The sequence below is a fragment of the Falco rusticolus genome, chromosome 11 (assembly GCF_015220075.1).
Source record: "Falco rusticolus isolate bFalRus1 chromosome 11, bFalRus1.pri, whole genome shotgun sequence".
Taxonomy (NCBI): domain Eukaryota; kingdom Metazoa; phylum Chordata; class Aves; order Falconiformes; family Falconidae; genus Falco; species Falco rusticolus.
This window is the reverse complement of record NC_051197.1, coordinates 25,498,838-25,559,785: the sequence shown is the minus strand read 5'-3', so window position 1 is coordinate 25,559,785 and position 60,948 is coordinate 25,498,838. Positions and strand designations below refer to the sequence as shown.

At 39.1% G+C, this 60,948-nt stretch overlaps 2 protein-coding genes across 3 annotated transcripts; both read left to right on the top strand.

The window, feature by feature from the left end:
* The first annotated feature begins 3,811 nt into the window (after positions 1-3,811).
* On the top strand, positions 3,812-13,588 carry RGS18 (regulator of G protein signaling 18). Of its 2 annotated transcripts, none has more exons than XM_037404354.1 (5): positions 3,812-4,152; positions 4,808-4,909; positions 8,419-8,480; positions 9,347-9,513; positions 11,974-13,588. In XM_037404354.1, exons 1-5 carry the CDS (start codon positions 4,034-4,036, stop codon positions 12,226-12,228), a joined length of 705 nt encoding a protein of 234 aa, XP_037260251.1. In that variant the 5' UTR covers positions 3,812-4,033; the 3' UTR covers positions 12,229-13,588. The 2 variants fall into 2 exon arrangements, with proteins under 2 accessions (XP_037260251.1, XP_037260250.1); XM_037404353.1 differs by having other exon boundaries at positions 8,416-8,480.
* A 10,981-nt stretch (positions 13,589-24,569) lies between these two features.
* Positions 24,570-27,745, top strand: RGS21 (regulator of G protein signaling 21). Its single transcript, XM_037404326.1, has 3 exons — positions 24,570-25,022; positions 26,201-26,367; positions 27,337-27,745. Exons 1-3 carry the CDS (start codon positions 24,857-24,859, stop codon positions 27,538-27,540), a joined length of 537 nt encoding a protein of 178 aa, XP_037260223.1. The 5' UTR covers positions 24,570-24,856; the 3' UTR covers positions 27,541-27,745.
* The last annotated feature ends 33,203 nt before the right edge of the window (positions 27,746-60,948 follow it).

Genomic DNA, 60,948 nt, shown 5'->3' with positions numbered 1-60,948 from the left:
GCACAGATGTAAACATTTTTCCACATTTTCAGCAGAAGTTCTGCTGAAACTATGAAGATTCCCAAGCCTGCAGCAAGCTTGAGTTTTCATCATGGATGCCTTAGAAAATTCTTTTGAGATCCCTGGCTGACAGGATGTACAGACTCCGAATGCAAAGCATTACGTTCCTGTTGTCAGCGATCCATGTCTGAAGCAATGTAATTTTGCCTCCTTCCTTTTAAACAGCAGCAACAAAAGAGGGTTTTATAATGTGAATTATGTGTAGGTGTTATAATGCTTCTCCTCCACTAACTCTGAGGTATCCCACATGACAAATTCCTCCACCAGGATGAACCGTTTGAGTCCTCCACTGAAGAAATCTACTGAATTAGCAGACTGCAAGCTCCTTTACTTGAGATTTATAACAGAACTATTTTCTGTTTTGTAGTGCTTCATGAAGCAAAAATGGTTTTTTATCTGAAAATGAACAAAACAACCATATGTTGGATCATGTAAGTGTTAAATTGTAGGTCCAATTACGGTTTCCAATAAGGAATAAACAATGTAAATACTGAGGAATGATAAATTGCTACTGAAGAGCAGAATTATTTATTAAAGCCAAATTAATTCAAAACATGTAATTTTGATTTTCAGCTCTTCAAATCCCTTTACAGGAAAAAGGAAGAGAAATATGGACATATATCTCTTCAGCCCATGCACTTCCGTGAAATTTCTTTCTACGCTTATTCTCCACAGGACAGTAAAGAGACTGTGTTGCTTTTTCTTCCCACAAAGATGAATATTGCTTCCCTTCAGCAGAAGCTAAAACATACATAACCCCACAAAAGTCATACCGATAAAAAAAGATTTGAATAAGAACAATGGTGGAGCTCAGTTGTGGAGGAGCCCAGGCAGTGCTGGAACATGACCATGGACACGAAGGAGGTGAAATTTACACTTACCTGGCAAATAACAAAGCCAGTCTGAAGAGCAATGTGGCAGGATTACCAACAGAGGAGAATTTCTCATTGTACTCCAGTTCTTTGAGCTGAGCTGAACCATTCAGTCAGGGCTCCATTTCTATTCAGCTGAATTGAAAGTCTGAATCTTTCAGCATTTCCCTTTAAGAAAGAAATATGACATATTCAGTGTATGATGCAATGTCCTTATAGCTAATGGTATTGGTCAATATTTCTTGCACAGAGGGCAGCTATTGGGTCTACACAAGTCAAGCATCATCAGCTGTCACAGGACCTTATCAAACATTGACAGAAGCCTGTGCAGATATGTTTCGACCAAAGAGATCAGGACATCACCTCAAGCAACTTCCCCCACTTTATGATCTATTAAATTTTGCTTTTTTGTCACATAAAATTGTTTTGAAAATACATTTTCTATTCATCAAACAATGAAAAATGTATTTATTCTTTTCTACAAGTAATAAATCATTAAGTCAATATTGCTCTCACTTTGCAGAGATGACCTTGATTTGAGGGCTTAAGAATCAGTAGCCTCCTTCCTAAAAGACTTGTGAATACATTTCATTGGTTAGAGAAGTGGTGAGGAATCAGGACATTTAGTTCTCATCCCAAATTTCTTCGGAGCTTTCTAGGTCTCTAGTCGTGTAATCAGCATAATATTCTGGGTCTGCTTTTTCTGGCTTAAAATAACTTACTCATTTTTCTACATCGTCATCTTGCAGTATACAAAACAGCCCAGGAGCATTTACAGGGTCATTAATACTGTTGCTATAACTACTGTAGCCTGCAGTGAAAAACAGAAATACCTATTAGCACCAGCACCATCGCTGACAAAACACAGACTGACTTTGATGCAATTTGGCTACTTCAGGGCCTGGATTTAATATTAGCTTTCCATTAATGGAAAAAAAAAAAAGGTGGGTGGGGTGGGGGAGAGATACTGTTTGTAATTACCCCTTTCCTCCCTGTCGTGTCTGCCTCCCCCCAGTTTCCAAATGAATTCTCAGCACATTGCTGCATTCAGGACTGATGCTATTGTCACAGTTTAGTAGTTATACTTGAAGTATCTAAGACATAACGCCTGTTGCTTTAGAGTCATTGAAGAGTGGATTGGACAAGCCACTCAGATGTACACTGGGGAGAGTCCATCGCTGGTGGCTGCTGAAAGAGATGACCTAACGGGTCATTTCCATCTATAAGTTACATGGTATAGTGTCAAGACCACCAAAATTCACTTCTGAGTAATGTTTCATGCTACAAATCTTTCTTAAATCATCTTGTATCAACTATTGAGGCTACAATTAACAACATATTTCAGGAACAGAAATCACCTGGTAATAAAATAATGGCAGAGGAACACAGACAGTATTATATACACATAAAAGGTGGGGGGGAAGAGACTCACGTGACTACCACTGTTGCCATAAAACTGAAATGAAATAATGCATTCTATATTTATTTACTTACTGGCAAAAGTCAGAATATGTTATTAAAGATAGCTGTGGTTAAAGCCAGTTTACAATAAGCAGGATGTGATATATAAGCCCACTCTGAAACTGAAAATGCAGTTTAGAAATCCTGCTTCTTACAAGTCCTTGGGTTACAAAAAGCAGATTTGCACTGGATATTTCCCATTCAGTCTAATTTTTAAATTTGTAACACACATGTGATACATGTGAGTTTTCTTTCTTCTTTTTCTTTTTAAAAATAGTAATCACAATAAATAACATCTTTTTTTTGTCATGTTTCAGGAATTTGGAGCCCCAGCAGAGTTATTTTTTTCAGTTCTTTTGAATATTGGTACCTCCTGTCCTCCTTAGCTCCACAAGCCGCAAGGAAAAGGCTGTGGTGGGACTCTCACCAGAACTTACCCAAGTTGTGGTGATTGTGCAGAACTGGACACAATGGAGGGAAGGTGATGAGGCCATGTTCTCTCCCCAGGGGTCAGTGTCTGATCTGAATGATCAAAACAAGGGATTGGTGTTAACAAAAGGAGGACTGTTTAATTCTTAATCATCTGAGTGCCACATAATTTTAATCTTTTCCAGCACCTCATTCACCAAACACTGAAATGGTTTCTTTGATAGACGTATTGTTCTTATGATATCTTCAACACAAATTGTACTTAAGAACAAGAAACTTAATTGACATCAAGCGTGTATGTGAGGAGGTAATTTGTGCTGATCAGCCTAAAAAATTAATGTATTTTTATTTATGCAAGCTGAAATGAGAGATTTGGGTTATTTACTGTCAAAATTTAAAAACCAAACAGTTCACAAATTTCTGTGCTAAACTAACGACTTTTTCTCTTGGCTGGGAGACTGTAAATGAAAATAAAGCCACAGATCTAAAAGATAAAGAAGGAGTTTTAAGTGGATGAACTTGAAATTAGAAGTAGGTGCTCATCATTTCTGAAAAATGGTGCAAAAATTAAAACCTCCACTTACAAAACATCTGATCAATCACAGCTTCATCTGGCTCTTGCAGGAGCCTCAGAATCTCTGAGTTTCAAGTTAGCATGCTATAGATAGAACTGGTTTTGTGTCCAGCATATAGCACCTGAGGCTGGAGGGAGCTGTTTGAGGTCAGTTAGAAATTCTAAGAGGTGAAGATAATGTTGCATGTTATTTTATGCAAAATTATTCTCATTAAAGTTCATTTTAGAGAAGCTATGTACACTTCTCACAGGTGTTTTGGGGAAAAGAATGGCTTCATCCTAAGTCTAGTGAAATACCAAGTTCCACAAGCAGGAGCTGCTGTCTGCAGATAGCTGTGTTTGTCTGGATGAGCAACAGCCATTTTGCAAAACTGCAATCTCACTTCCCTAAGTGACGACTGTAAAACCAGAACTCTACTTAAAAGTCCCGTGTATGTGTAGCTGCAGGGGCAGTGAAGGTGGAGAGCCTCCTTCTTCCCACTACCAGCTCTGGCAACAGCTCAACAGCCAACTGGGGGCAACCCAGCCTGACACAGCATGTGAGAGCCCTCCTGAGCACGTCAGTGACACCAGCTGCAACTGCTGTAAGGAAGTAAAAGAAACATTTTCTGAAACTGGGAAGATTCTTTAGAGGAAGATGGAGAACCCACTTCTTTTATTCCCCCAGCTAAACATCTCTGCTTCAAAGGATAAATCATATTACAAAGTCATGAAACCAACAATTAAAGAAGAGCCACATAAAGCAAGCAAGTCTGGGTAAGTTTTAAGGTCATGCTCATGCTCTGAGTGTCCTGTTTATTTAGAGGATTCTTCAAACATAGCTTGTGGGTATGAATTTAGGGCACAGAGTGTTTTATTTTTGACTTTATGTATATGAAAATTCATGAACCGCAATCCTAGGAATTGTATACATAAAATATTAATTCATGGTGGAAATATTTTTTAAGAACAAGAAATGAATCAATTAATAAATTAAGAAAACAAGAAAGGAAGGTTTCAAGAAGTTCTGAGAAAAGCCTCAATACGATCTGGGAGAGTTTCTTCTTGAAAATTTCAAATGACAGGAAGCAATACTTCCTTTTTCTTTGCGAAACATTACATGTAGAAGATGCTGAGCCAAGTGTTGATGTTCTCTACAGATTTCACCCCCTCATCTTTAAAATAAATGAAAAAGATACTGAAAATGAAAAGGCTTCCGTTTCACCTTATGAGCGCTTCATATGTAAATATGTGCTAAGCGATAGAGAAAAAAAATCATTGATGCGAATAATATATGTAGAAGCAACATCAACATTACTGTAAGTGAACATTCTTCATGATGAAGAAGGGATATTAGTGAAAGGAAATGTTTGAGGGAATAAAACCAACTTTCAGCAACGTTGCCTGAAAAGCTACCCTAATTCTGTTGTAGAGCTAAGCAGAAAAGAAATAGGCTGAGCCTTCTCCTGCAGAAATCTGAATTCCATGAAGGTGATCATCTTGGTAAACCTGGAAATTTGACAAAAGCAGCAAGGTAAGCACTGTAAAAGACTGAGTCGATGGGGATTCCTCTCAGGAAGTGCTTGTGTGACTCAGAATGTTTCCTCCATTTGTGTGTGTGTGCATTTAGACCTGGCAGAGAATAACGCTTTCAAGGTCTCTTTAAGTTAAAAGTTAGCAATCTAACCCAAGCATACAAACACTATAGAATTATTTGGTACACATCAAGGTAACTGACCATTAGTGTTTTCACACCACTAAGTAAAAGTGTAGACTGGTCCCCATACACTTGCAGATACATTTAAGCCTTTACTCATGCCAACAGCGTTTTTACTAGCCCACTGACTATAGTGAGCAAGTATCAACTCAGAAATGTAGCTGACAAATTACTGCTTACAGGGAAATCACAGCTCCTTGGAAAGCAGGTTTTTCAGAGTTCTGTGATGCAGAAATGCCAGATGCATGTCAAATACTGAACGCATAGTTCCTCAATAATTGCAGTAATTGTTTGAACACGCTTGTCTCCAAAATTCAGATGCTGATGATTAAACGCTGTTGTTATGTTGTCCCTGTTACAATATTTCTCATAAAGATGCCAGGTTAAATCTTGGTTTTGTTAACTTCAATAAGCGTTTAGTTCCTGACTTCAATGGAGTACCAAGATCTCAACTGATAGATTAAGAATTGCATTTGTAGATCTTGACTGAAAAGAAGGAATGTGTAAAGTACTCCATGGCCTAAAATAATTGCCACCTCTTCCTTTCCATCACAAATCACTTCAGAACGCTTCAGTACTTCCCGTGCTCTTTTGTCTTGTTAAGCCTGATGAACCTTGTTTAAGCAGTTACTGTCTTTGGGACAAAGATGCGTGCTTTGACCAGAACTGCTTCTACAAGCCCTTACTAATTGTGAACATGTGGTAGAAATTGTATAAAGGCCCAAACTCTGTTTCTAGAACCCATGAAAAAGTGGCTGAGAAATGGGTGTCTAAATGCTTGCACCTATGCATCTGAATAATTAGGCAATGTTTGTTGCTCCCATGTCCAAATATCATGCCCATCCAAATGATGGGGTGGGCTTATTAGCTGGAATACTTTCCAGTCCTTGCTCCGAGGGCAGCAGTAGGAGTGGTGTCATTACTTTCTTTTATTTGCTCTTTGTTTTGCTGCTGGCGGAAGCCTTAACTCAATGGTTTTACAGTGCAGTCAGAAACACAAGACGTTGTGATGACGAGCAAAGGTAAAAGAGTGCTGAGAACAGCCTTTTTCCATTTCTTGGTTGTAAATGCAGGCAGTATTGGGTGGCTGCTTACCCCCAGGTATTTCATATAAAGTACACAGCCATCAATGCATTCTTATAATCTGTGTAAAGGCACTTTCAGACACAGATACAGTAGCAACAAATAATTCTCTGAAGAACTTGCCCCTTTTAAAGGACTATCACTTCCTCACTCAGCCGCCTTTTACCGTGTTACTCCCAGCCAGGTGCCTGACTAACAGTTCTTGTATGGAAGAGAAACTGGTAGATTTTTGCTGATCTTTCTCTAGATATAGATTAGAGAGAGAGATGTAGATAATTTTTAGCAAAAATGAAAAAAAATTACTCTTTTTCAAATAATAAAGTGAGATAATACTTTGAGATTTGTTAAGTGGTTTACTTAATTTTTATGATTGCCGTTCTTCACGCAGAGACACTAACTAAGCAGAAAGAGAATTTAATGAAACACTGCAGATGGACATTGTGGTGATAGTGGAAATGCCTGGGACCTGTTAATGAGCTGCTTCTCATCTTTAGAAAGTGACAAAGCTGAAGAAATCTTGGTTTCTGTCTATTATTGCAGCAACTCATTGCTGCACCCGGATGTTGGGGATCTGTGAGGCTAATGGGTTGATGCAGTTTTTGAAGGAAAACCAGAAATTCACAGCAAGAGCTTCCAAACCCAGCAAAGAACCTCTCCAGCGTTCTCTTTGGTTGTGGACCATGTGTGTTGTCTAAAGTCATCAGGGTTTATCTTTCACTATGACCAAACTAATTTCTGTAGCCACAGGAACCCACTGTTCCCAGACTTACAAGTCCACACGCCTCAGAGAACTGTACTTTTTGTACTTCTTATAATTTAAAATCCCTGTAAGGGAGTGAGGTCTCATTTTCCCTGACTCCAGAATCATCCTTCTTTACTGACATATGCTTATTTCTTGAATTTCAGTTCTCCAGTATTTGTACCTCTCAAGAACTGTTTGTCTCTCCCTGGTGAGAGATTTCATTCCTATAAGCAATTACATCAGCTAGGAAACATGTGACACCTATAAAAAAAAATTTTAAATCCTCCTTATAGTTTTGTGCAAAACCAAGATCATTACTGGCTTAAATTCATTCCCAAAGTCATTTGAATTTCCTTTCATCTAAACTTCATATGACTACAGAATTTGCAAAGGGAACTCAGACGACAGGAATCAGGCAACAGAACAGCAAGCCTCCACAAGGGAGGGGGAGTCAAACTCAAGAAGTATTCAGTCCAGAAGAAGTTGTTCTAACCAACTAACCCTGGACAAGTTGCTGATTGATATTTTCAGTGTACTGTGCTTTGCCCTCGAACGAAAATGGTTCTAAATATTAATATTCATAAAGCACCTGATAAAAATTGACTTCCCCCTGATAAAAATTGACTTCCCCTTCAGGCTTGAAATTTAATTCCTAGTCCTAGCATGCTGGAGTCCATGTCTGGACTTACTCCAGTTCTGGTCTACTGAAAATCAAAGTGCTGGCCAGGTGTGCATTCAGGGTTAATCTGTACAAAACCAAAAAAAAAAAAAAAAAAAAGTTTCTCCAAAATTGTATTTGTATGAATGAAGTAGGGTGTTCTTTTTTTGTTTTCTGCACTGTTCACCAGGGCAGAATATTTGAAATCAAAGTAAAATATGTGCAAGTTGACATACTTGATGAAGAACACAAGGAGTTTTATAAGTAGATCACTGTGTCTCAGAATAATATGACATTTGAAATATGTTTGTGGTAAACTAAGCACAGGCTACATATGCTATTACCCTTTAAGACTTATCACCTAAAGTATATTGTTAGAACTTTGTCTTCAGGCTATAGAATTTCCCGTATTTCATTAAAAATAGATTGTGGTAACACAGCCTCAGACCAAGTGTGTTTAAAACCACATCTCTGCAAGAGTATTTTTTAAGTTTAAATAGGTGACTGACCTGGTTCCCCTATGAGTTTTAGCATCCTGAATGATGTCAATTAACTTAATAGTAGTACAACACAAACATAGAAGAGAAAAATCTCTATTCTGATGTTTGTTTTTTTTCTTTAAATAGGGGAAAAAAGTGCAGCTCTGCAGGAAAAATGTCACAAAAAACCAAACCAAATGTTTCTAAGGTCTATAAGAGAATGAGCTGCTTTAGTAATGTGATCTAATCAAAGGCTTTGTGAACCAGTCCTGAGCAATAACGGTAACAGATAATGTATGTTACAACAGCCTCATAAATACACAATATGCACAATTCTTCAAAACCACTTTGTTTTCTTAAGCAGTGTGTCTCCTGAAGAAGCAGTGAAATGGGGAGAGTCTTTTGACAAACTGCTTTCTGAGAAAGGTTAGTCGATTTTTCCTCTCTGTGCAGACTGTTAGGATGGAAAATTGATGGAAAATGATGGAAAACTATAAAATCCAGTTGTGCACTTCAATAGAGTTGGCACTTACCTAAACTAGGTATGATGGGTGATTTATAGCCGCATGTGTTTCTCATGTCCTCATGTGCTTAGGCTGTAGCATACTGTCAACTACTGAAAATAATTGAAAATAACTTTCAAGTTTCATATTTTATTGAACAAAGTAATATAACAGACAGTAAAGAATTCCTTCAATAAACAGTAGAATTCGATGTGAATATTGCTCAAATAGTTCTGACTGCAAGACCAAAACTGAAAAATGAAAACATGTTCTATGCATTTAAAAAAGGCTTCGGCACTTCTGATACAGTTTGTTTCTAAAACAGGGGTAGCATCAAAGCCAGCCATCATTTGAAAGGGCCTGTTGCTCACATAATTATCGAATGCACATATGTCCTTCCTTCCATTTTGGAGGGACACGTGATGATCCAGCTGCAGTGCCGGACACTATGTGCTTTACAAGTGTTCCTTGGACAGCTGACATCAATACGATTACATTACTTCCACAGATAAGCGTACTTGGGAAAGAAAATATCTTCAGCATAATAACAATGGATAGTGGATTTTTACAGAGGCTGAGAATTCTGTAATGGGAGTTACAGCACTCGGGATCATGATGAAAGACCTGGAGTTATTTGAAAACATTTATGTATTTTAAAATAATTATCTACAATGCGATGTAATTCAAAGGGAGGACAACCTATTTTATTACCTTGCACAGACTGTGTGAAAAGAGTAACTGCCTGAGAAGGATATATTTTTTTAATGCAATTCAACATTCCTTCTGTAGCTGGATTGGATGCCTTTACGAAGTTTCTGAAAACTGAGTTCAGTGAGGAGAACATCGAGTTCTGGATAGCTTGCGAGGATTACAAGAAAAGCAAAACTGCACATGAACTTTTGCCAAAAGCTAAGACCATTTATGAAACGTTCATACAGAAAGATGCTCCAAAAGAGGTACAGTAAAAACGTTCTTCATCGTGCACAGTATTTGACCCAGCTACAGCTGATGAAATCTGCTTTTAGGAAGTGCATGCCCAGAACAACAGGGGCAACAGTTAATCGTGTAGTCACTGATGTAAGAAGGCTATATCTTAAATGTCAGATGTCTGGAAGGAAATCTGGAAGCAACCGCACAGATTATTCTCACTGTCCTCCACACTCCTTTCAGTACCCCTTCCATGTTACTCTTCCAAGTGTAGAGCATGAGTTTAAATATTTTGTCATGGGAACCAGAGCTCCCTAGTGGTCTGTAAAGCCGGGATAGACATGTACAGGCTATATTTAAGAAAAAATAGTGATGTTAAATGTTAAAGCTGAAATGAGACATGGCAGGTAGCACAATCATAAGCAGAAAAAGTATTTTCTGTTTTTATTTTAAGTTCCCTCCAGAGCATGATTTAATCTCCCTTTCTTTTAAGTCAGTATTTTTCTATTAAATTATTACATAACTGAGATTCGGAAGCTTTTTTTTTTTTTTTAATTAACCAAAAGACTAAAAGAGACTAGAAGAAACTATTAAATTAAACATATCCTTTAAAATAATAATTATGTTTTAAGCATGGGTTTTCTTCATTGACCCCTTTCCCCTTCTGCTCCCCAGCTTCAATTGCATATTCTTGGTGTGTTACTGCCATCATATACACAAAAAACATGTTGACAGGTCAATTCTCATGAGCACCAAGGCCTTTTTATATAATAGTGCAAAAAATTTTCTTATTTACAGTTTCTTCCTGTTACTGAAGCATCTTATAAGGGATCCATGAACAAGCAAAAGGAGTATTTTTTGCCTGCTTTAGGCAGGACATGAACAGGTTGGGAGATGATGAACTCTCACTGAAATCACAATCAGCTTTTTCAATAGTTCTTTTGAACTTGCAATTTCCTCTAATTCTATCAAGTTTGAGCAATCAAAAATGTCACTTGCCAATGCTTCTTTTCCCCTGTGTCCTTTATTTTTAAAAAAATATTTTTCAGAATAGCAAAAGTTAAACACTAACTGCTGCTTCCCTGTAACAAGCATGAAAGAGGCGTCATTCTCCCTGTAAGAGCTGCCAAATGGTGCAATTTCCACCTGTAATTCCCACAGGTTATATTTAAGATTCAGATCTGCTTTTCCTAGGAAATGTCCACTTCCAAAGACTTACGTTCCTTTTTATTTCTTCCCCTGCTGCGTGTCTTTGGGGCGGACCTTACATAAAAAGAACCCCTGAGCTGTTTGAGGTGGAGACTGTCGTCAGTTGACCAGTCTGTCGGCAGTTATGGTAGGGCATCAAGCACCGATACTGTCAGTGCTTATGAGACTGATGTAAGCAAAAAGACGAGCAGGAGGAAAGCCAGGGAGGGGACTGCATGTGGAAGTGGTACATTGGCTAACGGTAATGTAACGATTTCTTTATCTGTCATACTTGTGACTGGTGCACATAGTGTGGGTGCTGTTGCTCACCTTACGCAGCTGGCTTTGCTGAGGTTTCCTCCCTTGGCTTTGGCTGAGCAGCTAAGACCAGCCAACAGCATCTCATTTCAGACCACACAGCTCCGGAACTTCCATCTTCTGACTAACTTCTCATCCAGAAGAGCTCTTTTACACACAAATTTCTGGGTGTAAAATTGTAAAATATTAGGTTGGATAAGTGGACCATTTTATCATATTGCTAATTGCCTTTTAGTTCTTAGATCTAAACTATTTATTTTATGGAACCGTTTTAAGCTTTTTGGAAAGCTTTAAACTTTATGGAAATGACAGGTGTATCTTGGTGAGGAAAAAAAAAATGTATTACAGAAGTCACTTCCTGACTGGTTCAACAATTTTTTTAATTATTCTATCTTATTTTTCAAAATAGCATGCTTCAATCAGTGCCTGATACCTCAATAAAATTCTCATACTAATTAAACCTTCCAAGGATGAATGCAATGGCACAAATTATCATTTTGATGTGCTTTTCCCATCCAAATCATCTTTATATTTTTAATAATTAGTTTTCTCACCTTCCTACTACCAAAACTCTACACAGGAACCAGAAATTTTAAATATTCACTAGCGCAGTCTAACGAAACAAAGTTCTACATGAATCCTAAATGAGAACGGAGGGAGTTCTATATCAGTCTGCAAAGTCTGACAGCTGCAACTGTACGAGGATCATAATTACAAAATTACTTTTAGCCAAACATCGAACTGTATCTTCTATGTTACCAGTTGTCCATTGCACCAATGACACAGCTGTGAAGCCTTTCTGACAGCCGTTACTGAACATGACCATACTAACTAATCCCATGGTATCGATATCCCATTGTGTCAGGGATTCAAGGTCCTCTTAGCAGACAAGACTCTCACCAAAGTAGAGTCGTTGCTACAGACAATAACACAGGCAATGCATCAATGTGTGTTAAAGAAATACACTTTTCCTCATTCTCCAGGTGAATCTGGACTTTCAAACCAAAGAAGTCACGAGTCAGAATATTGAACAGCCCATCATCACCACCTTCGATGCAGCACAAAACACAGTCTACAGGCTGATGGAGCAAGACAGCTACCCACGCTTCCTGAGATCTGATCCTTACTTAAATTTGGTTAAGGGGAGAAATCCCAGTCGTCCTACCCTTAGGAGACGATCACGGTCTTTTACTGTTCATGATTTCCAGGGTGTACGACCAGACTTTACTATTTGGTAACAGGGAAACTTAACCCTCATAAATTCTAGCTACTGCAGCAACTTGTATGTTGTTTAAAATCCAAATCCTTAGCAAGTGTAAGTCAGTGGAAAACAAAGTTACATGCACTTACACCAGGTCAGAGTTCTGTAGCTGGTGATTAATCTCATTTATTATAGAGAAGCAGGCAACATGTTTGCAAGACTGATTATGTAAATTTTTCATACAGTAATATATTTTTGAACTCGAGCAAGAGCTGTGATCATATTTGGAGAGAAAAATTTGAGTTTCCTGTGTAAAAATGTTGTATAAAATGTCATTTGATTATATCCACCATGTATCCTGGGTCTGTATTATTTAGGACAGAGTTTCATCACTGTCAGAACCTATATACCCAGCCTTTGCACATATTTATATTTCTGCAATATTTCTTACACTAAGCACAGAGTATCTGTGGCATTTTCTCTTACTGCAAAACACGTAGGAACGTTATAAGTATAGTGTAAAGTTACATGGATTTTAACTACAGCCACTGCATAATTAAAATTTATCTGTCACATATATTAAGAGGAACATTAGAATATCTATTTAATTTTTGGGGGTACATTTTGTACTGTTTTTTTTTATTACATGTGTCTGTTCTCTGTATTTAAGTTATGCTATACAGATTAGCTTTGCCATCAAATATTTGTATTCTAAATTTTTGCAACCAAATGAGCAGCACCAAAGGGCCAAGAATGCTATTTTAACACAATGTCTGTCATTAAATATAAGGTCATGTGTATGTGTATATATACATATAAACCAAATATTTCTACTTTTATTTGTAAATATTCATGGTATACCAACTTTGTTACTAAACTTTGTTCTAATTTTTTTCCTGCCTTTTATTTTGAAAAAGGATCTGAAAATTAACAGCTCTTGGACTCAGTTAGAATAACCTTTGGTCTCCAGTCATTGATACGCTCTCTGTGGTTATAGAGGAGGAAGGAGACATCTCCCCTTTAATTTCTTTGCTATGAAGTCACGCATAGCCTTTTCATAGTCAGTGTATGCAGTTATCCTGTCGTCTTCTTTCAGAATTGATGCAGACGTACCTTGAAGCATGGGGCAATGAGCATCTTAAACATTGGTTCAGTTTAGCAAGTGGCTGCAAGATTTAGTTGTAACTATGACTTGTATATCCAGTCACTTTGCATTTAATTTAAGCTTTCACCTTTTTCTTCCCCTTTCTGTAAACCAGTCAAAGTGAAGAGGTACAGCTCCTGAGGACAGGACTTTATGTACATTACTGATACAGGGTATATATGAACTGCTTGATCTGAGGGTTGCCATGTCTGCTTTACTGATTTTCAATAAATCTGAAGTGATCTACTTAAAATGTTGTCAGGATTTGGTTTATGGCTAGTACATTGATGAGTAAACCACGATGACTTCGCTTATAATTCAATACTAGCTGTAATCCATGCAATTTCAATCAAAAGTGTCACTGTGCAGAGAGATCCAAACTCAGCAGGAGATGCTGCTGAGCCGCAGTGACGTGGGAACCACCTCCAGACTCTCTGCTTCACCTGGGGAACAGGCAGGCAACGCATTCATAACAATGAAGATTATGATCCTTGCTGCTTTATTCTGTTCGCCTTCCCTGATCCCCAGACTCCAGGCACATGTTATTTCTAACTGTGCAAGCAGTCAGAACCGGGTCACGGCGATTTGGGAATACATCAAAAGCTTTCAGTAGTGCTGCTCCCGTATTTCAGTCTCTTTATCAATATCAAATGCAGCTGTAGAGCTTGTCAGCCTCTGTTTTTTACAAGTTGACTACACTCCTGTTGTCCTTGTCACAGGTGTCACACAAATGGGTAAATGTAGTGAAAGGCAACTTTCTAACAGAATTTCCTTGCTGAAGTCAGTATATTTTTCTGCATAGATTATTTACCCTTGCTCTTTGAATGACTGTCTCTTAAACAGGAATCAATTCTGCCAAAAGCGATCCTGTTTCTGATTAGGGAATCTCTAATATCACCAACAATGTCTGGATGCCAGAGTTCTCAGGTATTTAACATATGCCTGTTTCTATGTTTTGTGTTACTTTGTTAGAGAAAGAGAACAGGTAACAGCAGGTCTGTTGCAACAGAGGTGTAAGACCTACACGCCTGCACCTCGATTCTCCCCTGGTGTGATTATGTTCCTTTCATACTGGCTGAGAATCTGCGCCTTTACTCTTGCCATGGATGAAATACATGAAAAAAAATATGTATATTTAACACTGTTCCAAAATCCAAACAAATGACAAATATAGTACCTTGAGTAAGACTTTTTCTTCCTAGCAAAAAAACAGCTGTTAGTCAAACGGCTCTGTAATGATAAGTGTAAGTCAGCGGGCGCCTTGTGTTTCTTTTCAGACACATGGAAAATTTTGCTTATCTCCATGGAGGCCTTCCTCAAAACCATCAGTCTGTGGTACTGACAGTGCTAGTCCCTCTTATGAGTTTTGTAATGAAAACAAACAAACCAGATATTCCTGGTAGCTCTTTATGCTTGTATGTTTTTCAAAGATAATTATGAACCGTAGCTGAATTTACAGCAGACTAATGCGATGGGAACTACTGTAGAAAGAAAGTCAAGATAAATTCAGAGAAAGGAAGGCAAAGGGCACAAAGATAAACTAAAATGACATAATTATCTGCCAAAGGCTTTTTTTTTTTTTTTTTTTCTGGAAAAGGCTCCTTCTAGTGACAGAAAATGAGGGCTCTGGTATTTAGTGCTCTACTGTAATTCTGGAAGTGGAACTAAGCATAGATTTAGTACAAGTCTGTGATGCTGTTCCAGGATTGTGTTAGACAGGACTGATCAGATGTAGTGCCAGACAACATATTCAGGCTTCTCCAGTTTTGGTAAAATCAATGTCATGGTTATATAAATCCTCTTTTTTAGCTGAGCCAGTGCAAATAATAAATATACAAAGCCTATGAGACAAGTATTTTTTATTGGAGATTATTTTATGTAGCACCTTTTTAGATTTGTATATGCCATTCAGCATTTAGTAAGAGCTCTCAAAATACTCCTCTTAGCAACACAATAATTTACCCTACATAAACACCTTACTCCTTACATACTTGATGTCTTCAGACCCAAAGTACAAGGGAAATAATTTTCGGGCTCGTATTAGCTGAATTATTACCCACAGTTCTTGTTTAACTTGAGGGAGATGGCAATACTCATATACACATATCTTCCTCAGCTTTTGGGATTTGTTATTGTGCAGACGACAACTTGATTAATTTTTGAACTGACGAGAAACAAGAGGAATGAAATCTAAGATAAAGAATCTCAAAGAAGAAGACAGATTTCCACCTTTCCCTAAAGTGATTGGTGTTGTGGCTTATATGTACCTTTATGTGTTACAATTTATAAGTGACTCACAAAAGACAGATCATTTTTCCTCTCCTTTTTGTCCCCAGCTGCTCAGCCTGCCTTAATTAACTCCTGCTTTGAATGCAGCTCCCTTTCCTTTCCATGCATACTGTCAAAAGACCTCAACTGAGAAAAAAATTTATATAATATTACCTTCCTCTTCAGTGATTCATATGCTCATGAACTTATTCCTTGCTCAAATTCCTGTCCTAGATCCAGCTCTGGTTTTTGCATTTTAGTCAAATATCTCAATCAAATGCCCTTTAAGCTCCTGTGTGGCTCTGTGACAAAGATGAAAATGTATTTCCTCTAGACACCACCCAGCTTGCTTCCATTTCTACTTTTTTCTTGCTAGTGTCTTGTCATCTTCCATTTTTTGTACTCTGATCATTTAGGGCTGGTCTCATAAAAGCTCCCTCTGGTTTTACACCAAAGCTTTTCTCTCTCCTTTCTTAAACGACACCTGTTTGCATAGCCTCTTCATAAAAGTCTCCGTACAAGAGATTATCTAGATGCCAAGATTTACAACCTGGCCTCTGTCATTGCCTTCTCTGTGAAACGTAACAAGAATTAACTAGCATGAAATACTATCCTATGGAAGTCAGTTTAGAGTTTTCAAACAGGACAGAAGATTAAGCTGAAGCTTAACATAAGGACAACCCTGAACTGTTGTTTCTTCACTATAAAATTTGCTCGTATTTTAGAAACCCTTTGTTTCTTCCCAACTTTTCAGATCAATTTTAAATTTCTTCAGTTAACGCTACTCCAGTTGTTCAAGGAAGAGAAGGCTTCTGTGGATTAAATCCTTATCTGGACTGTCCCCTGGGGGGGACCCAGTAGGAGCTCTCCTACATCATACACGTACTTTGCTCAGATTACTTGGGTATGGGCACGCTGGAGAAGTCAGAGTCCAGTAGTCATTTGCAAAAGGAGGTAACCAACAACATCGGTATATTGGTTTTCCCTTTCATTCATTCCTAGCACAGCTTGCCCTGCGACAGACCAGCCACAAGGCACTGCTTAAGAGACATTCAGTATGGGGAATTATGGCTGAAGAGCTTTCTGAAGTGTAACGCCTAGCTTTCATGTGTTATTGCATTGGTGCAATTTATACCTGTCTCCAAGCACAGGGTCCTGTTATGTTCCTATATGTTTGTTCTTGTATGTAGTTTTGTGAAGTCTGTGTAGGCTTCTTGTATGAAGTTTTGTGAAGCCTGGTGCTGTGTAAATAACAGTGTATTCATCCACGACACAAGCTGTGCCAAATAATGTGCTAGTTAGTATTAAATGAGAATCTTCAAGGTTGCACTTTTTCTTGAGAGTTGTTTCCGATTCACTTCCAATGTAGCTTTGTGTTTGTATAGCACTTGGAAATCTTGTATATGAGGAGCCCAGAATGTTGTAAAACATTTTGACAGACTGTTCTTGGAACCAAAACATTTTACCTGAAGGGCATACTTTGCTTGGGTGGAAAATAACGGCTCATTTTCTTATGCAAAACAACTCTGTGGCATACTGAAGGCACATGGAGTTATTCGTATGGAAAAAAAATATATTTTTGTGAGTTGACCATGCTGCGCAGTGCTATTAGAAGGCAGACATTTACATAGTACTGTGATTAAAATGTATTTGCATCCCATATGGCAGGTGTTTCCATGTTAGTAATATGCCAGCTCAGATCGTCTTGGCTTTTCCCAACATAAGAAATGCAGTGACGTCTCTGTCCGCTTGAATTGCTTGGACCAGCAGAACATTATTTTTTTTTCTGCTATACAAGACAACACTATCCAAGCAAACCTGAGTATGGAATGGATTTAATGGAAGCTGAGTGCTGAAGGGCAATGACATATTGCACCTGATCCAGGGGAAACACTGGCACATCAAAACAGCTATTGGAGAGTGCAACCTTTTCTCACATTGCACTCAGGTGAGTACAAGGCAATCCTTTTAGGAACATATACAGATGAAAGTGGTTTCTTAGGTTAATACACCTGTAGTTTGAATGTGAAGAGCTGTTTTGTACTATGGAGATTAGTATCTAGCTCAGCTATGGGTCAGAGGAACAAAACTGACACACCTTGTTCCCCTAAACAACCAACTAAACAACCAATAGCTTTTCATAAAGGAAGATAACGCAGTGAAACCAATCTATAAAGATAACTACAGAAAAAAAAAAAAGAAAAGAAAAAGAAAGAGTATTAATAAAAAGTCAAGCAGTAAGCCTGAAAGTTCAGGATATTTGAATATTCAATAAATGAGTAGTTCTTAGCAAAGTAATACTGGCAAAGGAGGAAACATTCTATCACTAGATCCACATTCCCTTTCCTGCAGTTCTAGCTCTCCTACGGCCTGTCAACGGCAGGGGACTCAAAACAAAAATCCATAGTGCAGTCCTCAGTTACGGAAATGTTAAGGCAGAGGCCTCACCGATAAAGTTTTTTAAATACACTGAAATTAGCTGAGCAGATAAGGACCCAAGCTACTCTGCAAATCCAGTCTGGGTTATTCGTGAACTGAAGCTGCAGAGAGCAGCAGCGTCAGCTGGAGCCGGATTTCTAAGAACTTCAGAAATAATTCTATGTGCAATTTCCAGCCCATCTCTAGTACATATTCATATTTCTTTTTGTTTGCTTGATACTCTTTTGTTATGAATAGCTCATACATTTGCACAGGCAGCCGAGATTTTTTTTTTAATACTAAGATCACTTTTTCTCATTATGAAATCTCAGTATTAGAGTTTTTTTACAGAAACTACTAAGTCCCAAGCAGAAGAAGTATATGATAATACTACCAGCTACTTTTTATCAGAAGAGGTGACTGCCTAACTTCGGCTAGCGGACTTGTGATATGTGTAGTGGGATAATAATAACAGCCCTATTACCTGCTGTGTACCTGAAATACAATCAGCTTACATAGACTAAGCAGTCACTGAACAGCATGTTACACGATGGTGAAAACCCTTCATAGCTTCTTTGTCATTTTGCGTACTGTGATCGGTACCTCATAAAATGCAAGAGCAAGCCAATTGCATCCATCCAGTTATTCTGTGTGCTAGTCAGAACACCCATGGCTCCTAGCATCCTTCTTGGCTGCTAAGACTGATTTAAAAATATCTGTCAGCACTGAAAATCTTCAAGAGATGGTCATGTCACTCAGACCTCAGGCAGACAGAAATTTAGAAAAAAATACATCTGTTGCACTGTTTCAGTCTCCGTTTCTTAAAAAAAAAGTGTATCATCAGTTCATTATAAAAAAAATAGACACAGGTCCTGCAACACTCCCTCTCAAAAATAGTGTCACAGAAGTTAATGGGGCTATTATAGAACAAGAATGATGTTACCTCTTCAAAAATGTAAAATAAGTCAATTTATAATCACAGTTCCAAGGTGGGTGAAGTGTAATCATTGGGATTAGACACAGGGTAAATACTAAGAAATGATCCAAGAAACCCCATGGCACTGTGGTTGGGACTAGATGACCTTTAAGGTCCTTTCCAAACCAAACCATTCTGTGATTCTGTGATGTGTTGCTGGGGACTAAATGAGTGACAAAGGATTTAATGTAAATGCAGATACTGAAGGTTTTCTCCCCCCCATAAGATGCTGGAGTTAACCTTACTAGCATGGTGCGTGGGCGGCTTTTCGCCCTGTGTGGCACGGTGTCACAGTCCACAGTACATACCCTGGAAATAAGACAACTGGTTAAGGAAAATAAGATGGACTGCAGAGAATCAGGATGATGATTCATATTTCTCTCTTTCTGTTACAACTTTCAGAAGCAAGTGGAGGCAAAGGTAAGAAAATTGCAGAAAGGATTCCTATTTTGCTGCCAGGAATCTTTTTTAGTACTATGTAGGACTGAAAGGGGTATCTTGGGTGATCATTTCTAGTTTCCTGTTATCAAAGGCACAATTTAAAATAATCTCTTTCATAAATATTTGAAGCTCTATTTTTGAAGTACAGAGGAGAAAGTAGACAAAAATTCTACAGGAAGTCTGTTGAAACCTATACTTTTTCTGAAGCTTTCTTCTGATTTCCAGCCTAAATTTATTCACTGGCTGTTTGTATATTTTTTTTTCTTTTGCCAATAATGACCAAGCTAAAATATTTTTTTTTTTCTCCCTGAAGCTAAAATAATTATTTTTTCTCCCTGGGTTATCCCTTTGTATTCACAGAGAGAAATCATAGCTCCTCTTTGCTTTCATTTTACAGAAAAAACTGAAGTCTTATTCTTCTGCAAGACAGTTCAATTCTCCTGATCATCCCAGTCACTCATCTTCCTATATCTGTTCCCATTTGATTTCAATGTTCTGGAACAACTGTTGACCACACTGTTGACCAGATTCTTTTTTTTTTTTTTTTTTTTTTTTTTTCCCATGTGAAGTTCATCAGATAGTTTGGCCTGAAAATTCTGCAGATCCACAAAAGGTGAGGATAAGGAATAACCCCTTAATGTTGCTAAGGTCAAAATGTGGCATGTGGTGCTTGGGCTTTTCTTCCTTACCTTAGAAATAGCTAAAGTAAAAAAGACTGTGTCCTCAGCCAAGCAGAAGGCAGCTTTGCCTGTAATTATACCATGTGGGAAGACCAAATGGGACCTAAATTCTTGAGGCTGCTCTACTTGGTGTAAAATATTTTAACTGAAAAGACAAAAATGCCTTATTCTGCAGGTTGGGACAGCTGGATCCCAGCTCCTGAACCACTGGAAGTTTGTCTATGTCAAGTGGAGACATTGAGAACCAGGATAGGTTCACCTGGGTAGGGTGAGCAAAGCGTTAGGCAGTGGGACAAGATCTGGAGGGAGGCAAGAAGGCAATGTTCTGGAGAGCGAGACACAGCAAGGAACATACAGAGAAAGAAAAGAGCTGGAGAGGAAAGAATAATTATCACGAGCAAGCCCCAAAATTATATGAAAATGTTCTTGGGGCAGAGTGATGCTCCTAGAAGATGGCACATAGAATGAAATATCAATAAGAGTTTAAAAAATCACTGGATTGAAAGTATCAGATACTGCATGGTTATTTGCAACAGCATCAATGTGCAGATGATGGCTATTCCAACACTCCTTGGTTCCATTGTGGTAAGTCTTGTATCAATAAACAAAAGAAGCTGGTTCAAGGGCCTCAGACCTTCAGGATGTATAAGGTGATGGATAAGCTTTTCATCACTGCCTGCCTGAAAAATCAATAATGGATAATAAACTGAGGGTCGTACCAGGGTAGGAAGCTTTCACTTCACATCTTTAACCCTGGCCCCAGGGAGGCAACAGACTTCCCTAAGAAGTGGGTCTGGTCTGCATATTGGGCCTTCTGTTCCCTTCAAAAGGGAGTCTTCCATGACAATGACCCATCTTTTTTTCTTAATGGAAGTGGTTTTGACACAGGGCATAGGCCTGCTAACCCTTGGTGCCACCTCCATGCTAGACGAACCATAGTCCTTGTGATTGTTGGTTCCACTTGCCGAGGCTCGTACCCATCGTGTGAGGGCAGCCGGGCAGGTGGGGTGGCCACTGAGGAGACGCGCCTGCTACGCTGGGCAGGGACCCATCACCATGGCCCCTCTCCCTTCGGTCACTGTGTTATGGCCACTGTTATGTGTGAATGGCCATTGTTAAAATAAAAATAATAAGCCGTGTTTCCAAAAGACAAAATTTTAAAGGAAGTGTTAAAATGCAGTTTGTCAATTTGCATGGTACTGTTTGGTTATTCACAGGCTAGAGTTGTGTTGTTCCTGCTGTTCATGTTACCTTCAGCCTGAAGTTCATTCAGGAAAAAACATTCTGCCCAACCTGTGACAGTCAGACAGTGGAACAAAAAATGCCAGTGAAGTGAGTTGTTTATAGATGTTGCAATCGTAGGATGGGATGATCAACTTTTGAATAAGCTGGATAGTTTTTATTTTCCTTCCCCCTTTAATGTGGATGTGATTATTTTGATTCCTTGCTGTCAATTCTGTTTGTCATTCCCATTCAAGTAAATGCCATGAGGTCAGTGAGATAATTCTCCGAGTGGTAAGTAATATCCATAAGGAAGAGAAGCAGAATCAGGTTTGTTATGTTTGTTTTGTCTTGGCCTTTCATTTTCCTTTTTTTGTTTGATAAAAAAGCTAGTAAATACTTACTGAACAACCTGAATTTTTTTTATGTTTTTTATATATTTGATAAAAGTTCATTACAGTTACTAAAACAAATTCTCTGCTGATTAACTCCATCAGCACATGATGTCCCACAAAGTACTACATAATGCTACATTTAATTTTCATTTGTGTTTTCAATACAGACTGACTATATTTGCACTGCAGTTTCCCTCATGAATATGTGCATATATATATGAAAAAGCATATTTTTATTCTCTTTGTTTAAATATGATTTTCTGCAGTCTGAATACAAGCAAACTCACAGCGGCAAAAAAAAAAGCTTGCTTATCAAAGCTGTCAATGCCACAGTCTATTGTAATAATTATAACTACAGCTACATAATATAGTGACACTATCATATAATCTCTTTATAAATTTACAATTAGAAAATACCGTTACTAGTGATGCTATGGATGGCTGTGGAATACAGCTCTCAAGCTAACCTGCATACTTCAGAGCAGGGTTTTGACATTCAAGCTCTCAGAGTCCCCTTAGGAATGTCAAATGGTTTTTATGGAATTCTAGGGTTGGGGTGGGTTTTTTTGGGAAATTATGAAAACCTGTAATATTTTATACAGAACATAGTGTTTGGTCCATTTATCAGAGCCTTTTAGCTCCTAAAATACCTATTTTTCAAGCTAGTATCTACAGTGGCAGAAAGTCAATAGTATAAAGGTCTTCCCATAGGTGATTTCAGACACCAGTTGGCCAGACCAAAGCGTAGTGAACTTCACTTCAAAGGTTACTTTAAAATACTCTCCTGATGGATGGGCATCTTGTCAGCCTTGAGAATACACGCTAACCTAGAGGAAAGAGCAGCACAGCATGCGCAGGCAGGTGTGGTGCTTTAGCAGAGCCTTTTCCACCCTGTTTTCCACTCACCCAAGCTACCAAGTTACCTGAATACCCCTCAGGGGTTTGGACAGCCTCAGAGGCTTGTCATGCTTTGCTGAGCCAAAGGCGAAGGCGACCTGTTCTACTTTTAGTTAGGATGGACTCACGTCTTGCCTAAGAGATGTGAATACAAGACCTAGCCATGCAGTAGAAAAGAATTACACCCTGTGAGTCTGTAGGTCTGAAACCAGGAAGACCAACTGAGAAAAGACTTTCAATACAGAATCACTAAACTCCATGCAGATTAAGTTGTGAATTAATTCACGTTAATTTAGAGAAAATTAATTTTGAACAGAGACAGGGTCTAATCCGAAAACAAGATTTATGGTTCCATCAAAAATCCTGGAATTTGTTTTTATTTTGCACTGAAACAAAACAAAATGTTTCCAAATTTTCCAGTTTCCCCTTTCTTACCATCAAATGAGAGAGGAGATGCACACAAATCATTCCAGAGCTACCAAGATGTGAAATGGCTATTATATTCACATGAAATGTAAATTCAGTTTCAGATCCCCTGCCCACCATAACCTACGCAAGATACATAACCAGAGGATTAGAAAGTTGTTTTCCTCTCTGTCTGGTTAATACATCTCTAATATTGGTATAAAATGTAACAGTTTCAACTGAAGCAACATGAAATACCAATCTATTTAATTATTACCTAGCTTTCCAGGTATTCTTGCAGGTATTCTCTAGTTAATGTGTCTTCTTGTCTCCTTAGAAAAAAATCTGTATCCAAAATGAGGGGAAAAAAAATATTACTTACTCTGCTCTGGCCTTGAACTTAGAAGTAACATTTCCAGATCTTTCACAAATGCAAAATGCTAGTAAAACTTTCTTAATTCTCTTTAAAATTTTATGTTTTTTTAAAAATTAATATGCATTATTTTTACTAAAATTTAAAATAGCTTGCAATGAAACTTTCTATTGAGCCTGTCCTGAGTAGATAACAGGGTATCAGTTCAACAAAATTCTTCATCTTTTACTTCCTATCTTTAGAGGTTACAGAAAGAACTGATTCAACACTTGAAACTTCCAACTGAAAAATTTTGGCCAAGGACATTTGTAAGATTGATTTTTTTTTCTCCAAAATTTTCTTAAAAAAACTATTTTAAAAAAAAATTTAGTTACAAACCGCTGAACTGAGGTTTATTGAAAAAGTATGCTTCTTATTCTAAAACAAAATATGAGCTAAGTGACCAAACAGATTTATTCGTGCTTATCACTGAACGACGGATATGACACTAAGGTTCATTTGGGGATAGTCTGAGGCTGCAAACTGACTGACTGCAAAACACTGAGAAAATTAAATAGAAAACCTGGCATGCCAGAAAGCAGGTAAGCACATGCTGACATCTCCACCTGTGTGCCTGACATTTCCGCGAAGTGTTTAGTTTTCAAGAAATCACATTCTTCCAAGGTTTTGTGACAGAGTACAAGCAATAACAATAATGCTGGTAAAGGAGGTTCTTTTTCTCTGCTAGGTGTTTAATTGAAAAACTCATACAGTGGCAACTTAAATCAAAACATAATTTTAGAGGAATGAAAGACAGGTCTCTCTTATCTATGTACTCGTGGATTAAATTGAATATGACCATCCTTCCCAAGTTACAAGAAAAAAGTATTCCACAAGTAGCAAGCAGTTCCCTTCTCTGACATCCTTGTGCCCACCAGATCGTGCAGCTTTCCTAGTACCCTGCACACGAAGCCTGGCTTTTGAACCAGCTTGAACATCTTCAGAGCAGCCAGGCTTTGTAAAAGCAAGGGTTTATTTAGCTCCATGTCTCATTTCTAACAGAAGCCTACCGTAAGTTACAAAGGAAGAGCCAAAACTATGAATTTACTTGATTTTTTATACCATGGAGAAACTGAAATAGTATCCATTTATCCTAACACTGTTAGCATGATCATGTTTTAGAGAATTCTACTCATTCCAAGCAAAAATTGTCATATAAATTAATGGTTAATCCACTTGAACTCAGTAAGAAATTCAGTAAGTACTCTAGAACATTAATATCCCTCCCATGTTTTTATTATAGTCCAACCAATTACAAGCATTACTACTATCTCCTGCTTGAAAAAGCGAGTTGCTAATGTCAAATAACACTGTACCTTATGAGTCTATATGGTTCTTTACACTCTAAGTGTGTCACACTTTTTGTTGACTTTCTGTTATTCAGTGCAGAGGGTAAGATTAATTGCTCATGCTGCTCCCCCAAGGAAGCAACCAAATAATAAATGAGGTAACACGAACCGCACAGGTGGAAGATCGCAATGCTATTTTCAAGGATAGATGTTGTTTCCACAGGTCAAACGCTGGGGAAGTGATGGCCTGGGCTGAGTCTGTGGATACACTGCTAGCTAACAAAGGTAAGAAGTGAAAAATATTTTTTTAAAAAACGTGGGTCAACCCAGTTCACAAACGTTGCTGTCGGGGTTTCACACCGCTCTCTGGTTTGACACTCCGTGTGCTTTGAGCCATGCGAGCTGCTGGGCTGAAAGGCATGATTCTCCAAGCTGCAAATACACCTTCTGGCCAACGTTTAAGGGACATTCAGGAAGGCAGAGGTGCTCTGAAAGAGTTTTGTGCTATGAAGAGAACTGTCCTAAACTTTTCATGCAATGATTCTGGTTTTCCTATTTTTTAAAAATAAAAAAACCCACAAACCTTGTCTTAGGTGTTCCTGTAACAAAGGAATAGATGTGTCATGCATTGACTTCCAGTCAAACAAAAAATGATTATTTCTGACATATCTAAAGTCATTTTTCCAAGAGATCCCATTCCTACTAACCCGAAACCCCAGACCACATGTAACTTAAAGATTTCCTTGCCCTTGCTCCATTTTCCTGTAGTATCTGTAGCATGGACCCTGGGGCCCCCACACTGTTTCTTAAGAGTGTTAATTTGACTAACACAGTGAAATGTGGGTGCTGCCAGCTTTCTTTCCTAAGAGGTTGTGATTTGGATTAATTTTAAAATAATTTCTTCCAAGAAACCCATTATTTGTGTCATTTTTTTCTCTAAAAAGTGCCAAACAAAGAAGTAACAAAGAGTCCATCTCTTTATCCACGTCTTAACCGTTACTTGCAAGGAGGTGGAAGCCTAAAGAGGGCAGGCCAACCTCAGCTCTGAAAGGAGCACACTGCCACAATATGACTTGTTTCTTAAACCAGGGTTCAGCCTCAGATCCCCAATTTCCTAGTCACTACAAATCCTCTTGAAGACCATAATCTCCAGGATCCCCTTTTGACTAGTGTTTCGGTGCTAGGGAGACCAAACCATGGTGAGCAGGTGTTGGGGGCATTCCTCAACCAGTAATTCTCTGAAAGAATTCTCTTAGTCAGCTTATGATTGCTATAGTTCCATCTATTTATTTCTCCCACAACAGCCTCTTAAGAATAACTGCTGGCCGACAGGCAAAGCAGTATCAGACACATGTTACACTATATATACTCCATATAGAGAGACACACAGAGGGCTGTATAGACATAATCTGCATTAGTCTTCCAGTTTTCCTCTAGCCATCATCTCATGCATTTTTCCCCAGATGGCTTGGCAGCTTTTAGGACATTTTTGAAGTCAGAGTTCAGTGAGGAGAATGTGGAGTTCTGGCTGGCCTGTGAGGACTTCAAGAAAACCAAGTCTTCCGCTAAGATTGCCTCAAAAGCCCGGAAGATTTATTCTGACTTTATACAAGCTGATGCTCCAAAGGAGGTAAATAAGTTTTTTGCACCTACTGTGGGTACTGGGGGTGGGAATCAAGTAGAAAGTTCAGATCCAAACTTCCAGGAATGACAGAAAACACAATTCAACATGGCTGTACTTCCATTTTCATGTCAATTATTTGCCAGGTAGAAAACGCTGTGTGGAACTCTGTGAAGCGAAGACAGACCTCTCCTGGTTTATACTTCAAATACATTCTTCACATAGGGCACAGGTTTATTTCACCTTTTGAAACTTCTACCTTATGATTTAAGGAAATAGATGTTCAGTATAATTTGTTTTCTCTAAGCATTTTTATAATGCAATGAGCACCATTTCCTCCGTATTTTAGGTACCAGTATGGAATGTTCATGTAGTATTTGTGCTTCTGTACAGGTGCTTTTGACATGATGAAAATTAAAATGTCAACTTGCAAAAATTTCAATCACAGCATTCAATTCTATTATTATTTTTAAAATGTTTACTGTGAAGGAACAAATTGCTAATTAATTATTGTCCACATACTACTCCCTAATAAACTTTTGCATTGCTATTTTCCCCTTCAATATTGAATGTGCTTTGAATGTCCCCATGTCTTACATATGGCTGAAATCCATTTATTATTATCAAAACCAAAAAGTCCTTACAAAATACCTAAGGCCAAAACCTGAGAGGATGCTGACTACCTTCATCTCTAATTTAGTCTCTGGTAATTGCCGCTTCATAGGATTTGGCTTGGCAAAAAGATGAGATCATCGAAGGACAGTTTTTATCTTCTTTTTTCAGTGATGCTATCTTTTTAATAGCCAAATGAAGTCAAGAATTCAGTATGCTAGAAAATGAAGGGATGACCTTCCTGCTTATTTGCATTAGCCAGGTTATTTGGGAAGAAATTCAAATACAGGCTGTGACCTGTACGCGGACAGACCTCAGATTTCCAAACAAACTCATTTTGTTTTTACGTCTCCTTTCTTCCCACAGATTAATATTGACTTCCATACCAAAAACCACATCTCTCAGAACATCTCTGAGCCCACCCTCAGCTGCTTTGATGATGCTCAGAGGTTAGTCTATAGTCTCATGGCAAAGGACTCTTTTCCCAGGTTTCTAAGGTCAGAAGTGTACAAGGAACTAGTAAAGAAGCAACAGAATGGAAATCAGAAGAGATGGCTCCCATTTTTGTGAGAAAATACATGAAGGATTATGAATTTGTAAATGTCTCCCATTGCAACTCCGCACAGATACTATTTTTTTAAAGTGATTGTACAACCAGAGCTAAGAATTGCCTTTGCCAACGGGTTTTTGAGTATGATATGCACTTGATACTTTCTAATAAGAGTGGAGAAATAGTCAAGAAACAGGCCAGAATATGCTAAGACATTTGAGATACCTTTTCAATAGCTTGCCACTGATAATTTTTCCAGTGTTTGCTTTATTTGTTACACTATTGTCACGTTTTAAAGCACAAAGTTTTGGTTTTCTGGTTTGCTGTTGATTTTCCTTTAGGAATATGGCCTGGAAAATAAATTCCTTCAGGGGACTTGAATACATTTACTCATTCATTAACCATCTTATTTGTAGTTTGTAAAAAACCTTAACATCCTCTTTTAATCATGTATTTTACCAACTCAAAACAGAAGTAGAAATGTAGATAACACACTATGATCATATTTAACAAATAGGCAGCTGCTTTATAACAAATGTTCCTGGCATTCAGAGCAAATGAATGTTTCATAATACAGCTGTCTGCAACACGACTCTCTTCAATTTTCTTTGTGTTTATTTAGTTGGAATTTGTTTTAAATTTGTATTGAAAAGTCTCATTTATTAATTGCCTAGGCATTTTGGAAAACACTAAGTAAATCTTCCTTTGTACATTTTCAATTGATAATTCATTTTCTTTGCTTTTCCAAATGTTTCAGTGTTACTGTCCCCATGCACTCATGAAGAAGTAATGTCAATAACTGTCACCATTTCTCAATGAAATACAGATAAGCAGAAAAGTAGACATCAGAGAAATGGTATTGGGCAAGTAAGCATGTAAATCAGGGTTTGGTCATGGTGCTATTTTTCAAATAAGCAAGATATGGTAGGTTCAGGTGTCTCCAAATACACACACTGATCTTGTTCATTGCTATTAGAGGATTTATTGCATATATTTAGGTGAGGGATGGAGCTGTAACATAGTATTGAAAACCAAAATTTTTTAAACCAGATTGGACAGGAAGAATCTTCACTATGGAAAAGAATTCTAAACACAACAGACAGCAGTAAGAGTTTTGGAAAAAAAACAAAAAAGAAAAATCTTACATTTGACATGAAATCAATCCTTTTGATTCTTTTGTTTTTGAGCTGCCTTAAACCTCCAGGAATCTCTCCCTGTTTGGAACTCTGTTCATGCCTTCTAGACACCATCACAACCTCTATGCAAAAGACCCTTTCTATTTTATAAAACTACATTAAGGAACTAATTAATTTAGAAATAAAGGTTATTTAAGGGGTCTGAAAGCCCCAATATCCTGCCTTTGATTATGCACTTCAGTTAAAATCCTGTCGCAGCTTATATAGGTAGGTAGGTAAGTAGGGTGTAACATACCTATCTAGTCCTTGATACCCATCATCTTTTCTATCACCTAGTTTTATTTCTTGATGTCTGTATTTCTTTTCTTTCTTCCCTAGTAGTAGTGGTTAAACAGAGAAACTAGCATGATCGCTGAGGCTGAACTACAAGGAGGATGTGGGTTTGTTTTGCCGTCCCACAGCTACTATTAATTTTGCAATGATACTTCAGTGGAAAATCACAACTTCTGCAAGCAGCCCAGCCTTGGTATCCTTTCTACACCAGGGGATTTCTGCTGGTTAAAGTCACAGTAAAGACATCAGTCAGAACTGCAGAAATTATATTGTTTACTCAAAAACGTAGCAAGTAATTTTCCCTTCTTACAAATCCAATTCTCGTTTTCAGAAGACAAAATTCCAGCATGTAGGAAGAAGTGGGATCACATCACCTTTCTTAGCAAGGCAAGTAGAAAGCCAAAAAATTCTTCTCTACCGATCGTTTGGGACCTCAGATGTGTGCTCGTGAAATCTCACAACTCTCTCTGTGCTCCTCTAAAACTCACACACTTCTGCCTTCACCCCGTTCAGAAACAGAACTAGAAAGTGGTAGAAAGATGGATGTCAGGGGTCTCTAAAACAAGACTGTTTGAAAGCACAGCATAAACAGAAGCTAAAAATATACACAAAAATAGTAAAACTTGCAAAAATAATGCATGTTATTATTCCAATAGCTATATAAAACCAACAGCAGGAAGCATCATGTCCACACGATGTCTGGCTGATTCTCTATGATCAACAGCATAGTTACTGTCAAAAGAGCAATCATTCTTAACATTTTAGCATTTGAAATTCACTTAAATAATTACATAATAAAGCATCATGAATAGTATAAAAACTTCTTCTATTATTTTAGAATGTTTTGAGAGAAATGTACAGTAATGGCACTTCTAGGGATTATCAGAGACACAAATGTAAAGTAACAGTACTAATCTTTTCATAACTAACTAATTAAAATAGCACTAGTTTTAATTAGCTAACAAAGCAATTAAAGTTTTGTTGTTGGCCAAGCCATTTAACATTTTTATTAATCTGCCTCAGATGCTTAAATATGAGATGAAACCTTGCAAACTTTAAATAAATTTCACTATAAATTCATGAATATCCAATATAATTGGATGCACATTCAGAACTAATTTTTACAACCGTAAGAGAACTATCTGGCTATATCATATGCAATAAAACAGAATCTACAGCATATTGAAGTGTTTGGGAATTTAAAAACTAAATTTCTGAAAAATTCTATAATATAACATATTATTAAAGCTTTATTAAAGATCTGTTTTAGAAAGCATCTGAAAACACCCAGTTGTGAAAGATGGGAGCCAGTAGTCTATATTGCTCTTTATTTTCTAGGTCTAAAACTAATTCTTCAGACTTCTACACCACCTAAAAGAGGTCACAGCCTAGCAGCCGAACTCTGATAATTTGACATACGAAAAGGCTAGGCACCAAAACGTGATTTAGAAGATTTAGACTGAATTTGACAAAATCCCAAAGCTTTACCAAGGACTTCCAGCATGAGCTTGGCCCAATTGTAGAATCTGTTGTGCAGCAGTTATGAAACGGAGACATTACCTCCATCTTCCATTAAAATGTAATATATTTATGCCCTTTAATATTTGGGGAGTGTGCAGACACTCCAGGAAGGCAGGATCTATGTTCAGGCTTCAGGGCAATCCAGGGCAAAGCCACTTAACATCAGAGTAATACCTTCATTGTCAAAGCCACTAAAGTTTGAAAAACCTGGATAAAAATTTTGTGGAGAGAAAAAAATCTTGTAAGTTTGTACATTACCTGTTCCTGTATGACCTTGGGCACTAACACATCACTGGAATTATTTATCCTATTAACAGCTCTAGGTTATGATGGGAAAAGAAGGCTACAGCATTGTTAACACCGAATATTACACATTCAGTAATTACCTTACAGAAGTTATGGTTAAATTTTTAAGGAGTTTTTGGTGTGATTTTTTTTGCTAGCCCCTAATAAAAAAAGAAAGAAAATGCTGTTGTAGCTAAACAGAAAACACTTGTAAAAAGTTACATTAGAAACTAAGTTTGCACTCCAAGCCTCCCGCTTGCTTTCACTGAAAACTACAAAATGGCTATTTGGGTTTTTCCCCTCCTCTGTTTACAAGTCCAAGTCAGGCAAAAATCTTAATTCTGAGAATTATTATTATTATTATTATGTTGAGAATTATATATAAAAATTCGATCTATTTCAGCACAAAAAGGTAGATTTACAAAAAATACTGCCAAATAGAAAATGGTAGAAATAAATGCAAAGCGATCACAACATTTCTTTAAAAAAGAATAATAATAATAATAAAAAAATCTCAATTCCTGCACACAGTACCAACAGCATCTAGACTCACAGGCCCCATCAGATCCATCATGCACACATCATGATGGGACTGTCCTAGAATTAAAACTAAAGGCACAATAATATAATAAACAAAAGATCCTCCAATATATTATATATATCTATACAAGATATAAATACAAAAATAATAAGCCTATACTTAAGTATGACAAATGCATAATTAGTCCTCCACACAGGACTGATATTAGTATTGTTCTGAAACACAGGATCCCAATTAATAGGCAGACAGGACTTTGTGAGCCCCGTACCTATGTCTCGTCACAGGTTTGCTAAATTCAGCACACTTCTGTGAACAGTGGAGACAAGGACCCTGTATTTTCTGTTTTGTCAGAAAATTCTCTGCTGGCACCATAATGCAAAAATGTACTTGAACAGACACACATAATCACAGGCTTTGCACAAGAACCTCCTAGACCTTTGTTTTGATCTCGATCCAAAGAAAAAAGTTCAGAACACAGAACCCCTTAAGCAGCGCCTGCTGCTAGATAAGACAACCATCATGCTAAGAACCTGCATGATCTGGGAGGGGTTGTGTGCCCATCAACCCGTACCAGATAACACTTTTGTTCAAGTACCCAAGTAGGTATGGTACAGCATTTGTCTCTGCTAACAGAGCTGTCAAAGCGGATTATCCGTTCACAGCTTTCACTGCAGGGCTTTGCTAAGGCATTTGGATGGATGTCAGACCCGAGACCTATCCCCATGGCACACCGACACCCTGCTCATGCTCTCCTCCCTCGGCTCTCTCCAGCCATGGCAGCAACAGTGCCATTCTTAAACTAGCTTTATTTTCTATGTATGAAGGTCTTCCTCTTGAGGAGATGTCTATGGGAGGTTCTCCTCTTGACCCAGTTCAGCTGTTTTAGAGGATACAGCTTTTGAAATTAAATTCAGTCATGGAAAAGAGGCTGTCACAGCTTTAACAATGCTGCAACTCATCCAAACGTGAATATGCGGATCAGAGCTGGCTCATTACATTTTTGATTTGCATCTTCCCTCTATACCGCGCACCTTCAGGAGTGCTCCAACTTGTGTGGAATTGTGTGAGCGAAGGCATGTGAGCCAGTGAGAGCCCCTGCTCACCTCGGTTAGATCAGATGCAAGATAATACAGTTCAGCGTCTGAACTAGAAATATAAAATATCTAAAAGTTTTGAAGACTAAAGGCTAAAACCAGCTGGTTTGTTTTTTTACCAGAAAGACTCCCTGCTACATCTGGACTTTACTGCAGCGTCTAAGGAAGGGAAACCTACCGTATATAGCTTGGCTTTTGCAAAGAAAGGTCAGTTAGATTAAATTACTGAAATCTTTGTATGTGAATCATAATTACACTTTGTATTGCTGGTGGAACTTCAAAGCACATTATAGGTCTGAAAAATGAAGCATGCTGCCTGCCTTTCACTGTACTGAAAAACAAGGGGAAAAAACTACCTCCCAGAAAAGTTTCTTTTTCCATTTTTTCCCAGCTTTTCAACTTCTATAACGTTAGGCCTTGGAAACTAGACTCAATGTATTCTTACCCATTTCAGATGTGGCCCTGCATGCTTTGATCTGTAGTGAGAAAAATGAGACTATACTAGAGCAAATGATTCCCTGCCTTATTTATTTTATATTGTTGCTATGGTTTCTAGCTGTGATGTTATCTTTTCTCTGTCCTCAATGAGACATTTCCTTGAATTTTTTTCTGTCTATATTGCATAGGTTTAGTTATTTGCATATAAAATGAGCAGAGCTGGATTTCTCTCTCAATCCATATCTGTTTCCATTTAGGTTTGCATGTAGGTTATTTTTAGTTCGATGAATAGTTTCCCTACTATGCATAACAGTCCTGGAAAGGCAAACAAAAGCATGTCCTCAGTAAAAAGTCAAGGAAAACAGTTTTTTCCTAATAGGGCGGTCATAACTTCGAAGCTCATAAACCAGAAAAGAAAGGAAAAAGAAAAAAAATCCTTAAATAAGTTGTGTGTCTGGAATAATTTCAAATGTATTACGCTTTCTTCTAAATATTGTGTTTTAACAGAGAGAAGAGAGCAGGAAGAGAAGAAATCATGAAGATGTATGGTTTAGTATTTTGGATAAAACCTTCTTATTCTTATCTGTGTTGGCAGCAACACCTGCATGCCTGCACAGCATGGGGAACATAGCAAGGCAGGGTACAGAGAGATGACCCAGCTCAGGCTCCCACACTGGTTGATCATCCCTGGGCTGAAGCTCCTTCAGTGAGCTGCACTGTATTCACCTTTCAATCCTTCACCAAATTCCAGTGGCAAAAAATCCACTTTTAAAAAATATATTACCTTTTCCTCCCTCTGAAATATAGAATAACTGTGCTGTGTTAACTACAGGCTGCAGAGTGCCTAGACTTTAAACTACCACCACACATAAATACTGTTATTAATAGTAATTCTGCTCTAGTGATTGATATTTCTGCCCCTAACCTCTCAGCAAATACCCGGCACCCAGGGCTCAAGGGGCATTTGCTTCTAAATAGGTAAAAGATAAAGAATGTAAAGAAGTACAAGTATTGCAAACTCAAGAAAGCTAATTCTTCACATGATGTAACAGGGGAAGCTCCTTTGAAAGGTTGAACTAGTTTGTTATTTAAAGCATTCCATTCAATAGAGGAGATACGTAGGCAAATTCAGCAAATGTTCTTGACGCTGTAAAGCGACACTACATAAGCTAGGAGACACCAGATAAAATGCCATGGACTGAGACAACGACATAACTTCTTGTATCACTAATATTTTGATAAGTTCTGCACTCAGTCTACCTGGTCTTTCAGCCAAGCTCCTCACCACGAAGGGACTTCTCTTGCTTCAAGCTCGTTCTCACTTTGCACAGTGCTACCACTTGCCTTGAAGCACCACCAGCAACAATACAATATGAATAGTTTCAAATTGATTTGAATTTAATTTCCAGAACAAATGGACTGGATTTTGATCTAAATGCAATCACTTTGCCTGTCGTAATGGGTTAAAATGGCAGTAGTCAAAAGCCGTGGTGTTTATTGTATTTCCCACCAGAGCCGAGCCTTTTCAGAGGCTAAAATGAAAAACATAGCTTGTTAAATGGCATCAAAGGGGGTTTGTGACATGATGTCTTTTCATGTCAAATGGTAAGTGCGACATATTCCAGACTAGACAGACTCTTTAATACTGACACCTTTCACAGCCTCAAAACGTTTTTCACTTTTGATTGTGAGTCGGTATTGGAAATCCTATATTCTGACACAGGAATTATTAAAATAAATCCAAGAATCATACTTCATACATTCTAATACTTATGCCATTTTCCAGTTATTCTCTCACGTTATGTAGATGTCTCTGCAGTGACAGTGACGTATCAAAATGGAGCTCAATTCTGTCACCAGAAACACACTGCATTTTTGTGTAGATTTTAAAACAGGAAAATTGGATATTTTAAAAATATGCTTGCTGGTTGCGGTTGTTTTTTAATGCTAAGTTTCTGAGCTTGTCCTAGCACTTTTATTAGGATAAAAACTTTTTTTTTTTGCCATGCATGACTAGGTAATAAGTCTGTATTCTGAACTGAAATTAGAATTGGAGGAATGGTAAAGGGAGGCACAAACAGAGGATTCCAGTTTTAAAAAATGTTCATCTGGTCCCCTAAAAATCTCCACAAGTTTCTGTGGAGTGAATTACTAAAAAGGAATGCCTACCACCATGAAGTACTTTATCTCCTAAAAATGCAGTTTTGGGTCAAGTGTATCTACAGATTTAATAATTATGAAAATAAATATTTTTTTCTTTCTTAAACAAAGGGGGATTTGTTTGTTTTGTTTGCTTTTGAATGGATGGAAATATGAATTAATTCATAGTTTGCTGTCCTCGGTGAAAACGGGTTTTTGTGCATTGGTAATTCAAGTCCATCAAGACAATTCCTACAAGTTGGTGCTTAACAAAGTGCTTACAGAAACATTGCAGTCTATGCCACAAAATTATCTGTTTTCATTTTGTAAGAAAATTATATCTCACATCTCATTTTTGTAATAACTTTCAATATTATTTTGGTGCTTTGGTCATTATTTCTTTTTGTTAATCATTTATTTAAAATTATCCCTGGGAATGATCTTTTCTTGGCAGTCTGAATGAAAAAAGAGAAATGACAGAAGGAATTACAGCCCATTAGAGATCTCCTTTAAGCTCTTCAATTACATGAAAGCAAGGGAAAATCATATGCAAATGAAGTCTGCAGGCAGCGAAAAAAGAGGCAGTACAATGTAATTGCAGAGAAGCTGCACAGAGGCAGCAGAATAATGGCAGGAAAGAATGTAGTGAAAGTCGGCTTGATAAATTTTAATCTAATATACTGAAGGGAAGACAGCTTGAAATGCAGCCCATTGGGCAGGCGATATCTACCAATACTGTTGAAAGACATTGTGCACCTTTGTGTAAGAGCTTGTTTATTCAGATGTATGTATTAACTCTTATCAAAACCACCCTTCGAAGATCTGAACCAGCAGTTAATGTTTGTACAATGTCCCTTTAGGCTTTGGCTACAATGAGGAGTATAGAAATCAAATTCCAGGGGCATGGTCTTGCATTAAGGACAACCCATTCCACCGAGCTTTGGTTCAAGGACTGAAAGCAGAGCACGTGGATTGTAGGGGTCCCAGAGCGGTCCTAGAATTCAATACACATCTTGGATGTTACAATCTGGAACTGTTTAGGATTCATTTCCTTTCAAAATACTCTCAGTATCCACAGCGCAGAGAACTGTTGCTCTCCAAAATGCTCACACACTGGCATTTTGTAATTGGAGGCACTCGTCTACCCAAGAGATATTAGTGAATCGGCAGCAATTCAGCGACTGGGAAATTAAGGCAACAGATGTTTGATTTATGAAGAAACATTAAAGAGGCAAGCGTAAATACAGTGTGTAGTCAAGGAGATGTGAACCACGTGTGGTAAAGCAGCACAAAAACAGAAGACGGAGTGTGATTCAAGGAGCCTGAGCGACGGGATTACAACTGCACGATACAGATCGAGGCTTTGTTAGGAAATTTTCCTTGCTTATCCTGAGGGAAAGGACAGAATTCCCATGAGATTAGATACTCACTAGAAAAATAAATAGATAGTGGACCAGAGGAGAAATCCTCACTGGCATAGCAGGCGGGCTTCACCACCAAACTATTCTTTCCTGCCTGTAGTCCACTTCAGCTGGAGGCTGAACCCAAAGTTGACCCCACCACTACAGCAGACACGGAACCCAAAGTTGGTGCTCAATTCCCATACAGCAAAACTGCCCAGATTTCCTGACCCCTAAGTATGCTGGTATTTTCAGGGAAATGTCTTGATACAATTCAGGCACAACTGCCCTTACTGAAGAACTGAAAAATGTTGCAGCAGCCAACGTGGGAGGAGAGGTGAAAACTCAAAACTTATCTATCAAGATGAATTTGCTTTTTTAGGCAGTAATTTAGGAAAATATTTCATCTGCTTAACCTCCAGCACCTAAGCAATCTATCTTCAATAATTAGGGCAGGAAAGCACATTATAAATGTCAGTGTCCTGTTAAATCAGTCAGCTCTGGCAGACGGATGGAGCCAACTGCCTCTGCATTTACAGGAGCGATTCAAAGTTCTGCCGAGTATCTCTGCAGCGCTGAGGGGCATTACCTCAAAATGAAGGCATGGTTTGCATCTAAAGCTATTTTACATTACACCTATATTTAGAAACGCGTTGTTTTGATACAGTGATTTCAACATCTTACAAAATACTGTGGTACCACCTTGTGGCAGTGTTTTAGATAGCACTGTTGGCATTACGACTGTGGATGACTATTTTTAAAATGAAATTAGAAGAACTAGCATTTGCTGTGGTTGGGGTTTGAGCTACATTCAGAACTGCCTGCATCCTCCTAGCAATTCGAATACTTTATGGATTTATGGGTCTTAGTTATAGGATATTTGAAGTAAATGTCAAATGTATTTCAGTGGAAGCTGGGTATCGGTGTTCTAACACTACTAGAAAATCACTTTATAAATATATATATCTCAAGAACTCACCTGTTGAATCTTCTCAGTCTATAGTTATGCATGTGCTCAACTATTGTCAAAGTTGGGAAGCAAAAAGGCACAAACAAGAGAATTTCCCACCTCCATTGAGGCTGACAAGTCAGCAACAGCATTTCCAACTCTGGGCTCCAGAAGCAAACCCAAACCTCTTTTTGAGGCAGAGCGGTGGGAGAAGCCACCAGGTAGATCTGCCAGGTAGGGCTGGCTGACAGCTCCTGTAACCACATGGCTGCTGGCACAAGCTCAGGAGGTTGCTGGGAGCCGGCCGGCATCAGCAGCACAAGAGGGAACAAGGAGACACGGAGGAGCCCAGGTTGTCCCTGTTGTCTCACAGGGCTGCCCAGAGAAGGGAGCTGGTGAGAGGTGCGGGGAGGTGATGCTGGGAAGACAGCAGCTTCTGCTCTCATATTGTTAAGATTAGAGGAAGGCATGGAAAACTCTGGAAGGCATACAGGCGTGTAACTGAGCTGCCATGGTAAAGATCAGCTTTTGCAAAAAACCCCCCAGAAATCTGGATACCACTAAGTGGACTGGAGACAGCAGACTGAAAAAGCATTTATTTTAGGTGACCTGCTGGGCCAGTGGCTAATTAGCCCCGCTGTATTCTCCTGGGCTTTAATCTCTTTGGAGACACCAAAGTATAACAAACAGGACAGTTTCAAAGACCTTTTGGTCTGCTTCTCCCACAGCCATCTTCATCCTCCTTTCCACATCACCGCAGGAAATGAGGTTTCTGCTCTTAAACAAGATGTACCATCTGTTTAGACTTTGTGCTTTGGTTTAGGTCCTTCTCAGGGTGTTGCAGTTTAGGTACAGATTTATCTCTCACCACTTTGACTGATTTGAAAACACAGAGCAGGAAGGAGAGTGTCTCTTGTTTGAAAATGGTAGTTAACAGGTTGTTTATTGTGTGTAAGAAGAAGCTCTGGGTTTCTTCAAATGAATGCTTTAAATCTGAAGCAGCTTGCCATGTTCCAGCTCGAACTCATACATGCTCCTGTTACTCGCTAACTACAAGCATCACCATAGTGTAAAAAAAAAAAAGATTAAAAACTGGCACAGAAGTCAGGCATAAATGAGCCAATTTGAACCAAGGCCTTTTGGCTCTGCGAGGTCTAGTTCTCCTCCAGCACCCTGCCTTCTAGTTTCCAGCTGAAGCCCAAAGGGAAAAGCGTTGGGATTGTGTATTGCACATACTGACTAAGGTTGGCAATGAAATACAAAAACGCCGAAAGATCAGACATTTGCGTCAAACTGAAGAGAAAGCATAAGGCTAACATATAAAGCAACAGAAAATGTAAACCCTCGCAAGAACACTCTCTGTTTAGAAATCTCCTTGTCACATTTTCTCATCTCTCCACCCAAGTACCCGTGCCACTTCTCTACCTCACACTCAGATTAAAAAAAGATCACAAAGGAGTGCTTGCCTGGTGATTACAGGGGTAAAACCACCTTCTCCTGAAACACTCTGATGGATACCAGTTTCTAATAGATAAATCAGATACATACTTTACTTTTTACTATTTTCTTAACAATTTTAATTGTTAACAGATATATATAATTTTAATAGATTTTTAATAGATAATAGACTTGTATAAATAATCTTAACACATTTTTAAAGGTTACCATTTGAAAGCTCACACTACTGTGCTACCAGTGAGTGTCACAGCCTGTTACTATAGTAGAATGTTTTTCCACTAAGTAGGCACTTATGTACGTGGGACATTCGTTTTCCATTCTCATGCATACTCTATAAGGCAATGTTGATTGTAACCTGTTAAATAATCTCTGCAAATATACATCATTTATGGTAGCTATAAGCCCATGCCTTGATGTTAAATTAAATAAGTCATAACTCATGATAAGAAGCAGAAAAGGAAGATATATAGAGCTAATTAAAGGAATGTTTCTTAAACTGTTTCTTTAACCTTAACACACTAAGCTCCCATTTATCATTTTATTCTGTACGCTTGCGAGAGACCATGTCACATGTCATCTCCTTGAGGAAGGAGACCAGCTCAGAAATTATTCAAAGACAGGCTCACCTCACAGCTGGTGAGCAGCAAGCCAAGTGCCTCTCTGTGAAGAAGTCTGAGGAAGAGAAGGAACATTAGGAGAAAACATGGGCATGACTGCTTAAGGACAACAGCAACAGAAATACAGCTTTCTTCTGAAACCGTCTTAGAAATCAGTTTAGATTTACGCAAGGAGATGGGTGAAAACTCCATTTCCTCCATTTGTGCTCCTGCAGTTACAGGGTTAGTGGTAAGGGTACGATCACAAAGTTGTATGCGCTTGCTTGTATACACAGAACTGGAATAGAAAACCGTGAAGGCTCAGTGAGAGTCTTCAAACTCCGACAGACCCCCTGTATACATACTTCCTTGTGCTTTTTTTTTTTTTTTTTCTTTCTGCTACAATAAAGGCTGAATGCTGCCCCAGTGGACTGGATAAGGAAGCTGTAAAGTGCCATACACAAACCATTGGCAAAATGGAGCATGGAAAGGTCGCACACAAAGCTGGAGAAGGCTTTCAGCAGGTGCACCTGTAACTGAACATTTTTGCTCTCAACTTACTTGTACCTCATTCCTCAGCTTTGTATGCAGGATCCTTTCAAGTTCAGAACTTGCAATCAATATAAAAACGAATGGCCTGCAAACCCCTGTTTCTGCATGTCAGGTGATTAAATCTGGGCAGGATTTGTCAACAAAAGCTTTCTGATAGAAACTTCTGAGCAACCCCCCAGATTTTCTAAAGAAAAGTGTATGTTTCAAAAAGGTGTTCAGGAAATTTTCTCAGGACAAGGTTGGAGAGGAAAGAAAAAATAATTTATTTTGTTCATCACCACCACGTTTCCCCTCTCTGTCTCAAATAACCAGTGATTTACAGACTAAGTTGGGACATATGAAGTGCATGCAGAGCACAGTACACATATCTCCAGTCCCCCTCACTCCAGATACTGCTTATCTTGCGACTAAGGGGTGTCTGTCTGACTGGTGTGGGTTCTTCTATAAAAGCAGTAGTTTCAGTTCTTCTACAGTGAAGTTCCTACTAACTTTTTTTTTTTTTTTTTTTTTTTTTTTACCCCAGACCATTTGTCCCCACTTCCGCCCCCCTTTTTTCTTAATTTGGGGTATTTTGGTCTTTGAAGTTCCGATGATGTGATCCGCTGCCTGCCCCTTCTACCCACAAAAGGGTAAATGCTACTCAGCGTGGGGGTGGACTCGATGGCCTTAGATGCTTTTTTTGGTTTGTCTGACTTGTGGGAGAATGGAGGTAGCACTCTGGCCCACAGCTGAGCCTCTTCATCTATATATAGATGTATAGATGCGATATTTCCATAGCCGCAGGGTTTAAGGGCTGCCTCATAAGACAGAAAGGTGGCAGTGACTTGCACAGAAAGCATCTGCCAACATACCTGCCCAAGTCAGCCCGCTGGGTTCCCCTCCTTGACACTCCTGAATTGCCCACCCTGACCCTGCCTGGTACACAATCCCCTTTCCTGCTCAAAGACATCCCCTTCTTAGACTGAGAAGTAAAAGTCTAGCTATGGCATTTGCAATGGCATCTTTTTAACAAGTTGTGGTGAGAACACTGGAACCAGTGAAGCCCGCTTTCCCTACGGAAACTTTTCTGCTACTCTCAACACCACAAAGTCTTGCCCTGCTGCCACCTACCACCTCACCCTTATGTAAGACTCCGTTTCTTACACCCACAACCCTTACGTTTCATGCTTTCTCCCTCCCACTGCCCACAGACCTCTGGCGAGACACGGAAGAGCAGAAGCGGCGCGTGGTTCAGGGGCACTGGGCGCTGTTTGTCAGCGGTGAACAGAACCAGCCTCTGCCCAGTCACCCGCTTCACACAGCCAGGAGGACCACAGCTCCGTCTGGCTGCGTCAGTCGGCTGAGAGCTAACAGGGTTACTGTGCAAGGTGCTCCGGCAGGCAGAAGGCAACATAACTAGACTTCATTTCCCGGTGACACAAATTTGGTAATTTTGCTCTTTATCAAGAATAGATCATCCAGGAGTAGAACCTGGGTTCAGTCCTGTTTACCCAGTTACACACAGAAGCAGGCACTGGTGGAACCACTGGCTTTGAGGACTCTGCCTTAACGACCCAGATCACTCAAGCACAGGCGCAAAAAACAGACAAACACAAACACTTTACCGAGGATCCAAGGGACAAAAAGAACAGCAGCTTGCAGGAATGCGGGCTCAGAGGAGACTGTAAAAAGGTGTTTCAAAAAATTAGAGTTTACATTAGTTACCAGCAGGGGACAGCAAGGCTTTATATATACAGAGAATTTGATCTGCTTTTCTGCTCTGATAAAAGAGCCTGTTCAGTCTTCAGATACCACTGGGCAAAGGCTTCCAAACAGGAACAGTATCGAGTGCTCAGATTCAGCCAGAACTGTAGAATAATAACAGTAAAGACCCAGAGTACTGATCTCAAGGCTCAATCTTAGATTAAAAATACAGTGACCATCACCCCCTATTTTGATGACCAAAAAATCCGGGGAGAGATCTAAATTTTTAAATATAAACATTTGGTGCTATTTTACATGCTGAATGGGATCCTACCTGCCCCTGCTATTTCAGAAGGGCAGAGCGCTGCAGGCTCAGTGCCATAGCTGACAGCCCTATACCTTCAATATTTTAGGGTACCTACAGTGCCTATATTTAGGCAGCTCCTCACGTTCTCTGGTTCTTCAGATGGGGAATGGTTCAAAATGCATGCGATCATTTCTGATCATAGCTGTCCTTCCACGACTTCATATTCCACAAGATTTTATGACACTTTTATCATCAAGGAATGACAACATTTATGTGATCCCCCATCACAAACTAACAAAAGCCTGCACTATGTGCCTTAAAAATCAGGACAAGAGATTTCTTATTTAAAGGACTAGGGAAAACTGAGAAGTCTTCTTTTCAACTTCGGCATATAAGAAAAAGTGTCCTTTTTGAAAAAATATCAATAAGGCATTTTCAGTTTGTTAAAAATGTTTTTGAAAAACAAGCGCTGCCCTGTAGAATCTCCAAATACTGAAAAACGAATGGGACCGTCTCCAAACAGCGACCAGCGTACGCATGCGCTGCAGGTATTTGAACTGCAGTTTCCTTTGAAAAGAGGTCTGCAGAATTAAAAAATGGAAAGGTATTCCTGCCCTTCATGTACAAAACTGCATTTTTTTCTAATTCAGGCACTGCTTACACATTACCCATAGTGAGAGGATACCAAGAGACCGTAACACAAAAATCTGTATTATATAAAAAAAATATATTATCTACACACATGTGCATATTTTTCTGCATTACAAATGTGATTAGGAAGTTCAGTTTTGTATTTTGATTATTCATAGAGAGGTATTAATGTCGTCGCATACAAAGTAGACCATAAATACGCCCTCATACCTAATTTTGATTTCCGTATTTTAAAACTACCATTTCAAAATGTAAGGGGCATATAAAAAGAATGAGGGCTGGGGTCAAGCAGTCTCCTTGCTAGTAAAAGAACAAAGAAATTTAACCTGATTAATTTGTCAAGGAACAAATCAACAAATGACTTCATCACAGCCTGTAATCGAAATAAAAATACAAAAGCAAGACAAGTCCCAACTATAACGAGACATGCTGTTTAATGCCAACACCACGCTAAGACATGTTAGACTTACACGGAGACTTTAAATCGAAACCAGATAGCATTCTAAAGAATGTTTTACTCGCACACGATTCTAAAGCCCTTATTTTGCAGCAGATCAAACTAGATCGTCAAGGTCTTTAGGAGGTTTAAAACCTCTGAATCTATTGTATTAATTTCTTTTGCAAGTATTTTTTAAGCCTTTTACAATCTTATCATTACCTCTGTGATCTAACATCTAGAATTACTGTAGGGCCTACTATAAAACTTACAAACCTTGTAACTACTCGCATGGACTTCAGAATCAGCAGAATCAATTATTTTATTGCTATTCATGGGGTACATGAAACTGTAGGATTGTGCCTGTTACGTCTTTTCCCATCAGTAAATCTTTTTGAATGCAAGCTGAGCAGATGAACATTAATCAAATAATGCTCAAAAAGAGAAAAGGCAGAACACCCTGGCTGTTAACATTTATTCTACGATACACACTAGTTGCTATTCACAGCTAGAAACAGTCTTAAGCTTCTGGCAGTTATGTTGTTTCATTGTCAGCAGGATTTGTAAGAACTTGGCAATGGCACTAATGATTAATGAACTTGATTAAGGAGCATTTCTAGAGTTACAGTTTTGCAGATCCCAGTGAAGTCAGTTGGAGGCCTGAGAGCTGAACAACTATAGGAACAAAACAAAGTCATATTACCAAGATATTTCATTTGTTAGAGATAAAATCTCTCTTTCCCTTATTATCTGAGGTGAGAAATTAAACTATGGGTTTTAAATACAACTGTATAAAGCCAGGTTAGGGTGCATTTAATATGGAAGGGAATGCATATGAATGCTTATACATAATTTCAAGTTCGCTTATAAATGGAGTCATAGCTCTATTAACCAGGACAGCCTCGTCCCCATCATGCCTAATTAAAAAAAACAAAACCCAAACAAACAGCTACAATGACTGGTTGACATTCTCTTTAAGCTTTTGTGTAATCTTGTCCAAGGCAAAAGTTAGTAAACTTAATAGTGTCTATAGACATATTAGTAAGATTAAAACACATATCAGTTGAGTATCCCAACCAACTTTTCTCTTTTCTTAGACATTTGTGTTACCAGAGGTAAGTGCTCACGGGTGCTTCTGCAAGCCTGCATGTGCAGCTGTGCACGAAGGAAATGCTTTATTACCCTTCCCTAGGTAGCACAGAAGTTTGGTACATGGCAGATATTATACTAGGGAGAAAGGACAGAAAACCCAAGGCTTTGGTGACTTGGTGAAAATCTAGTTTTTAACCTTTCTGAAAATCTAGTTTTTAACCTTACAATATTTCTGTGGGGAGGGAGACAGGAGAATCTTAGGAGGGAGGCATTAACTTTCAAGTCCAAGAACTGGTACTGCAGTGTATGCAGTTTCTCCTATTTCTCTTTTCCTTGAAATTGTTGATTTGTATGGTATCTCAAAATGTATCTTATCTCATTACATCTCACTGCAAAATTAAATGTCACGTACAAATAATTTTAAATGGGAATTATAAAAGTTTAAACTAAGAACTGATCAGTTATGTCTTCTTTTATATGCTACCTTTGGCGTTCATAAATCAAGATTACATGATTTATCTCGGGCTTCTAATACAATAATAAAAACAGTGGATGCATTTTAAAAAAATGTCATTTAAATATATTGAAAATGTTTCTTTCAATGCCAGGCTTAAAATTTATGTCATCCTTAGATCCAAATGCTAGAATAACTGAGTTAAAAATTCATTTGACAATTCATTTGACCAGGTCTTTAACATACATCAGAGTATTTTTTCTCAGGATTAACTGTGGTAATATTTGTTAAGGTCAGGGAATAGTATTTTCATTAAAACTGGATTACACATACTGAAAATACACAGTCTGATTGATAATACCCGGCATGAACTACAACCCATCACACTATAAATAAACAGAAGAATATGCTTTTCTTTTTAGAAAATTACATATAGTGTGATTGGAAAAAGCAGTCCCAAAAGATGTAATGAGGATCTATTAAATATATTAATTTATTCATATTGAGGAGACAGTGCGTAAGACCAGATTTGGGTCTGTCTGGCAAGAGCATGTGGTTACGTGGGACATACGTCTCGAACGCAGTTTTTCAGACTACTTGTCCTCAATTTCCTTTTTGTATGTTTGGTCTCCTCTGTAGTGTGGTTCTGGGTGGAAGTCTTCTGCTTCCGTTTTAAAAGATTGACTAATCAGTTGGGACTTGTGTTACTCATTTCTCTCGATATTTGTAATCTCATGGTGAGATTAAAACAAGAAAAAAAAAAAGCTGCGTAGGCAAGAAGAAATTCAGGACCTATCTGATACTCTATTTTAATGATGGGACATTGTAAGAGTATGGGGGAAGCATAGTCTTACACTCACCTCTTCAGTGAAGTGTAAATAAGGAGGACAGTAAATGCAGTCCTGTTATATACATACATAAAGCTGTAGAAAAGGAAACAAGGAAAAATATACTTTTCTGGTTTTAATTGTCTAAGGAGCAATAAAGCAAAAAGAAAACCCACATTTTAAAAGGTGTTCCCCAAAAGAAAGATAAGCTTATCCATTGTTAATTGTGGTGCAGGGTCAGTCTGCCTGAAGCTGCCAAAAATCCATGCGCTTTGGCTATGAACAAACCACCTAAAAAAAACCAATCAAACCCAGGCCAAGTACCTTTGACAGCTTCATAAAACTTACCAATTCACTTCAGATCCCCATTAAGTTGGAGTAATAACCTTTTCAGTTCACCCTTCCTGTCCCATGCTGGACACCTAAACTGAACAAAACTCCCCTGTAAAGACCAGCACTCAGCTCAGGACTACATGAAATACAGAAATCCTGACATTCTGATAATAAAACTCAAAATTAGTCTTTACTGACATGAAACTGTTCCAAGGTTCATTCTACGTTTTCTCCTTATTCTTGGATCTATGTTGTTCTACTACCTACAGCACATTTGCTAAATCCTGTAGAAATGCTTTTTTTTTACTTCAGTTCTTGCCACTTACTTACAGTGGCTAAAGCAGGTGCACTTTCTGCATTTTTGTGCATGTGTTTGAATGATGATAGGTTCTGCCTTCCTTGCAGATCCTTTACAAGATCTAGGGCTCCATTTGCTCACCATAGCCCAGACTGAAGGTGGGAAGGTTTCTCCGTGGTTCGCAGAAGAGGCATTCAATGATGGTGAAAGGCAGAGCACAGCACTGGTGCCTTCCAGTGTCTAAAGCGGATGGAAACAGGACAAAACTTCTCATTGTACTGACCAGGGATGGAAATGGTGACTAAATTAGAAGAAAAAGTAAAATGGATTTCCTTTCATGCTACTAATAAAGCTTAAATTGTTACTTATTAAAGAACTTAAACAAAAAAATCTCCCCTTTAAGTGAATAAAGTGACAGCCCATGTTCACACCCTACTACTCTACATTCAATTTTTCTCAGACGTAACCTTACTATTCTGTCTTTCAAACCTCAGTAACAGGGTTGGCAGGCTTGTTTTGTCTGTCTGCTATTCCTTAAGCAATGGAATTATTTTTGTGAACGCTCAGGAAAAGTGCTGGAATGTTATGGTCACACAGTCTCTTTATATCATATAGAGCCTCTGGAAAGCTAATTTTACAATCTCAGTGAGGACAGAAATTAAATGGAGCAAGAAGCAACTCCTCCTTCCTTCATTTTACAGGTGTCAAAAAAGATAGATGACTCAACTCAGTTGACCACACACAGTGATATAATGCCATCTGACATCCCCTGATGTGTCACCTGATCTTCATTCATCACCTCAGAAGACCACAGGGCTCCCACAGGTCCTGTGTCATACTTGCCAGTGCTGCCCAGACTTGCAGATACCCGACTATATCTCAAGAGGAGCAGACACCCATGCCTGGGTGACATATGAACCCAGAAAGACTAAGTTTTGCTCTAACTCACACAGGAAATCCATAGCAGAGCCACAAATTAGACCCGGTGTGCTTAAGTGTCATCCCATAACCACAAGACCCCTGACATGGCTGGCAACGAAACTTGTTTAAACAGATCACCACTTTTCGGTGGTGGGAAACTGCCTTCGTTTTTTACATCCTTTAACACCAAAAAAAAAACCCCATGCTCTATCTTCCAATCACTCTGACATGACTTCTCAGCTATTTTTGTCCCTAACATTTCATCTGCTTCCTTCTCCTGTTCAGTTGCTTACCGTTCTCACCACTGTAGCAGTAAATACTGCTGATGTGACCAACATACAGATTAAGATCCATTGAAACACTGAGCTGCATATCTACCTATCTAATACTTTAGTATCATACAATCAGTGCGTACTTCAGAACTTAAATTGTGTCTATCTGATACAATGAAACTTTATCCATAGCATAGTACTTATAAGCCAAATAAAACCAGACAAAATGTATGTGAATTTGAAATACACAAGTTCAAATTCCTGTCATTGTTTCAAGGTGGCAAGCTGATGTGCTTTCCTCTTTAATGTCTCCATATTTTCACCAATTACAAGTGCCTTTGAATCTGCTTTGACAATTAGTCAGGTGCCTGGATGCCTCTAGTGAACTGATAGGAGAGTGAACTCAACTTCTGTAGGTCAAAGGAGAAGCAACAGGAACAGCAGACAACTCTATGACAAAGCAAAAAAAAAAAAAAAAAAAAAGCAGAAGTATAAAGGAGGAATAAAATTCACATGTTAGAGAGCACATTACCAGATTTCAGAGGCTATTCCATGCTAAAAAGTGCCAGTTAGGATCAAACCCTCATCTTACAAGGGACAAGTAACGTCCTTCAACACTTCTGCTAACAACTGTAACTAGACAAAGTCAAATATCATATGATGACGTTTTGCAAAGGTTGGCAAGCATCTATCTGCAGATTTCTGTAAGTAGGCTCAGGTCCTTTTAGTTTTGTTAATGTTTAATGTAAAAAAACATTCCAAAGAGTCAATAAATTTTAGGGCTACGCAAAGCATTTAACAAAATCTTTTTGAAAACAGGATGGGATCTGATCTGATATTGCAGCTTCACGTGTGACAAGGGGACCCACAAAGCACAGCCAGTTTGAGACTAGCACTATGTCCACAATCTACAACCCTGTTTGGGCAAGAACCTCCACTTCTGGATACTTGTTTCTTCACAAAACGTCAAAGATAATGCAATTTAGGGAGAAACTCAACCAAAAAGCAGCTGGGTTCAACATTTGCAGGTCCAAGACCCAAAGATTATCTAGCATTTTGATATTTGTTTGGGTTTTTTGTTTGTTTCTTTCTTTGCTTGGTTTGTTTTATTATTTTAAACCTGTAGTATCACACTAGGAGCATCCCACATTACCATGTCAGCAGTTGTTCCAGGAATTCACAAGCTACCTTTTTTGCATTGCAAATGTAGATTGGTATGTATTGACATTTAAGAACAATATGCCCAGACATAATGTCCAAACCTCTTTGCTATGTTTCCCTGAATATTTCACTAAGTTCTCCTTAAGAACAAACAAACAAAAAAGTTTTCCTTTCTCTGTTACGTAAAATATACATCAAATTGTCAACAGCTAACCAGAACTCTATGTTAAATAAATTACATGAACTGTTTATGGCTAGCCAGTACTTTCCGCCCCTCCTCCAGCTATCCAGTGCTGAAAATAACTCCTGTTATTCCCAGACCCTGAGGACCCAGGACTACCCATGACCATGATGGAGGAAGATCACAAGAAGTTCATACATCCACCTTTACTTATGCAACCGTGCTAACAGCAGTGGTTACCACTATGCCTGATAGTGCTGGACCACAGCCTGTGTCCCAGGTTTTGTGACAATAGAGGCAGTCAAACAGTAAATTTACCTCTTCTCTCACAGATGTTTGCAGCTTTCTTGTGCTCGTGCTTTGAGCTAAAACTACATGGCCGTACCAGTGTGGCAAGGAGTTTAACAAAAAAGCATGTTATCTCTGCACTGGCTTCTGAAATTCTTTACTGTGCACAAGTACTTAGTGAACTTATCCTCTGTAATCAGGAAAGTTTATTAACGTAGCAGGTCTCTGAGGGTGCCATTCTGCCTTCTCTGCAAAATAGCTTTCAAGTACTTTCTCATTCTACTCAAGGACAAACGTGATATTATTCAGTGTTCTTTCCTGGGGTGTCTGCATGGCCCACCCTTGGAAAACATTCTGGATAGCATGTTAAAACAAAAATGTTTGCATGGTATTTGCCCAAAATTGACTACATTAAAGAGAAAACCCACTACCATCAGCCAGGTTCAACAGGAACTCGGGAATTAGAACCAGATTTTTGAAACAAAGAAGTCATCATCCTGAAAAAAACCAGCATTAAAATTTGTGACTTGGAGGAAAGAGATCTTTGAGTGCAAACAGCAGCAGTCAAAACCTAGTTGACACCAACATCCCTCCACTGACAGAGTCACCTCTGCCAAGGCCAGGCAGAGCATCCTCCCCGTGGGCGTCGGAAGCAGCCTGCCCTCAGCTGTGGCAGCGACAGCACAGGGTGCAGCAGCAGAGACCTGCACTTGGGTGTCTGTGTGTGACCTTGGTGGTTTTTTCACCAGCACATGGAGATGTAGGGAGGAGCAGGCATACACGTAAAGCTGGGGCACCCACAACTCCAACAACGGGTGTACGCAAACAGGGAAACCCACACATGAGAAGGGGGATGTCTGCTTGTAATGCACATATCTGCATTGTTAATGGAATAAAAAAAAAAAAAAAAAAGACAGACACGAGAGGCTTTTCCCAGAACAACTGATAGGAAACAGCTAGAAAATTAAAAGCATCAAGCAGAGCAGGAGCATGAGGAGAAACCTTGCAGAGGTCTGTGGTGAGTCTGGAGTGAGAGGCCATTGACTGAGCTGCATCTTTGATAATGAACCAGAAAATTTCTCTCAACTTAAAAAATTACATTGAGAGAATTTTCTCATTAATATAGGTGCAATTCTATGAAGTAATGTTTTTAAATTAGAATTTTCTAATGAAAATGTATAATGAAAAATTCCAAGTCTGTTTACTAAGAATTATGAATAAACTTCCTAATGTTACTCTAGCAGCAGCACAGACTTCTTAGAGCTCATGGCCAAGTGACTTCCTTTTATCTGCTTTTGAAAGAAAGTTCAGTGCTTTTCACTGTTGAGGTGAGCTCGTAACAGTCGCTTACTTGTAATTATAGAGCATCCTGCAGTTCTGTGAATGCTCCATAAAACTTCCTATCACCTGCCTCCCCTGCTAAAAATATTCTGCAATAAGCTGGCTAATTAAATTTAATAAGCTGGCTTAATAAACAGAGATACAAGGGCAGTTGGGCTCATTTATATAGAAGGAAGTAGAGAAGGAAAATGTGAATCAGCAAGATAGTGCTATGCAGGTGCTTTGTGTAACTGACAGATTTCCAAGTTTACTGCAAAGAATCACGGCTTGGGTTTGTCCTAAAGCTCAGGTAAGCTCCTGCCTACCGCATCCTGCTGGCTATTGTAACAGTGAAAAGGAATCTGTTACCTTCTGACAAAGGCTGATAAACATTGCATAGACAGCGGAAAACCACTCGTTCTGAAGCGGTTTCCTTTTGCCAGCCCCCAGGGATAGCAGCTACGGAGGCACTGGTGGCCACAAGGGCTTCAGGTGTTTTAAGAATCAAGCACCATGCTTCAGATCACATAAAAAAGGAGAGAGGAGTGCCTTACAGCTTCGGTATTATCTAGGACAAATAGGTTTGTGCAAGGCTGGGTTTTCTGTATCATTCCTCGAGCACATGTGTGGTAACAAACCACCCTCAGAAGACAGAGAAGTTTAAAATGGAGTCATTTGTTTCTACAACCTCGCTTTCAATACCCTTGGCAAGTTCTGCTTTGGGACAGTACTGGCCTGGCTTTGTTATTTTCATGGAAAGCTTCTGTGAACACAAGGAAATGTCAAGCTAAACTCTGCTATCAAGTTTAGGGAGAAAATGAATGCAACAGCTTCTTCCTCATCTCACTAAAGCCTACTGACCTGAGAAAGTACAGGGCTCGGACTCATTCCACAGCACAGCTGCAGGTTGTATGGGAAAAGTGCCCTCTCACCCTTTTTATTCCTTTATTCTTTCTTTCTTTCTTACCTCCTTTGTTCCAGTCACCTGCTACCGTGACCCCAGGCACAGGCCTGCATCCTGCCACCTTGAAGTTCACATGCAGTAATAACACAATAAAAAGGCTGAGCTGAACAGTCGCTCTGGCACTGACAGAGATGCTTCACACAAAGAATGAAAGATGAAAAGCAAGAGTTAATGACCATAAGGGGGAAAAAAATCCAGATAAATTACAGGTCCAGGGTGATACATACATATTTTTTTTTAGATAATTAGGTTATTTGCTTGTTTGTCTTAGCATTAGCCCTCACTTCATTTCTTGAAAATGCACAAAGCAGATACAGTACTCAGTTGTCTTGTGGCTGTCTTCAGAGAAGAAATCCTTAAACAGATTCTTTTAGATTGCAAGTGCTCTCACTTCTTTATGAACACAAAGTATAATAAAAGTTAGGCAAAAAGGAAACAGGTGTGAGTGTGAGCCAGTGAAAGCAAGAAAGCAAAATTCACTAAAATGACATTTACAGAAATAGCAGAATAGTCTGAAAACGTGTCTGGTCTCGAACAGAGCCTGTCAACTGATAGATCAGGTAAACAGCATCCTCACTTGATAATACAACCGTAAGCTTTGTAAAACATAAATTCCGTGTGTTGTAATGTTTTGAGGTCGGTGATAGTCTCTTGGGTTCAGAGATCATATTTTTCCAGTTGTTCTGCTCTGTGACTGGAAACCACATGCAGCCTTGGGCTCTGTTGTACTGCAGCTCCCTAATATTTGGAGTGTTCCATAGCAACACACAGTGAGACTAAACCAGATGACAAGTGAAAGTGGTGCTGGTTATTCAATGGACGTAAGAGGAATCCAAGAGGTTGGCTTGTAAAAAACAAATCTCACTACAATAGGAAACTGAAACAAGTTAAAAAAAGAGAACAGTATGCAAAGAGTATTCTGAACTTCAAACGACGCAAGTAAATGTTGGTAGGTCTCTCTCTTCTATTATGACCTGACTTTGGAGGTTGATTTGCATGAAACATGAGCGTACAGTAAGGATGCATTAACCTTTAATCAAGGCTCACTGTAGCTTTCCGTTTAGTATATTCTCCTTATACCATCCTTGATGGCCAAAGTTAGAGCAGCCATGTCCAACAATGTCATTTTACATATTCCGCCCCCCCCCCCCCAGCAGTAATAAGACATCCTTACTTTGTAATTTTCAGAGCAGCAGTGTTCGTTTTTGTGAGGAAGAATCTGCCCCATTCAAGATCCTAAGCAAAATGTAACCAAGCAAAATCATTACAATGGGAAAAGTTTTCCCATGAGAATCAATTAAAAAAAATTATTCATAACCAATAATCAGCTGAAAAATAAGTGCATGACGCGGCAATTCACTAGAGGAAGTACTACATAAAGTAGGAAAATACCTGCCATTTTCCAATGACAGGATAAATTTGATCAATAATCCACTATATCTGTGTCCTTCTAGTGCAGGTGAATACTGTTATTTATATTATTCAGCTCAGCAGTTAGCATTCTTATTTCCTGAATTGTTGTCTTTACTTATTTTGGTCTGTAATGGGTTTGCATGGCAAGGTTTTGGTAGCATGGGGGCTACAGAGGTGGCATCTGTGGGAAGATGCCAGAAGCTTTGCCCATGCCCAATGGAGCTGATGCCAGCCAGCTCTGAGACAGACCCACTGCTGGCCAGGGCCGAGTAATCAGCGATGGTGTGCCTCTTGGATAGCATGTTAAGAAGGAAATAAAAAAAAAAAATTAAAAATCTGCACCAGCAAGAGAGGAGTGAGACTATGTGAGAGCCACAGCCCTGCAGCCCCCCAGGGCAGGGCAGGAGGAGGCAGGAGCAGCTCCAGGTGAGAGCAGAGATTCCCCTGCAGCCCATGGGAAGCCCGTGGTGAGGCAGGCTGTGCCACCAGCCCGTGGAGCCCAGAGGAGCAGACGGCACCTGCAGCCCTGCCGGGGCAGGGGGTGCCCGAAGGAGCCGTGACCTGTGGGCAGCCCGTGCTGGGGCAGGTTGGCTGGCAGCGCTTGGGACCCCATGGGAGGGACCCACACTGGAGCGGCACGTGAGGAACCACAGCCCATGGGAAGGACTCATGTTAGGTTTGTGGAGAACTGTCTTCCACGGGAGGGACCCCACGCTGGGGCAAGGGAAGCGTGAGGAGGAAGGAGCAGCAGAGGTGGCGTGTGATGGTTGTAAATAGTTGGAGTGGGCTATTCTGCAGTTTTCAGAAAAACAAATATAGCAAGGGTTAGCATTTCAAGAGCCTTAACAAACATGAAAAAATGAGAAAGTCATACTTCAAGATCTAAGTCACCTTCCATTTCCTTCACTTGCTATGGATATTCCTACATTAACTGAATGTATGGTAAAACTGAAGAGTGTAATCAGATTCTACACAATTCTAAGAAAATTACACCTGTGTTTCTATGCAGAATAACAATCTGTTATATTACTGTTTTATTTTCTATTTGTAATACCAATATTAGGTTTGGTGCTTCTGTCTGCACTGAGCACAACATGTTTCAATACATCACTTGAGTGTTAAACATGACAGCCAAAGTTTAAATGAAAAACAAGAATAAACTGTGTTTGAGAAGACTTGGAAGTTGCAAAACTGTTTTTAAGTAATACTAATACTAAACATAGGTAAAGAACTACAAATGTTTCCTAGCAGCTATGTTTTCATCAGATCTGCTGCAAACATTCTGATGTTATATATCATGTATGGAAAGAAAAGAAGCATTCTGCTCTTTCATGGAAAGGGATATTAGAGATAACAAAGTTATATATACACGTACATATCTACATGTGTTTCTACAAGTATCTTACACTCTTAAGACTGAAAAGATGAAAAGTCTGCTTTCAGAGTAACTCAGACCAGCATTAAAAAACTCAGCAGTTAACAGCAAAACTGCTATCGTCTTGAAACTCAGCAGGTTCTGTTTCCTGCTGCTTATATGAAACCTTCCCTCCAGATGTGGTTATCTTGGTTTGCACACTGAATTTTCATGTGTTCAAATTAATTTCAAAGTTAAAAGGAAATGGTCATATGTATTAAAACTCACCTGGTTTACAGTACTGCAGTACTGACACTTACAGCACACAGCAGATGGGGAATTCCAGACCTGCCAGTGTATAACCACACTGCAGAAACGGCAGCTTTAGTCCTCTATGGAAGTCACAGAAACAAGAAATAATTAGTTTTCACCGCCGGTGGGGAACTGGTGGGACATGGTAGTAACTTTGTGTTTTAATAATGACACATATTAGGAAAATCCATTCTAAGGGTGTGACAGCTCCTCTTTTGAACAGAGATTATATTCAGCACTTGTATCAGCCAAGGTCTGTAGACTTCCAGGTAGATAATTAAAGAACAACTGTACAGTGGCTTTGAATGATGAAGGGCCATCTTTCTACGTCCTGTAATTTAGATGTGAGTTACAGTCATTTCCCACACACTTTAGAGAGCAGACACGTGTAGGGACCCAAAGAGGCAGATATGCATTTTAGTAAAACCATGGGCACCTACATAAGCTCCGTTCCTCACTCTGCAAGAAGAAGGTATGTGAAGGATTAGGCTGTTTTTAATCAAACTCATGCACCAAAGACTTTGCTAAGCATCCACACTGGCATCCTGAACGATGCACACCTGAACCAAGCACAGTCACTATAATGTGGGTGAATACACTCACGAGGATTTGTCTTGTCAAATATAAACCCACCTGTTTGTTACACAGAACTTGTTTTAACTAAAAAGTATACAATCAAAGAGGAGCTCAGATTTCAAAGAAACATAGTAGACTTTCATTTTAATAATGGCCTTGCCCACATTCTTCCCAGGAACGGTGTGCTAACTGCTGGTAGCTGGATTTCCCCAAACGCACAGAGCAGTTCACAAGTAGCAGCCATTCTAGTAAAGAAATTTCATAGAATCCTAGAATGGTTTGGGTTGGAAGGGACCTTTAAAGGACACCTAGTTCAACTCCCCTGCAATGAGCAGGGACATCTTCGACTAGATCAGACTGCTCAGAGCCCCCATCCAACCTGACTTTGAATGCTTCCAGGGATGGGACATCTACAGCCTCTCTGGGCAACCTGGCCCAGTGTTTCACCACCCTCATTGCAAAAAATCTTCTCTTTATATCTAGTCTGAACCTCTACTTTTTTAGTTTAAAACCATTACTCCTTGTCTTATCACTGCAGACCCTGCTAAAAATTCTGTCCTCATTTTTCTTATAAGTCCCATTTAAGTACTGAAAGACCATAATAAGGTCTCTCCAGAGCCTTCTCTTCTCCAGACTGAACAACATCAACTCTCCCAGCCTGTCCTCACAGGAGAGATGCTCCAGCCCTCTGACCATTTTTGTGGCCATCTTCTGGATCCACTCCAACAGTCTTTCCTGTACTGGGGATCCCAGAGTTGGATGCAGTTCACCAGGTGGGGTCTCTCCAGAACAGAATAGAGGGGCAGAATCACCTCCCTTGACCTGCTGGCCAAATTCCTTTTGATGGAGCCCAGGGTAGGGTTGGCTCTCTAGGCTACAAGCGCATTTTCCCACCTCATGTCTGGCTTTTTATCCACCAGTACCCTAGAGTCCTTCTCAGCAGGGCTGCTCTCAATACCTTCATCCCCCAGCCAGTACTGATACCAGGGGTTGCCCTGACCTAGCTGCAGGACCTTGCACTTCACCTTGTCGAACTGCATGAGGTTCATGTGGGCCCACTGCTCAAGCTTGCCCAGGCCCCTCTGAATGGCATCCTGTCCCTCAGGCATGGCAAGTACACACTCAGCTTGGCATCATCTGCAAACTTGGTGAGGATGTAATTGATCCCACCATCTGTCATTGATGAAGGTACTAAATAGTCCTAGTCCCAACACAGACCCCAGAGGGACACCAGTCATGACTGATCCCTTCCTGGTCATTGAGCTGTTGACTGCTACTCTCTGGATGCTATTCATTACAGGCTTCTTTGTCATTAAACTAAACTGACACTAATCACCCTGCTACCCAGCCAAAACCCTTCCCCAGACTAAATCATAGCTTCCTAGCATTTGCATTTTCCAGGCTTGGCTTCATCTTCCTCAAGCATCTGGAGGGTCTCCAGACCCACAGATCCCCCTCCTTCTCCTTCTTTCATCATCCTCCCTCAGTGCTTCCTTTGCAGCTCCTATGCATGCAGCAGCAGCTATTTCAATAGTGGCAGCACATCAGCTCTTTCCCAGCCAGCCCAAGCTCTGCAGGGATGAGTGTGCAAAGTCCTAAGGCACTGCAGCAGATTTTGTTTCACTGCCATCAGCAACAGGACTGGCTTTGTCTTAGAGGTTGAATGGATTGAGGGAGACAGCATGGTTGGCAGGAAATATCCTTGAGGATCAGCGAAATCAAAGATTCAGCTGTACTATCGGGATATGTCAGGTGCAAGTCATATAGAAAGGCAGGGAGGTAGACTAATAGGACTGATGGGGTTTGTCCCTGTGGTACAGCTTGTAAAGTGTGATGTTCCTATATAAAAGAGCCAGTATGAAAAGTATGAGGATACTCAAGTGTTTCTTTTGCAGACATTCCATACCTGATAATTCAAAGTCAACAGCAGGTGAGATTCAAAGTAAATGACAGGAAATGGAACTAAACTGTTCTTCTTCCCTGGTTCATCACAAACAGAGCTAGTTCCAAGAGAACATCACAGAAAATATCTAGCTTTTAAATCTTTATATATTATATTGAGACTACACAGCTATCTACAGTTTCCCCATTTCTTGAAGTAACCTTCTGCTACCTCATCTGTGTACTAGGTAAGTATTTTCAGAGGGAGGTGGAGGAAACGGTAATTTGAATGATGTGCTTTCGGTATGCAGTTCTCATTCAAAAAAGCCAAACTGGAAACCTGTATTAATTTCTACAATTACCATTATTCCCTGAGCAAGGCTCTAACTGCATTAGACTTCTGTGGTGTGGCTTTCATTCATTAGTTCTAGATAGGATCTAGTTCTAACCAGGATCAGCTATGAGCTTAGACCAGGTTACTCAGAGCTTTATCCAGTCTGGACTGGAAGTACCTTCAAGGATGGAGATGGCCCAGCCCCCTAGGCAACATGCCCCACTGCTCAGCTGCCCTTAAGGGGGAGAAAGACTTTCTGTATATTCCTGAACTGCTCCTGTGACAAGTTGCACCCATTGTCTCTCATCCTCCTACCATGCACTGTTGGGAGAGCCTGATTTCATCTTCTTGATAGCTCCCCTATATCCCTACACACCTGGACAATGTTTCTAAATTCCTCCTTTGCATCCCCTATAAGGATGCTTTCCAACAGCATCCCTACACACCTGGACAATGTTTTTAAATTCTTCCTTTGCAGCCTGTCTGTTCTTCCACCCTCTGTATGGTGCTTTTTGAATCTGAACTCTGTCGTGAGTTCCCTGCCTAGCCACGGTAGTCTCCTGATATTTCTTGTTTTCCTGAGCTTCAGAAGAGACCCTTCTTGTGCCAGAGTGGCTTCCAGGAACAAGGCAATCTTTGGATGAACCCATCTCTGTGAGGATTTTTTTGGTCAAAGTGAAAGCTGTATGTGAGCCTGCACTGATTTCAGCTAGGTAATTTATAACACCAAGTATAAAATAGACACTTAAACTGTTTGTAATTCTACAAAAGAGTCTTTACCAACATAACTCCACTTAATGCCTCTGTAATATTTTTCCTATTTAAAAGCGTCTGAAAATATTTTCAAAATAGAAACCAAGAGTTTTGGCTTGCTGTCTGTGTTTAATCAAACCATTTGTTATTTTGAAAGTGAAAGATACAGAATTTTTGCCATACATTGAAACAATAAGAAGGAAAAAGCATCTATTTTTTCCATTAAGATTAAATTAAAACTGAAGTCTGCAATTTCAAAAGCTAAACTTGTATTGTGCTCGCATATCACATTTCCATGTTGACAGTGAAAACACTCAGCAAACTCTGCTTCACACCCTGCTACCTCAGGCCCCATTCTCACATTTTTTTTTTTTGCTTAATAACACAAGCAGCACTGCACTAGTCCAGTGTATCAGTGTGCCACTGCATAAAAATGTGAGTAGGTAATCAGAAATGTGCGCATTTCCCACATAGTGCGTGATGAGCACATTTCCTGCGCTGCCAAACATCAGAGACAGGAAGCATCACCACCAGCACCCAAAAGTTACTGTACTGCATTTTTTTTTTCTCTCTCTCTTTTTTTTAAATCCAGGTGTCAGTCAGCATGGCTGAGAACTAAAAGTCCCCTGATTTCACAGAAACAAAACAGTTAATTTATTTCAGATGGAAAGCCCCAGAATGAAAAGGATCTGGTTTCTGATAAACTGCATGAGCTTAATTGCTCTAATTACAAAATAGTTGTAAGAAAAAGGAGAGTTACTAGGTATGTGTGTCTCAGATTGAAATGTGCTTTGCTATGATGAGGAAATATACATATAATTGCTTGCAGTGACTCTATAGTATACGTGTCTATATAACTATATATAGCACAATAGTTAATGCTAACAACATTCATCATAAAATATTGTTAATATTCTTCTGTAAAGACAAATCATAGAAATTTAGAGGATGCCATAGAGAAAATAGTAACTGTAAGAACAACTTATATTTGGCAACTTTTTTTACAGGAGACTTCCAATAACTAGTGGTGACTTACAACAGCTGTGTGAAATAGCCAGAGAAGTTAGTAACGTGGCTAAGGTCACACAAGCTGGGAGCTCAGTGCCCATGGAAATGTCTGGAGGTTGAAACAAAGGAAAAACCTGTAGTAACCTCTTCAAAGAGGTAGAAGGCATACCACAATGGATGCAGCGAATGGACTGTATTTTAATCTCCATATAATTCATAAAACCAGGCAACACTTCACTTATATGGCCTCCACAGGGATTTCAAGACATCCTGCCATGTCTCCTCTTTGCTGTCATGGTAAAAAACGAAAAAATCCCACAAGGTCCTCTACAGAAGCTAGGAGAACCCCTAAAAAAAAATATCAAAAAATCCCCAGAAATATTTCAAGTATTCTGCAGATACTTTAGAAGCAGACAGGGCAATTTTGGACACAACTAGCAGTTCGCAGGAACATTTCTGTGAAGACATTTTACACTGAGGAAGTGAAAGAGCTGAAACAGAATTTAGGAAAGCTCTGGTCACTTGCTGTCCAGAATCAGATCTCTGGCTCTGTTCATGCATGAGCTGAAACACTGAGCTAAATACATCCCTATTGTTATGCTGCCCACAGAACAAATGCAACAAAATTTTTTCAAGTGGAAGATAGTTGCCCAAAGCTTAACTTGTGGCATTCCTTGGTTGGCATTAGGCTTCAGACATTTTCAAATATAAAAACCCTCCTGTATTTTGAGAAATCTGATGCCATTCAGGCTTGATTATGCCTTATTGGTTGCAAAAATAAAAACACCACTATATTAATTAGGAATAAAAGCTAACATTGGGAACATCTGAAAGTTCAAACCAAAGAAACACCTCTCAAAAAGCCTCCAATGCTCAGTTAAATCAGTCCAACACCAAGACCCCTAAAAACAGTAGCAAGATTTTAGTCTCAGTGGCTTCAGGATTTCATTCCAGAAAGCATTTGCTCATAGCAGAAGTTAGATCAAAAAGAAAATTAATTATGGATACCATCACTCCGTTATGAACTGACTGTATGATATTTGAGATTTTTTGTGTTGCAAAATATTATCCCTACTGCTCAAAAGCGCCCTCCCCCTTTTTTTTTTTTTGTAAAATGAACACCATTTTCTCTCGCATCAAAACTAGTTTCTATTTCCTTTAAGTGCCTCTTTTGCTTGAGGATGGATTATCAGTAGTTTATCTCTTTAGGTCACGTAAAAGACATAAGCATTTCAAAGAAATCACTTGTTTTCATCGTAAAGTCAAAGCTCAGCTACATGACCGGCAAGTGGATATCCTGCAACAGGGCAGCACTGCTTGTCTGGGCACTCCAGCCCAGCCCTCCAGCACAGCACAGATTTGGCCAGCTAATGCTGGAGAAGTGTATGATGGACAGCAAGAGTACAGTAAAGCTAAAAATTGTTCATACGTGGAAGCTAACAGCTTGCCTAAGCCAAAAAGTAGCATTTGGAAACAAAAATAGAGAATGAAGGAGTGTAAGGCCAGTCAACAGCAACCAGAAAGAAACCTAAAAGCAGAAGTCAGAAGCAGCAGCTTGAAACTGTTTACACCAGCAAGCGGGACTTAAAGACTTCATGGGACTTTTTATCCTCTTTGCTTTAACTAAACTTGTCCAGTGTGGTAATCTTGGAAATTCTCTCACATTTTTTCCGTCTCACACTCTACCAAGTAGTCGCCAGAAAGAATGGAAAACAATGCATAGGAACAGGTTGAATACTAAGAAGTATTTGCAAGTTTCTTCTGTGTACATTCAGAAGTTAGATGAATCACTCATCACAAAGCTACAGGAATTCTGGAAAATGGTAAAAAGCAGGTGGTGATAGCCAGCTGTGCTACTGCTGCAAAAAAAAAGTTCCTCTGTCCTTTTATTGGACAGAGTCCAATGAGACGATGCCAACCTAAGGACAAAAAGGGTTCTGTATCAAATGATGGGGTTATTCTAATAAACACTGAAACTGATAGGCTCAAATTACACTTTTTTTTTTTAATTTCCTGTAATAATAATAGAAGAAAAGGAGACTAATAATTAAACAGAAAGGTATTTCAAGCAGCAATTAGCCACCATGATCTGCAGGAAATAGAGCAAGGTGTTACACAGGTAGGTTCAGGTGGTGAGAGATGAAGGAGACAGGTCTGTTACCAACCA

Coding starts and splice junctions, on each gene's coding strand:
- RGS18 (XM_037404353.1), top strand. CDS start 4,034: ATGGAGAACCCACTTCTTTTATTCCCCCAGCTAAACATCTCTGCTTCA. Junction 4,910..8,415: donor AATTTGACAAAAGCAGCAAG/GTAAGCACTGTA, acceptor TGTTTTCTTAAG/CAGTGTGTCTCCTGAAGAAG. Junction 9,514..11,973: donor AGAAAGATGCTCCAAAAGAG/GTACAGTAAAAA, acceptor CTCATTCTCCAG/GTGAATCTGGACTTTCAAAC.
- RGS21 (XM_037404326.1), top strand. CDS start 24,857: ATGCTGCTCCCCCAAGGAAGCAACCAAATAATAAATGAGGTAACACGA. Junction 25,023..26,200: donor TACACTGCTAGCTAACAAAG/GTAAGAAGTGAA, acceptor ATTTTTCCCCAG/ATGGCTTGGCAGCTTTTAGG. Junction 26,368..27,336: donor AAGCTGATGCTCCAAAGGAG/GTAAATAAGTTT, acceptor TTCTTCCCACAG/ATTAATATTGACTTCCATAC.